Source organism: Helicoverpa zea, chromosome 10, assembly GCF_022581195.2.
Source record: "Helicoverpa zea isolate HzStark_Cry1AcR chromosome 10, ilHelZeax1.1, whole genome shotgun sequence".
In the NCBI taxonomy this organism is placed as follows: Eukaryota; Metazoa; Arthropoda; class Insecta; order Lepidoptera; family Noctuidae; genus Helicoverpa; species Helicoverpa zea.
Genome location: NC_061461.1, coordinates 10,658,895 through 10,730,983, shown reverse-complemented (window position 1 = coordinate 10,730,983; position 72,089 = coordinate 10,658,895). Strand labels below are relative to the sequence as shown.

Here is a 72,089-nt window from a genome sequence, read left to right as displayed (position 1 = left end):
TGTACTTATTAAACAAAATATAATTTATGTTTGTACTTACACAATGTAAATGCATTGAATGTTTACAATTAAATCAAACTTGGCTGTTATATTATATAATTATTTTTATTACATTTAAACAAAACTATTTGTGATTTTTTTTGCAATCCTTGTTGATGAAAATTAAATAGGTAATCGTCAAAATCTTTCTTTTGAACGATATGTCACTATAGTTCGGCCATTCAGAGAATGCGTTCCTGACACGTCGCGATTGAACTGACGACGTAACTTTGCAATGGCGTTGCAGTTACGATAAAAATATTTTTGCTGGTTGTTTACCGTTTTAACAATTGAGGAGCATTAAAACAACATTATTATATCAATAATCAATGAATGTTATAATTTTGTGCCAAACTGAGTGTCAAATAACTTGGTAAACAATATTTTTCTAAATCTATACTGCGCTATTACAAGGTTATGTCAGCGGTTTATATTTTGTAGTGCTGTGCTAAAAATAACAGGCAAGTATCGTAATCTGTTCTTATACAGTTATAATATAAAATAATACGTTTTGATTTTCTTTTTAAGAATTGGAAAATAATGGACTATAAGACTTAATTATAACTTTTATGAAATATAAAAATAAAACTATGACCAAACCGCATTTTTATACTTAGATTAAAAATGGTAACCCCAAATGGCGTTATGGGCCGCCATTTTGTGACGCTAAAACAGTCGTCCGTTGTCGTTTCGTGCGCATAGACCACGTTTTTCAAGTGTTTTCGATCTGTTTTTATTTGATTACCCGGCTTTTGTTAGACCGAGATATCGGGATTGATTCTGTTATTGATAATAATATAATTATACATGTAGGTGAAGATGATGATGAAGACACCACCTCCTCAAGCAAATCGGAGTCTGATTAATATTCTGTTCGCACATTCAATTCAATGTACTTGTAACAAAGAATAAATAAAACAATTTTATTATATGAATATTACCTTTTTTTGGTTTCCACTTAAATAACTAAAATATAAAACAAATGATTCCGCCAATTTAAAACGAAAATAATCTTAAAATAATGCGGCGGTTCATTTTGAAGGAACGGTAACGAACTCAGTGTTATGTTGTGCCCATCACTAGTCGTGACTAACTGATAGGTGTCAGGAACGCATTCTCTGAACGGCCGAAGTATAACATTATCAGCCTTTTTCAAACTGTGCAAAACAGTATCTGTGTTTTCTATGAAGCTACTGTCTATCTGACCTCCTCAACCCAGTTTCCCGAGCGCCTTTATGCCCCATGGAAAAACTGACCGTAAGACTTTCTGACTTTCGACTGAAAATTAATGTAATGTCACAAAAAGGCTAAAAAGTGTTTAAAATGTTAGGATAAAACAAGCTTAGAGCTAAGCTTTCCAAGTACTTTGACAGTCCCCAAATTATAAAACATTATCTACGAAATAAACCTCAAACAAAATTCATTTTTATTTTTTATTTTAATGTGTAAGACGTGTTCATAACGCTTCGGTTTTACAGCTAACTTAATAGCGCTGTCATTTAAATGATTATTAAAGAGATATTGTTTTATATAAGACTGATTAAAATTACAAACCAAAAATAAATGCTTATTGTAATTTATTTTGAATAAAGTCTTCATTTAATTCGTATAGAAATAAATTAAATTACTTGGGCGTTATTAATTGAAAGCTCAAAGCTTTTTACATAGACTAAAAAAACTAATAGAATTCTAACCCAATTAAGGGTTCGATTAAAAAAACAATACGCAAATAAACCACAAATTCCTTTCAAATTATTAAATTGAAGTTTCCAACACACTGAGCTCACCAAAACCAATTTATGAACAAAAGGTTACCTTTCGTCCGAACATTTATTTGCAACAAAGCACCCATATTTTGTATCGACAATATGGAATTAAAATCAACACAATTGTATCCTATTTTCTAGTTGAAAAGTCTCCATTCTGTCTTCAAATTGTGTCCAGTGAGCCACAAAAAGGGCGAATTGATTACGCTATCCAAAAAGCATTTTTATTTATTGGTCTTCCTTTTTTTTTCAATCTAAATTCTAGCGGCCGAATGTTACCAATGCTTCCGGAATTTGTATTGGTTCCGAATAAAAAGTGGGAAATACCAAAATACCGCAAGCTTACCGTTTTTTAGGATTCCTTCTATGTATTTGGTGCGGTGCAAAATTCCTGGCCGTGTGAAGGTTTTTTGACAATGTAGGAAAAGGTCAGTGGTGGCGAAAATAGAACTATCGGACTGACACAACAGGTAGTGGTTTCTTTGTTGTAAGTATGACTGACTGGTCTACCAACATATTGTTTTCAGAAGAATAGTTTTCTTTTTCATTAATACCTACATATGGTTCGGTTCATAGAATTATTTATGACAAGAGGCCTATTTGATAAACTATGTATGTGCAATTGCAGCACAAAATAAAATAATGCTAGAGGGACATAGGTTAATTTTTTTTTTTTATTGCTTATTACAAGGCACATTATATGTTCTAAAAGGTACAAAATGTCCAACAAAACTGTATACAACAGTTTGTCTGTTGGACTAGATTAAGAGTACACTTTTATGCTTCAACGAGTTAATATTTAACCTGGAGCATTAGATTTTTGAAAATTTTCCTCAAATTAAAATAAGGATAGACGTTTATCACATTATTTTCCTCTTAAATTGGCCAAGTGCTGATTCTTCAACGAAACTTGATTAATTAAACTTTGACGTAATAAACCTAATGAGTGAACATTGACTGAGCAACAGAATTAATGAGGTTTACTTTAAGTGAAAGTATTTACTTTGATGATTAAATTACGCAAAAATTGGTTTACTGTTATTTCATTTCGTTGTAGTTTTTGGAACTTAATTTTATTTTTTTAAGCGGTTATATTGAATGAAATGCAATTTTATGTCAGCAACGACAAATGCAAAAGAAAGTCTTTTGACTTTACAAATTCCCCAGGATCGCATACTTTATTATAATGTTTAAAAATACAATTTTGAAAAGTGATGTGTTATTATGTTCTTATGTTCATGATGAGATTTTTAAGAAAAACTCTTTTCTGCATGTCATGTTAACGAATTATATAATAATGGTCGATGAAACTTTGTCAATAAATTACATGCAGAACCCATAAAACGCACAATAAAACACTTTTATTCTGCACGTAAGTGTAAACCCGTCGGTGGTCGGTTTTATTGCCGCGCGGTGTCATTCAAGTTTTTTGCATACATTTTTGGGAGTTTCCAACGCTTTTCGACGAACTACCTACGTTCCTGTGTTTACACATTCAAATACGAAATGTTGGGGATTCGGCACAATTCGGTAAAATTCGGTGCTATTCGTGTAATCTGGTTTTTTGAAGTGTGAATTGACTCTCCTTTGTTTTGGGGAACAGTGGGTCCTGGCGCGATTTAATTTGTATTTTCTGGTCTTCTTTTTATGGGGAGTGCGAAATTAGTGCTATGTGTGTTGGTATTTAATTTGGGAAAGTAGGAGCGTGGTATTGCATCTGTTCAGAAACTATGGTTAGAAATAACTAAAGCAAAACTTGTATCTTAGTTCCTTTGCTCTCTGTTCATGAGACTAAACCTAATAAAAAATATAACACGTTACACACATAATAGCGGTGGCAATTCAGCTTAACAATACACACCTACCCACTTTCTAATATAACCAAGTCAACATCTGTAAGCAAATCTATCAAAGACATGTATTTATGACAATGATACATCAAATCTCACCGATAACCCTCAATAACGATAACGATTAATCAGCCCCTACCAAAGTACTTAACTAAACAAAAAAAAATGTACTAAGTACTTTTCTCATATATTTCCCACAAAAATAGCCCGATACAACTTAACACCTCTACTTAACAAGTTCTAATTGCCAACACGTCCGGCCACGTGATCAACATAGTTAATTGCAACACTATCGTTCTACAGGGACGTATTTAGGCGTGGGCGACAGGGCCCTGGAAAACTTCGTTAGTATGTTCAAAAAGGATGTTGAGAAAGTTAGTCTTGTTAATCAGATACCACTAGACTCAATAATTAGTTACAGTCTGCGCCAGGACCGCCGTCACAAATCACCGATCCTCTCGAAATACATAATAGAGAGTAGCTACCTAATTGCTACCAGCTACCAATAGTTGCTACCAATTGCTACCCTCGTGGTTTTGAAGATATTCAGCATCCTAAGGTGATAGCCATTCTGATATCAGAGTGGCTGTCACTTTTCCCAGAGTGAAGAAATGGCGCAAAAGTATTGAGTTTTTTTTTTCACCCAGAGTTGCTACCTAATTGCTACCCTCCAGAATTAAATTTTAGACCACATCGATTCCGTGGATAAAAAGATATAAAAAAATGAGTTTTTGCGCCTAACAAAAATAGATTAGCAAGTTAGCATATAAAGTTAATACGACAGGTAGACTATAGATAGCGCCTAACTCAAAAGTACTGGTTTGTATTGAACTGTCAACTTGCTAATCTATTTTTGTTAGGTGCAAAAGCTCATTTTTTAAATTTATCTACGTAGTTATTTTTTTCATCCTTGTAGTTGCATCCTTGTCTATATCTTATGGAATATCTATATCTTTTATAGGTATATCTTTTGGGACATGTGCCTTTTTTGTTTTGCTCCCTACATTTTGTAAAGGGGCCTCGTAGATTCGACCACTGCAGGACCACGTACGTGCCTCTCTGTACCCACAGTACCCACAGAACACGGTTGCCCTGAAGTTTTGATGAACGCAATCATCCGATGGAACCCAATTAACGTTTGTTTTACATTTCAAACCCTTGCGGAGAACATGGAAGGTCTGTAGAAATTTGGTTTTTGTTCTTTTGAAAAAGTTAGTGGAGTCTGAAAAATACCTGGTGCCTGGATTTTTCAGTTTTGGGCGAAAAAATCTGGCCTTTTCAGTTTTAAAGAACTTTTTTTTCTAACACATCTGTTACAATTATTGCAAAAGGATGATCTTAAAAATACTTGTGCAGTATTGCGGGAATCGGTAAAGAATTAAGATCAATAATAAACAGTCAAATAATTTAACAAAAACCCTGATTATCATATGCCTTATAAAGTGTGCTAATTTTCTACTAAGCCATTATATTTTATTATTCCACCCCTCATTTTTATATCGCTTAATAAACCCATTCACCCAATCCATTTACATGAACAACAAGCCGATAGCGCGTAAAAAATACGTTTGGGACAAGGTGAGTATTCCAAACACGTAGTACCAATGTAAACAAAATACCCCAATGGGGACATAGGTAGATTTATTACGGCTGATCAGGGCACAAACGGGATTGCCATCGGTTTTACGGTAAATTAAGCAGCATGTACCAAAATGACCTTGACCTTTTGCATGAAAAATTCAAGGTCATTTTTGGCGATCTCAATTTTTTTACGGGTATTGTGATGTCAGCCGGTTTTTGGCAGATTTTTTTGATTGGACTGGCAGAAGCGTAGGAATGGAAGGTAGAAGGTAAATAATTGCTTTGTTTTTTATGTGATTTTCACAGATATTGAAAGTTCCCTGTTTGATTTCCTGTCAAGATTTATTTTGATCTTAAAGTATATATTATAGGAACAAAGAACTCTGTTATAAAATGTTATTACAGAGCAAAATTTTAACAAAATCTTGCATAGTATGCACAGAAAACTCTTTATGAAAGTATTTTATCGTCTAGAGTCTCGACCTATATGGTTAATGTGAGAAGCAGCAGTTGCATAGTTTCCATCGCTAAGTTTTACCTAGCACATTCCTTTGGTCCACTATGTAGTAGGTATATTAGGTATGCAATAAGGTTGTGAGCAAACTTAATGCTTTGATGCATCTTTTAAACTATCGTATGCAGTAAAATATTATCGCTAGTAAATACAATGTAAATGGTGATATTTGTTTTTTTATTCGTTACACTTCTACGCTTTTGCTTGAGTAATTAGAATGAAAGACACGGACATAAATATTAAAATTTTGTAGTGTAAAAGGTTTTGAACGTACTAAGATGGTCCAGTGCCCCGAGGAGGATCCTGGTCTCCAAAATTAGGCTTCACCAAAGGACTAACGAAAGGCTGTGTGGCTTCATCATCATCATCATCATCATCTCAGCCATAGGACGTCCACTGCTGAACATAGGCCTCCCCCTTTGATCTCCACAGATATCTGTTGGAAGCGACCTGCATCCAGCGTCTGTGTGGCTTGCAAGACCTGAATGCTACAACGAGAAAGGAGCTCTTAATTAAATAGCATAAAGTTCAAATACGTTAACATTCTGGACAAAAATATTATCTATTATTCAAGAAGATTGTTAATCATTATTAGTTAAGTATTTTTATTTATCTTAAAGTTATGTACACATGAACGGAATCACATAAATATTACCTTATAATCAGTCCTGCATACATTGTACAGAAAAAAATGTTAAACACTATTGAAATACACAAGCCACGTCAGACTTTTATATCAGAAATTCCCTCTTGTACTGCAAAGTTATACCTCTGAGATACCCCGCCTTAGTCCCCGTACGTAATACTCATTATCGTAAAACTCAGGTGCTACTCCGAATAGCCACTCGATATAAAAGTGCTTTGACAAGTTCTATATTACCCGACCAAATGGCGAGTGCACTTTGCCCCACAAAGTGAATTGAAATAATACGACTTTGCAATTTGGTTGTGTTGTTTTGTAGTTCTTTTTAGTTTTACTTTTGTAATTTTTAGAGTTTTTTTGTGGTGTGCAGAAATGTTTTATTATGATTAATTCGGTTTGAAGATGGTATGTAAAGTTTTTATATTCTTCAGAATAAAATAGTGGAGATGCATGCAAATTTATTATTTACTGAAGTAATAAAAAATGCATAATATTTTTGTTATCTACGGCGGTGTTCGTGTGAAAGGTTCAAGTAGATTTTATAGAAATTAGAACCAAATGAGTCCTGTATATTCCTTATGTATATTGGTCTAAATTGGACCAACGTTATGTTCATGGTAGATTTTTTTCGTAAAACATCGGCTAACTTCGAGAACCCTCGGCATAATCCGAGCTAGTATATGTTCAGCATAACGGTGCAATATTCATTACCATAAACCCAGGTGTTCTGGGGTAAGAGCCCTACGTGTCTTATTTGTGTAAAATATAAGGCATGCACTTATGTTAAAGTTGATGGGGTAGGTTAAACGTATGGTGGTCTTTTGTGTATAATTTGTGGGTCTTTTTGTGGTGATTTAAGAGGGTCTATGGGGGTCTATATAGGGGGGCTTTGAGACTTTGTGTAGGCGACTTTTTTGGGGTCAAGATTGATTTTCGTAGATTTGCTACCTACGAGTATTTTAAGGAGTTACAAGGTAGGAAATTGAAAATTAATTAGAAAAAACTGCAGCCAGCGCCTTAAAATTCTTTAATGATGCACACCTGTGAGACTGTCTGTCTGTGTGTTTAAAGTGAAATTCGGAATTTCTGGATTGGTGTTTATTTGTTACCGTCAGAGTCGCTGTCACTCCTCACCGATCCCCTCAAAATAAATAACGAGCGTTGCTACCTAATTGCTACCAGCTACTATTAGTTGCTACCAATTGCTTCCCTCGTGGTTTCGAAGATATTCAGCGTCTAAAGGTGACAGCCATTCTGATATCAGAGATTCTAAGGTAACATTTATTTAATTGCCTTTTTAAGATTGCTGATGTTACAAGGAATAACTGCTTCTACGCAAGTTTTAAAAACTGAATTAAGCTTATAAGTTTTAATAGACGGCATCGTGAAAACAGCTAGATTAGCAGACAGATCTGGCAATAATTAGAATACCAAAGTAATTAAATAATAAAACTTTATTCATTTAACGCGAATGAATATAACACTACACAAATAACTTCTTTAATTAAGCGCAAGTAGTTTGTTTACACTTAAAATAATATTATTAAGTAGTTCGCTCATTATATACTTGTTCAAGTTCGTGTTTATGAGCGTTAGAATTAGTTTAATTAATGCTGACTTTTGTTTGATAGCATAAGTGCCTCCTACGTGATGCCTTCGTCTGGGGTGATATTTAAGATTTTATTTGAATTATATAATTTAGGAGTATTGGTATTATCATAGGCCACGCTAAAACAAGCTCCGCATACTTAAGACTAAACTCTCAGCGAATAGTTGGACCAATGATGATGGTTGGTTGACAGTTCATTTTGAAAGTCCTCGTGAATCCAACTGAATGTTTTAGTCGGTCTGATTCTTAGTAGTCGTAGAGGTATACCTTATGATTGTAATGTGCGTAATATCATTCATCTCTACACTGACAAATATATGAGACCCAACAACTCCATTCACCGATTAAAAGTTTGCAGTGTGCCAAAGCATTTTTGCAGCTTTTTTTCTACACAAACAACGTCAAACAGTGTCATCATAAATTGTCTTTTATAGCCCTCGTAAAAAATCTAATTATACTTACTATGTACTATGAAGCTAGTCCTAACTGCGCCCTAACATTGGTCGGTTCTATTTCAAGGTCATTAACCTGTAACGTGCCTATTAGTTTAGCAATAAAATGATTACAGCATCCAGTAAGGTTAACCAAGGGTCGAAGGGACCCAATCTAAATAAATTCAGATGGAGTCCCTAGTTATTCGTTTTGTACTTTGTAAGTGATTTATAGTGTTATTTAATTGTGTTAAGGAGTTGTGTGAATCCTTAGTTAGTACTGAATTTTGTGGAAGCCATTTTGTATGTCTGTTTATATATTGGTGGCAAAATAGCTGGAATCCTATGTAAGTATCTACCTATACATTCCTTTTCACCATGTCTAGGTAATATAATAAACCTGAAAACAATGTTTCTGTATTTCATTCCGGTGTTCTAAATTCTTTCAGCATTCGATTACCTCATTTATATTATGTAGTATATAATATGTTTTTTATAAGGATCTTTTTATCCCCGGCATATCATCGGTAAAACCGCCGGCAGAATCCTGTATTCATAAGCCTGTTGTCTGTCCCAATACGCCTCTTCCCACCCAAAGAAAGCAAGCATTCCCAGAATTATTAATTCCTTACTCACACCATGTATCTACAAACATTTTAACCGCATTATATCACGCACGTGTCGCATCCTTCAGCTGTATTATTTTATTGACCTCAGGCATTTGCAACACGTGTCTACAGTTCTACACAAGGCTAGAGAGAAAGTAAACAGTTCTCTCCACGTGGCTTTGTGTGGCGTGTGTTCTGTTATAAACTCTGATATGGCCCTTGGATGTGTGAAGTTAATATTTTGTGGGATAAATAAATTGGGTCCTTTTGTGGAAAAGGGTTATTTTTGATTGGAATAATATTTTTTCTTTTTACTTTTCTTGAATTTTGAAAAAAAAAATGATGATTTTTCGTTTATGTGTTTCTTGATAGGGTCCTGGGGATGGACCTTCATGGTAACATCGAAGTCTGGTTTCAGATTGATTCAAATTCACATGGCTACCCCTTTCATGTAATAACAAATATCCGCGTGTGATGACGACAGCTCCTAGACCCAAAGCCAAATATGTATAATATTTGGAAAAAGAAGACAGTATTATTATTTTTTTCATTTAAGGAGCCAAAATAGTATGGAAAATTATACCTTAGAGAATCGGGGCGGGATCCTGTCATTATAAACTATACTACTATGTATGGTTATATAAGCAAAGGATATTACGTTTTGCGGTTCAAAGATGAGCTTAAAGGTAGAATTCCGTGGGTCGCGGCTTACGCAGCCGCGCGCGGCTTACGACAGTCGTCGGCCGCGCGCGACAATAGTCAACCTATGAAAATGTATGGCGCCGCTGCCGAGGCTCGCGACAGTCGCGCGCGGCCGACGAAATTCGTAAGCCGCGCGCGGCATTGTGTTGAAATTAGTAGATTTTGTTCGTCCGTTCCCTCTAGTCGAAGTGCTTATTGATATCCTTGAAGAAGAAGAGGATGACGTATTGCTGTGGCTGTATTATGAAAATAGATTACCAATCGACCCTATTTTTAAAAAGTAGAAATGATGAAGGATACTACCCAATACTGATTCAAAAGCATTTGTATTGTAATGAAAACAAAAGGAAGTTTTGCCGACTAAATAAAAAACGATTCAATTCTGGTTTTACTAAAATTATATAGATGTTACTAAGCGCTAGACCATGTTGAGATGCATACGGCCGCGCGCGGCGTACGAAATTCGTCGGCCGCGCGCGACTGTCGCGGACCTCGGCAGCGGCGCCATACATTTTCATAGGTTGACTATTGTCGCGCGCGGCCGACGACTGTCGTAAGCCGCGCGCGGCTGTCGTAGCCGCTATCCACGGAATTCTACCTTAAGACTTTAAAGTGCACTGCATCATAATTTGATTTATCTTCATAAGATGCAGTGTAACGTATATTTTCGTTGTTGTGCAATGTGCATTCTAGTGTAATAATTAAGTTATTTCTTTGAAGTAGGTATATATGAACTATGTACCTAAGTAATAATGCTTTGTATGGAAATAAGCAGTGCTTGAGAAAAGGGTTTTAGTTTAATCAGGACCAGTCCTGTGTAAAAATATGTAAGTGGTGGTAAAAGCACATGGTACGAAGAGTGAGTTAAGGGTATTAACTATTATTGTAATCTGTGGTTAAGGGTGCTAAATATAGAGTTATTCTGGATAGATAGAGGATATGACTATAATTTGTGTGAGAAAGGAGTGAATATGAGTATCAGTATGACAGCTGGTCGACAGAAGGAAAGATGGGAAAGGAAGGAAAATATATTGCGCCCAAATTAGGATTACAGCAAAAATAAGATCTACTTTCCTGGAAGGTTGGACCCAGATTTATAGGCAATATTTTTTCTGGGTACTTAATGTTAAAAAACTGTACCTACGTAAATAATATGGTGACCTTGAAATTCATTATAAAGGGCAAGAATAAGGGGCGACGGAAAATTTACGCATTCTTTACGGCCGAACTAACACGTCTTGCTTTTTTACGAGTTTTCCAAGTTTTTCCGCGTTTTAGAATACAGTAGTATAAAACTTTGAAATGTGTCGACATTGTTTTGAGGAGTTTTATTCGTGTAAATTCTACTTGTTGCAATAAATAATGTCGAGTAACGCTCATTTTTATTGTTTTTCATTAATAACGAATTATAGATCTAGATTTAAAAATATCTTCTAAACCAAATACATAAAATTAAATAGCAAGGATTCTACTTACAACAAAAATATAACAATATTTACAATAAAATTTAAAACTATTTAAACTATATTTACAAACTTAAAATTAATATCTAAAACTAAAGATACTATAGAGTAAAAATCCTTATCCTTACTAATATTATAAATCGGAAAGTGAGTTTGTTTGTTTGTTTGTTTGTTTGTTCCGCTTTCACGCCGTAACTACTGAACCGATTGCTTTGAAATTTTGCAGACGTAAAGTCAGAAGTCCGGATTAAATAATAGGGTACTTTTTATCCCGAAAAAATAGATATTCCCGAGGGAAAACAAAAACTATTGTTTGCTTGATGGATGGATTGTAGATGGCGCTGTGTGTCGTTTAAAACAAGGTAATATATTGCAAACGAATATAAACATGTAAAAGAAGCTAAATGATACGATAATGAATCCCCGAAAATGAGGAATTCCCGAGAGATGATGTACAATTTGTTTAATCGTCTAAACTGTTTTTTTTTTACATCTACTTATATATTGCAAACGAATATGAACATATAAATTTAGAAGCTAAATGATACGATAATGAATCCTCCAAAATGAGGAATTCCCGAGGGATGACGTACAATTTGTTTTATCGTCTTAACTGTTTTTTTACATCTACTTATCCTGAAATAACTATAATTCAACGAATTACTAATTGGTAAAAGTATTAGTTAAGTTATTTAGTTCTTGAGGTATGCGATAGATGGCGCTGGGTGTTTTTCAAACGTGGTAACGATGTGTTTTTAAAATACGTAAGAAGTGGAATGATAGCTTTTTAAAACGTGGTGACGTTGTTTTTTTTAAGATACGTAAGAAGTGCAATGATATCTCGCGCTTTAACCTGTAGCTCATTGTTCAATCGCGAGCTTCCCGATAGCTCGATAGATGGCGTACTATTTATCTTTACTACTCTACTACTACTACTTTTTATCAACACACCACGCGGGCGAAGCCGCTGGCGGAAGCTAGTTATATATAAAAAAAAAAAACAAAAAACGGAAACGTGCTCAGAAGACTGGCTGCATTGCCACGTTGAATGGCAATGCTAATATTTTGTCCAAAGGATTTAGGCACGAAGTACACAAAAATACAAGATTATGAACACATTTTAAAATTACCTAAATATATCACACTCCTTATTTTAGGTACGACATTAAAATAAAGGTAATAAAATCTCTAAGGTAAACCAGAAATCCTTTACCTATTATCCTAGCCGGTAAATCTCACCGGACGAGCATAAAACCACTGAAATAAACCCCGGTTTCCCATCTCATCCATCTCAAAAACAAACAAACCTTAGGATTCTTCATAGTTATAAAACTAAAAAAACTGTAAATAGCCAGTGAATGACTCCAGGATTTCTAACACTAGGGATGGCAAGAATAACTGTGCTTTTCTGAGGTTTTACAATTGCCAATTTTAAATCTTATAATTAAAAATATTTGTTAATATTTTATTACAATTAAAATTTTATTAGGTTTAATATTTGTTACAATTAATATCATTATTTAAATATCTCTATGTAAGTTTTTAATTCAATGTTTGTTTCCTTGAACTTTTTAGTCTCTGGGACTACTGGTTGAATTTGAAATATACTTTAAGTTAATATAGATTAAAGTAAATAATAAATATAAATATAAAATAAGTTAGATCACCCATTTACTAAGGAGGGCTACAACAGACAGGCTTTTGTCCGAGTGCACGAAGTAATTAAACGACAAGCTCGTCGACCAACGTCCAAAAATACCACTTAGAGGAAGGTCAGAAACTACATCAAAAAGCATGTAGATGCGTACAAGAACGCTAACATTCCCAAATACGCAAAATTTCTGAACTTCTACTGCATAGTTTATTCTAAATGCCTGACAGCCCTAAACGGGTGTAAAATATTTACTACCTGCAATATTTCTGGATTCTCTATACCTAATTAAATTAATGTGCTTTATAGTTCATTATAAATTCAAGGAAGAATTTAATTCAGTAGACGTGGCTTTTTAAACGTAAAACGAATTCCTTTTAGTGTTTCGCAAAATGGTATATTAAAATTCTTTAGCCATTAACTGTGCTTTTGATTATATTGGAATAAAACAACTTTTGGCGAAAGTACCCATCTAGGTAAGAAAATACTACAAGTAGTTTAAGATAGTGTTAAAAAAATGTGATATATGCAGAGGATTTTTTTTTTTTGGTAAAGCACCAACATCAAATATTCAAAAAATAAAAATAATTGAATTATACCTTTTTTTTTTTTTTTTATCGACGTAAAATCATCAAATGACCCCTCCCGCTGTGGGTTAGCAGCGGTGAGGGAGTGTCAGACTCTTACTGACTAAAATCGTCGTGTTCCGTCATAGGCCTTTTATGTACCAGGGCCGCGGTATCTCTTTCGAACAACCCGCAGCCCCGGCAGGCCTTGGCCCTGCTGGGCCCCGCTGGGGTTGCTGACATCTCTTTGAGGAGCGCGTGGAACAACGCGCGCCGTCGACACGGGTCTGTCGTCTAGAAAGACAGAGGGACGATGAGCCACCCGAACTCACCGCCCACAGACCCACGCCTACGGTGGCCGGGAGTCATCTCGCGACACCCGGCGCCCATGGTGTCTACATGGTCCAGCGCGGCGGCCGGGATGAGAGGTGCGAACTCTCTGGCGTTCCGCCTCCTCCTTCTCGAGCATGACCGCTTCGCAGAAGGAGGCGACGGCATCCCATTCCCTCTCGCCCCGGACCATGGCCTGAACCAGGGCCGGACGCGAGAGGTCGCCGCCGCCCAAAGCCTCAACGAGGACCCGGCGGTGCCCCTCCCATGCGGGGCACACCTGGACTGTGTGGTCCACCGTGTCCTCGGGGCTGTCCGCACAATGGTGACACCCGGGCTCCTCCTCACGACCGATGCGGTGCAGGTACCTCCCGAAACAACCGTGTCCGGTGAGGACCTGCGTCATGCGGTACGTGAGGGCGCCGTGACTCCTCCCGAGCCACTCCTCAAAGAGGGGACTTACCGCCACGATGGTGGCGTGCCCTATTGAATTATACCTACTAGGTACATAGCTTTCATATTTTTTAAAAATCGTACAATTAATAAAAAATATTGTTAACGATTGTACATATTTAAAAATTCAATTTGGAAAGGTGTAATATTTGTTTAAATAAAGGCTATGTTGAATACAATTAATAATATATTTTTATATGAATATATGAATCTTTGTTTATTTTTAATAGCATTCAAGTAAATTAATTAACTAGGTATAAAACTGGATGGTTTATTATTATAGGATGGATTGCGTGAAAGATGAAATGAATAGGAAGGGAGTGAGTGTCAGTATGACGAGTGACAGGGGAAAATGGAAGAGGATGACATATTGCGCCAACCCCAAATAAAATTGGGAACAGGGCAGGAGGAAGAAGAAGAAACTAGAGTATTCGTGTTACTTGTGTGGTGCTGTCAGAATAAAAAGAATGGAAGAAGAAAACATACTGAGCCGACTTCAAAAACTCCAGACGATGATGGATTCGAACTTGACAAAAGACGAAGAATAGATACAAAAATAACTCTGTCTATCTGTTCAGCATTCACGCTGAAACTACTAGGACGATTTTAATGAACTCTGGTACATAGACAGTTTTGACTTGACTAGAGATTGAGAAAGGCCATAGGTACCTACGTTTTGTCTGATTGTGCTAAGTAGTTCTTCCAAGGCGTTGGCTAAGTATTTTCACATACAGAACCGAAAGTAACGCGAAATATATCAAAGCAAATGAGCAATTAAGCAATATCAATTACTTAATGAAGCTGCATCTTAACAGAATTCCCTGCCGTCGGCAATATTTAAATACGTATTTAATTAATTGCAACACTTTGGACGGCACTTTGCTCTAATTACACAATGTTAGGTAATCGATAAGCATTGTTTTCTTTGAATTTGTGAAAGAATTTGGGTGATGTTTAAAGGGAACGTTTTTTGTTAATCGATTAACTATTATTACCACACAGAATCAGAAGTTAGTTATTAAAAAAATAAAGAACTTTATTTTGTAATTGTTTAGTTTTTGTTTTCATGGATTCTACATCTGAATGTCTGTTTTCATGGATCTAGCATAGAACTTCACTGTTATTACCTTTATTGATACGGAAAAATTGAGAGTCATTGGGTGGCTTGAAATGCGCTTTATTCACTGCCTAGCTTTAGGCAAGCGTGCACCTTCTTTGGCCACATCATCGCTTACCATCAAGTGAGATAGTGGTGAAAAGCGAGCCTATCGACAATTAAAAGAAATTTTAAATTTAGAAACAACTCTCCATTAAGTGGTGTGAAGTACAACTTCCAAAAACACTTAGAAATTACACAATATCTACTTTAAATATCCAAAAAATACCATCGCCATAATGTCAGTAACAACGAGCTTTATCAATATTCTGACTCAGTAACTGCTAAGCAGAACGTTAGGGATCGATCGCGTCTCGATCATTCCCACAAGATTACTATTCGGTTCCGTACATAACTACGAAATAGTACGTATTTACCTTATGTTTGAGATAGTGAATAAGTATGTAGAATAATATTGACTTGTTTTTCTTTTGTATTGAGAATATAGCCTGTCTTATCGATAAGAAAATAGTGCGATGATATTTTTACGACCAACATTCGTGTTCATTCGTGTTCGTACAGGATTTTGTATCTAAAAATATCGAAATCATTTTACTGTTTGCCTGTTTGCAAAATCTAAAATAACTTTATCTGAGTAATGTCAAGATTTTTATTTGCAAAGCTGTTATTGTCCAACGAAAAAATGTAACAGCCAACTGGTTAAAAATAGTCAGTCAATCAAACAGCTAGCCCATTGAATGAACTAGATATTAATGGCTAGCTGTTTATTGAAAGGCTATTTCAACAAGTTTGCTGCAACATTACCTCAAAATATTCGATTCATAAGGTGCTGCACAAAATTCATTAATTACTTTAAGTTATCAAACTTAAGTTACAAACAATGAGTTGAGTTCAAAACTACATTACCAGTCCTTAATTACTAACAATTCGCTGCACTTTTAAAACTCATTAGTATCAATGTCTAATTAGATTCAGACACGTCTAAAATCTGATCTGAATAAACCTTTGATAAACTTCATCAAAGAGCGCGCGCAGACTACCAACTTTTAGTCGGCCGATAGTTGTTTTGTGCTCATAAATCAGCCTGAAAATGAAACAATGAACAAAGTACATAACTACGCAACAACGCTCAGGTATTTGTCCGGTATCAGACTGACTAAAAACTGTGGTAGTGTTCACGATTTTGAAATATTTTTAAATATTATATTATACTGATCTCTTTCCGGTCGTGTCGGATTGCCGTCCCATCGGGTTATGATCGGCAAATGCTCGTGCACTATAATATTATATCCTGCGCAGCTGTCTGATCTCCTTAAATGAGAACAGCCGCCGTAGTCGAAATCGGCCGTGGACGCCATTATATTATACATGTGTACTTCCATTCATCTTCATACTGATTTATGAGCCCAAATCAACTATCGGCCAACTAAAAATTTGCAGTGTGCGCGCTCTAAGTATTAAGACAACTCTAGTTGGAGATCTTGTCCATGCACTTTGAAATGTTAAATCTGGTATGCAAAATGTGGTTTCGTACAACTCGAATGAATAATCAAAGTTTACTTAATTGCTATTAATTTACAGTTGAATTTCGCGAGCGTGGGACGAGTTAGGTGATTGTTTAATTTGTTGAAGACAATTAAGGTCTTACTTATTTTGATGTGAAAGGATTTTTAATGCTGTGGGTAAGTTATCCATTACAAAAGAGGAGTAGGTAAAGCAAGGAAAATAAAATATTAATATCCTAAATGTCCTAATTGAACAGTTCTGAGATCGGATAAGAAAATACTTAATACTGATTGACTGATGTGAAAACGAAGTACATAGTGATACCAAATTTTGCTTCTTCTTGTATTACATTAAATAGCTTTTCATTGATATAGATTATTGACTTAATTCTCAGCCACACTTCTTACCATCTAGAAATCAGGTCTTCATGACCTATCCAAACAGCTTGAATCAGTAATCAGGTGCTAAAAGACAAACACTCGACACGAATCGTATTAGACCGCCATTGTTGGGCCTTACAAAGGGATGCATTAAACTACGGTTACAATAGAATCTCGATAGAACCTCTATCTTGTAACTCACACTGAATTGTTGAAGTCCACGGAGTAAGAAAATATGAGTGGAGATACCATAATGCAGGTAGGTCAGGCACTTATTTTAGGTCAAATACGTGCGGTGGGGTGGGCATGACCAAAAATACCCATCGGTTACGAGTAAACTAGCGAGGTGTTTGGGTTCTTTGAGACAGTTCTGTAAACCATTTTTGGTATTACAAAAAAATATCAGGTCCAAAGAAGGCGTATAAGAGCGAAAACAGTAATGTTCCACGTCCCCTACTCACCAGCAGTTTTTTGAGGTACTTTCTTAGGAGAGTTTCCGTCATGGCACCTCCGCTAGTCATTTTGTTCTCCGTGTTGAAGACTGAGTAGAATGGAACGTGGGTCTTCTTTTGTTTCTAGTGTGAGCTGAGTTTGGGCTAGTAAGAAAGTGGTTGACTAACTTAGGTATATGACTCCATTTAAGAAGATACATATAGTATAGTGTATTTTAACAGCAACATTAACTCAGACTTTCAAACTAGAAACATATTAGGTACCTTCTACTGTTTCCAATTGCTACTTCTAACGTTTTTGTTTTTTTAATGTATAAAATTTTTCAAAAGCAGAAAATATGCTTTAGGTATAAAAGTAAATTTCTTCTTGTCTGTATTCTGTGTGTGTAACTGTGTACATAAACTGTTAAATAAATAAATAAATGTCAATGATACCTATGTATTATAAAATTTCCATACTCAAACAGCAATATCAATATTTTCCCCTAAGTAGAAAGGGAAAAGTTCTATATTAATTTAGCAAGCACTTCATTACAAAGTATTCAGCAATTTACGAATAAAATATCACCGTTCACCTCGTTAAAACTTCTGCCAATGTACCAATTAGGAAATTCTTCATTGACACTCAAAGAAAAGTGCTTAAGTGCCGACTGAAAGGGGAAAAGTATCTACCAATTCCTTAGTGAGTATCACTTTTTCATTTGCTGCATCATCTTTTTTTGAAGTCCAATATTTTAGTTCAGTTATGTATTTTTTAATGTACCTAATTAATGATAAATATTATTGTTATTAAATATTAAAAAGTCGTGGTGGCCTAGTGGGTAAAGGACTAACCTCTCAAGTATGGGCGCGGGTTCGATCCCAGGTCAGGCAAGTACCAATGCTACTTTTCTAAGTTGTATGTACTTTCTAAGTATATCTTAGACACCATTGACTGTGTTTCGGATGGCACGTTAAACTGTAGGTCCCGGCTGTCATTGAACATCCTTGGCAGTCGTTACGGGTAGTCAGAAGCCAGTAAGTCTGACACCAGTCTAGCCAAGGGGTATCGGGTTGCCCGGGTAACTGGGTTGAGGACGTCAGATGCAGTCGCTTCTTGTAAAGCACTGGTACTTAGCTGAATCCAGTTAGACTGGAAGCCCACCCCAACATGATTGGGAAAAAGGCTCGGAGGATGAATTGGTGTTATTAATTATTGATCTTTGAAAGTTTTCTATATTATTTGATTGTAGAAAGTAATTATTATGTAAATACCTAATTATTGTACTCGATGATTTTAATTGATTGCTTTAAATAGAAAAATTGTTATATGTATAATTTCTTTAAAAAATTGGCGACCGGACGAGTCACAACTGTATCGGCAGCTTATTTTTATACACATAAACTTAAATATAATTATTTGTACCCAATTTATAATCTATTCTATTTCTGACCAAACTCAGGCTACCCAAAACCAAGTATTGTATAAAATAATACCCCAATTTGTATTCATTAACTAAATCCATTCGAAAGACTATCTACAGGTTTAACTCAGACTTCACTCCTTAATTCTTCAAAGGAACTTTCGTCCTGAAATTATCATAAAAGAGTCTTAAAACTCTAAGTTGGTTCCACTTCAAAATAATGAGAAGGCTGTACAAAACAAATCCGTTGTCAATCTGTTGATGGATTGCGATCGGGGAAAATTCTCTTCTAATGAAAAAACGTTTTAAATAAAGTACGTAGGAGTTAGGAAAAAAATAAGGATTTGAAAAAGTTTGTTGTCAAGCAGATTTGTTGTTTTTAAAGATTTTTAAAATCGTCATGATGACGTGCCTACAGCTTTCCTAGATATGAGATATCTAACATTAAAATATATCCTCAAATAGGTACAATAGGAGAGAGATGATTTTCAAACCAACAAACTCAATGTTTCTATTGGGCTATAAATAGGTTTAGCTTACATAAGCACAAATTATTCGTAAATAGATTTAATTCCTAGACTGAGACCATCGGTCAATTAAGTAAGCGTTCTCACCTAAGGCTATTCTCTAGCCTAAACAAACACTTGACAGTTTTCAAGTACTGAAAAATTATAATCATCATATGCAACAAGCAAGCAACATCAAAACTCATACTATTTCCTAAATTCAGCCACCCACATCGAATCCACAATTTATAAATAATAATCAACCTAAATTCGTTCTGTTAGCCACGAAATGATACAGCCGCGAACTAATTAGTTCGGCCTAACTAAATGATGATTCCCCCGTGGTTATATCATGATGTGGGAGTCGCTAGTAATTGACTGTAAATTAATAAGCAACTGCAAATTATGTACAGTATACAGGGGACATGAATAAAGCCTACAGGTGTTCAATGCCTGTTTAAGGGAAGAGAAAATTGTATGAACAAATACAAGGTGTTGATTTGCATTTGTGCCATAGTTCAGGAGGAGGACATACAATACGTAAATAATCAATTGGAATTACAGTAGATGGGAAATAACTAATATGCACTGCTTTTTTGTCATTGTAATGTCGTGGTATTTCCGAAGTAATCCAATTTTATGAATGAAATTTATGAGTAATCGTTGCGTATGCTTTGTGTTTGCGTGTGTGAGGGTGCAGCACGGTTTTAACGCCAGTAACATACGCGCCAAGTTTAAATAAGGCTAGATGACATTTACGGAATTCCGAAAAAAAATTAAAGAAAAAAAAATACGTACCATTTTTTTTATTGATTTGGGTCGAGAATCATTAGCATAATTACCTCCTTGAATATGGCACGGATGCAAATCAACAGCTTGTATATAGACAGGTAAAACTTATCCTGAAAGAACTAAGGAATAGCTTCACGGGTCTATCAATCTCAGGTTAAGCAACGATTGGCGTTATGGCCGTCTATGTCATGACGCTCCTCACGTCATGTTTCAAAAGACACTCTAAGTTCGGTGGCTGTTAGGAAAGTTAGTCATGACGGATACTGAGAAATCAGTAGGTAAGTCTAACAATCAGTCTTCCCAAGTGGTATTGTGTTGCCCTAGTAACCTTCGTGTGTTCCTGTGGAAGCGGACCCCAACGTAATTGGGAAAAGACGACACAAAAGACAAATAAAACTAACGTACCCGCTTACTGCTTGTAATGACCAACCACGTCGAACTAGTTGTGGCCTACAAAAGGGTCCATGGAAATTTTAGCCAGTAGCCTGCAATGTCTTGGAATAATAAGATTAGAAAACGTCTAGACTTTACAAAACCTTGAACTTTGTTTCAGTGTATTTCCACAAAGATAGTCAAACAGAAAGCACTCGACCGAAATGGATCCATTTGGCTTCCAAAATTATTATTCTTGCCGCAATTAGCTAATAGATAATATTATTAATTCTGATGTTATAATGCAATTAGAAATTAAATATTTTTTATACAAGTTACTTCATATACCTAACCAAAACAATATTATGACAGATATAAACAAAACTGTCATGGCGTCTTGCTGCAAAAAACAGGTAAACAAACAAGAAAAGATAAGAAATCCCAAACGTTACATATTGTACAAGGAATACAAAGATAATATGAAACTTAAAAATAAAGTTTGTCGGTATGTCTGAACCCCCAAATATAATAGGTACGGGACAACAATCTTTATTTTTTGGGTTCCGTGTAAAAGAGGGCTTGGGAATGCTCGCTTGGGTACCGCAAAAATCAAGGTAGATTGAGTTGTGGTTCCATTTACAGCGAAAAGTGCTTACGTTTCTAAACTTTGTGCAGATATTTTTGTTTTGTTTTTGATGTTTCGTGTAAATGTGCAATTGAAAATAAAAAAGAATGGATAACAGAAGCAGATAATAGGATTGATGAAAGGTTAAGTTATACAATGAAAGGCAAAATATGAGATTTTCATTTCATAAAAACTGTTCGCAATCAGACTGAGGCTTTTGACCAATAAAATCTCCTATTTACCGGTATTTTTTTAGTTTTTCGGTAATACGAAAATTTAATAGATAATGAGTACCTAGTTTAGTCAAGGCTGTGTATTTATTAGAGTAAGTATCATATTTTTATATAAAAAAAAAATACAAATATGAAGCTGGTTGCTAAAACTGGCACCTTACTTATAGGTAGTGTCTCAAGAGAGTGCTCTCATCTTCTTATTGCAGAGAGTTTTTCCATCAAATTGGTGCCCTTTTTGTCAGGGCCTGTTTTTGAATTGTACCCTAAGAACAATAGCGACCTCTCGCGGGACTGGTTGTTGTTTTATAGAGGTGTAACAGTCAGAGGACGTAAGATTATTCGTTATTTTAATTTTATTTAAAATGCTTGAAAACCTTTGTGATCTGTTTTGTTAGTAATGAAATCCATGTGGAAGAATTCAAAAAAATCACCTGTGGTGTTAATCATTTGGCTATTCTTACACAATGGTATATTGACAGGTCATAGTCAAATTAAGTCAAGAACAATTAAAACGTCAGCATGTATGGCAAAAAAATTACACTAGGTTTAAAAATAATAACGCATTTTTAAAACTAATGTTAAAGAACTAAATGCTGCTGAAACGAAATCATCGCAATAATGCAATGTTGCACTCCGGTGTAACACTCATCCATTTTTATCCTACCTGAATATTTTAAAAACAAAATTGTGATAAACCTTTATTGGTACCCTTAAGAGGAACACAGCTTTGTTCCCTCCGTTGAAGACAACACCTTTTGCTTGAACATACCTTAAAATTGTTCAGGATTCGTGAAATGATTGGTATTCTTACAGTAAGGAAATCTCCGGTTTTGTACCTGATCAGATTTCGACTGGAATTTTGTTTATTGGCAAAACTTCTATAACTGGAGTCCTTTTTGTACAAAAAGATCAAGTGGGAAGGGATCGAGGGGCCATCATATTATATCTACTGTATGCAAAAAAAAATATTTCTTTCTTTCTTTCTGTGGAGGACACTGTTTGCATGCCTACAACCATAGTTTACTTGTAGTGTTACACTAATTTCTACTTATGTACTCTCTCTATAAGCATAACCTCTTTAAGGTACTCCACCATTATGTGACACCCCATATACCCCAAGAATTTAATGCCCCCACGAACGCTCTAATGTACTCCCCTCATCAACACTTTTATGTATTCCCTTATGTACACCTATATACTCTTCTGTGCACCTCCTTATATACATACTTCCTCTTAGTTACTACCTTAATAAAATCTACAAAACTCCCATACAAAACATAACCTACCACGTAAATCAACCATCCAAATAGAACAAAGGTTCAAACTCCATGCTAGGCTTTACAATGACGTCACAGGTTTCCCAACCGCTCCATTACACAACAACCGTTGACACAAACAACAAACAGATACAATTAAAGCACCCCCAATTACGAAGTGCTTCGAGTGAATCCAGATGGAATTGCAAATTGATTTGCGGTATGGATAATAATCTACGGAATTCCAGTGGCAGACTGACCTGATAATCAAATGTAAATCGGAGATAGTGAATTAGTTGGGACTAATGTGATGTGAAGATGAACAGTGTGATTGTTGTCTGTCTTGGGTATATTATTGTTGGATAAGAAACTGAGTATCCTTGTGATATTTTATTCTGCCGCCCCTGTGTGCATAGTGTGCGGCGCACACCTGTGTCTAAAATGTACTACATGCATATCGCCTTTGTATGGCTCGTTGAGTTGACTACTCCTGAGTTTACGCATGCAAGTATAGCTCAACCGCTTTTGTTATATATTCTGGGAATTATATGCATGATAATATAATCTTCCATTTAAGTAAATAATCCCAAAATAGTATGAATACTAAACTACATCTTATCCCAAACACAATTTAATACAACGTAGTTCAAAAAACAAAATGCGATGAAAGCACAACGCATGCAGTGCAGAAATAGCTTCTAACTCTATTACAAAATAGTTTCCATTCCAGCAATTTCATTTCTGTAAAATATATAAGAAACCAATTGTCTTGGAACACTCGGTCTAACCAATTGCTTATCTGAAGTTGCCAGACTGGCCTCACTCCAAATAGATTCTTCGTGGACGTAAAGTAGACTTTTCTATAACCTTTTTTTTTTTTTTTTGTTGTCGCTGGGTAAAAAATGCTATTACGCATGCCCTTCCCGTCGGGGGACGGGAGAGGGGTATGTGGGACTCCCCGGTAACGACGTTCCCGGTATACCCACTAAAAAGGCCCAGCGGCACTCCGACCTCGCCTGAGTGGAGGGGGTCTGGGAATCTATGGCATCCAGGTCCCCACCGGCGATTGCCCGCCTCACGGCAGGCCCCTCATGCCTCCCCCCAGTGGGGAGAGGTCCCTATTATGGCCGGAGCACAAGGGGCGATCCTTGTAATGCAGGCGGTGGCACCCCCGCGCCTGTCGCCCGCTGATCACCCCCCGGGGCGGATGGGGACGGACGTTGTGTTCGCCGTCTTCCACCCCTTCTTCGTCTGCGGAGCGGCGCTGCGAGAGGGTCGTTCTCCCGCAAGCGCTCCGCCGCCTCCTTCTGTGACATGACGTCCTCACAGAAGGAGGCCACCGCGTCCCATGCCTCTTCACCTCCCAGCATGGCACCAATCACACTGGGGAGCGAGAGGTCATCCCCGACCACTGCCACCAGGGCGCGGCGGGGTTCAGCCCACGATGGGCACACCCCCAGTGTGTGCTCTGCCGTATCCACCTCGGCTGCACAATGGTGGCACTTTGGGGTCTCCTCCCTCCCAATCCGGTGCAGGTACGCTCCAAAGCAGCCATGCCCGGACAGCACCTGCACCAGGTGCATCGAGAGGCAGCCATGTCGCCGATCGAGCCATTCATCCAGGACAGGCCCGATGGCATCCAGCGTCCGGCGACCGAACGTTGACGAGGCAAGGTCCTCGGCCCAGTGCCGAGTGATTGCCTCCCTCGCCTCCTCACGCACTTCTTCCCGTTCGATCGGGTCCGGGTGCCGGTCTAGCGCCCTTTGCGCCGCCGTCCAGTCGTACACTCTGGCGAGCACCCAAGCTTCGAGTTCCCAAGGAGGGGCTCCCGCCAGAACGCACGCCGCCGCGAAGCTCACTGTGCGGTATGCCCTCGCCACCCGCTGTGCAATGGCCCTTTGTGGCCTTCGGATGGCAGCGGCGTTCCTCCGACCGCACAGTGAGTCTGCCCAGATTGGGGCCCCGTACAGGGCCATACTCTTGAGTATGCCGGCGTACAGACGCCGGCAATGGTCGCCGGGCCTCCCGATGTTCGGGAGGAGCCATGAGAGGGCGCCCGCGGTCCTCATCAAGCGCGTCGACAAGCCACTGAAGTGTGCGTTGAAGCGCCACTTGCTATCGAGGACTATGCCCAGATATTTCATCTGGGGCTGTACCCCAATGCGGACACCCTCCACATGTATATGAGCGTCAGGCGGTTGGTGCTGCCGGGGCCCATGGAAGAACACGGCTTCGGTCTTTTGCAGCGCCACCGTCAGCCCTAGGCGGGAGATTCTGTCCACCACTAGTGAACCGCCCGCCGAGGCCAAGCTGGCCGCCTCTCCAAAATTTCTCCCCCGGGCAATCAGAAGTGTGTCGTCTGCATAGCAAATGATAGACGTGCCACGGGGGAGGTTGCCCCGCAAAAGCCAGTCGAATCCAATGTTCCACAGGAGCGGCCCTAGAACAGAACCCTGTGGGACACCGGACTCGACGCCGTAACGTCGGAGCTGGCCCGTCTTGTCCACAAGGAGGACTGTGCGGTCCCTCAGGTAGTCCGCCAAAAGTCCCCGCAAATACGGAGGCACCCCGTGGAAGCGGAGGGCCTCCAGTATGGTGGAGTGGGGAATGGAGTTGAAGGCGTTGGCTATGTCGAATGACACAGCCAACAGTCCGTCTCCCGCATCCATCGCCTCCCTCACCTGGTCTTTTAGTCGGGACAGGGCGTCAACTGTCGAACGCTCAGCTCGAAAACCGAACTGAGCGTCCGCTAGATCCGGGCCGATTGTGCTCAGATGTCTGTTGATTCGGGCGGCGAGGATCCTCTCGAACATTTTGCCGACCTCATCCAGTAAAACGATGGGTCGGTATGCCGATGGGGAGTCCGCCGGCCGCCCTTCCTTCCGAAGAAGGCACAATTGGCCCTCCTTCCATGGCTTCGGGAACCCCTCGCACGTCAGGCACGCACTGAAGAGGTCCCGAAACCTTTCTCCCATCTGGGATGTGGCGATGGCCACCACCTTTGCGGGGACGCCATCCGGACCTGGGGCCGTCTTTTTACCCCTGAGGCAGGAAACTGCCCTTTCCACCTCGTCCTGCGTAATCAGCGGGATCTCCTCGGCTGACGGAGCTGCACCTCGCGGGGCGCTCATCTCTGGTGGAGTGAAGTTGTCCCTGCGTGGAAACAGGGACTGGACCACCCCATCCAGCAACGACGGCTCGAGAGTCTCGGCAACTGGAGGACCGTACGGGCGCAGTTTGTTGCATGCCGCCTTGTACGGCCTCCCAAAGGGATCAATGTCCAGACCCTCAAACATTTCCGCCCTCGCGCGATCCTGGGCTGTGCCCATTCGCGCTGTCAGCGTCGACTTGGCCTCTATGTAGGCTGCATAGAGGCGGTCCTCGTTGTTGAGGTCGCGAATGCGCCGCCGCCGGCTTCTTGTGTAGGCCCGCCTGGCTGCCACACAGGCGGCCCGTAGATCCCCCAACTCCTCCGACCACCAATAAACGGCACGCCTAGGAGATGGACGATGAGACCGAGGCATGCTAGAGTTGCACACCTCGGTCAGGGAGACCCTTAACTGGACCGCTGTGGCGTCCACATCCCGGACTACAACAGGAGGCGACAGCCAGTCCTGGACGAATGCCGCCTCCACGGCGGCTTCCCGGTCAAGGCGGGAGAGCGCCCACCGCGGGAAGTGCGACCGACCCTCCTGGGTCCCCTGGGAGCCCGGGGTGGAAACATCAAACCGCACGTATCGGTGGTCTGACAGCGTCTCCACCAGCTCCACCCGCCAGTCCACTACACAGGCCGCCAAAGAAGGGGAGGCAAAGGCGAGGTCCACGATGGAGCCCCCCTGCCGCCGCACGCAGGTATGAACTGTCCCCCTATTCAGCAGGGACAGACCGGACGACATGAACCAGGTTTCCACCTCTCGTCCTCGGGCATTTGTGGCTGGGTTACCCCATAACACAGATTTTGCGTTGAAATCGCCCATGACCAACACCCGGTGCTGCACCACTCCGCTTGCCACCCTGGCGAGGACCTCGAGAAAGTTCTCGAAGTCCGTGAGAGGGCGGTTTGGAGAGAAATACACCCCTACAAGGGCTATGTCCCCCCACGCGGCGGCGACGTATCCCGGTCCTCTCTCTAAGAGCGAGAGGGGAGGGGAGTCCGTGGAAGACCGCGCCACCAATGCAACCGAGCCGTTGTCGTCTCCCAGCCAGCTGCCAGGGACAGAGTACGGCTCGGCGACAACCGCCACGTCCACCAACCACTCCGCAAAGGTTTGGACCAGCAGGCTCTGGGCTGCTCTGCAGTGGTTGATGTTCGCTTGAAGAACACGTCTACGATGCCCAGCCATCAGTCGGTGTTCATCGCGCTTCCCTCGGTGGCCGGCACTGGAACTGGAGTTTCAGTGGCGGCAGCAGTGGCAGGCCGCACCGGCGCCTGCGGTTTGCCCTTCTTTGGTGGCGGTCGGCATTCCCTGCCCGCCATCACGTGGTTGGCTGGACGACCACTGGCAGCGCATACTGCGCAATGCGTGGTGGCCGCCTCGCAGGAGGCCAACCTGTGCCCCCCTTCCCCGCAGCGGAAGCATAGTTCCCCACGCTCGGCATTGGACGGGCAGAGAGGCCGGGTGTGCCCGATGCCGAGGCACTTGAAACAGCGCATCGGCGTATCTTCAAGCACTCGGACCCCACCCGAGCTCAGCCCGACCGGGAGGCGACCCTTAGCCAAAACCGCCTTGGCAGCTACGACCGGGCACTCTAGTCTCACAGTGCCCATACCCCTGCGGCCAGGTCTAATGGCTCGGCCCTTGACAGATGCGACGGGGCAGCCCCCCGCCGCTGCAACCGCTGCCACCACCTCCTCTTGCGTGACCGAGTCGTCAAGGTCGGTCACCTCTAGAGCCACACACTTGACGGGCCTCGCAACCATGGCCGTGTCCGCGACAGCCTCTCGGAGCTTCGTCGCGAAGAGGTCCGCCTTGGTGCCGCGTTGCGCCCCCGAGAACTCGAAGATACGAGCCCCCGTTTGGGTCTTCCGGCACGTGACTCGGCCAGCTCCAAGTTCCGCAGGGTCGACGTTTGTACGAGCCCGCCGCAGTACGGACTCGTACGTCTCCCCTCGTTGCGCTGCCTCTGGAGTCAACGTGACTACCACGGCTTCGGTTCTTGGAGGAGGAGCGAGCTTCCTCCTCTTGTCCTCTGAGGCTGCAGGCTTGGCTGCAGGGGGCTCAGGAGCCGACTTTTTCCCCTTCCGCTTCCTCGCTACCACCTTAATCCAAGGCTGGTTGGAAGGGGTGGTGGAGGGCAGCAGAGGGTCTTCCCTCACCGGTTCGAGAGGGACCGTCTGGGTAGTCGGGGCTGGTGAGGTCTTCTTGCCCTTTCCTTTGCCCTTGGTGGTCTTTAGCACCTGGGGCTCCGACTGGGCTGGAGCCGTTGAGGGCCCCGGTGCAATTGGCATTCGTCCGGGCGCCTTATCCGCCGCGAGTGGAGGGCGTAGCCGCGTCTCCGGCAGGAGCCGGTCTTCGATGCCGGCAAAACAGGCCCTGGTGAAGGCCCTCTCCTCCATGACCACCTTGCGGATGATATCCTCAAGGTTAGAGGAGTCCGTCCCCTCAGGCCGAGTCGTGGGCTCGGCAGCGCGCGCGTGCAGCGCGGTCACCTCTTTCTGCAGGCGATCCACCTTTGCCTGCAGTTGCCGCGTCTCATCGGAGGAGGTGCGCTGCGCCAACTCCTTTACAATGCCGAGCAAGTTCGCTGCCCGGCATTTCAGGGCCTTCTGGAAGGTCCCCTTCAGATTAGAGGACTTGGAAGCCACCTCTAGGATCTCCATCTGATCCTCCAGAGCCATGCGCTCCATTTCCTCCACGGAGTGCTCCGCATAAAGGACACTGGAGACTCCGTGGCTGGCGCTGGTTCTGCTTGGCCGGTCGTCGGCTTCTAATACCGCCCGCTTGGCGGGCTTTTCGGCTGCGTCCGAAGAGCCTCCGGAGCCCCGCTTGAGGAAGGCCCTCTTCCTCGTCTGGCGGGTTGCGACACCGTTCGTTCCACTCATTTCTGACTCCGTGTCGGACAGGTCGGTCGACACGAGATCATTACCTCTCATGAGACTAGCCGCAGATGGTGCGCGGCTGGTCTCTGATGCCGAAGCATCTCGAGATTGGCCCTGAGAAGGGCCTTTGGGTTGGCCCTGAGAAGGGCCTTTGGGTTGGCCCTGAGAAGGGCCTTTAGGGAGACAGCGCCCGGAGGCGGCCCTCGGAAGACGTGGCATTGCTACCGACAGTATCGAAACCTTTACCGACTTTACCGTTTCGACGCACAGCGTTCGTTAGCCGCCGGCCTGCCACTCCGTTACGGTGGTCAGGCGCGGCGTTGCCCAGGGGTCACTACGTGGAAGTCAACGCTGTGGGGGGACCCCCAGACTTTTCTATAACCTAAGTTGTGTGCCACATACAGTGATTTAGTTCGGCTAGCTTACTTGGTGTCTACATAACTTTGAATAATATAGTCAATTTCAAATAGTTTATAGAAACTAGGATTGCCAAATCAGCAACTTTTCACGTCCAAAATTTCAAAAGGACAGAAACAGGTCTGTTACAATTTGTTTTTTGGATAAAATAACCATGTAGGCGTCAAATACATGTTTTGTAGTGAAGTCACAATAAGTGTAATGTTTGATCCCTATTATCTGCAAAGCGTATTTTTGAAATAAGTGTTCTCTCTCTTCATTGTTGCCAAAAACCGCCACTTTTATCACAATCAATTACCATAAAAAAATCAGTTTACTACGAGCCAACAATTTTCGAAGATGACCACACAATTTTATTCCCCATTCTATCAGGCCATGAATCACTTTATGAAAATTGCATCGTAACATTTTAGTGACGTTAAAAAACATTCATTTCGTACATCCTGATCCTTTCATGTAATATGCCGTCATATTTCATGTTTTACGAGCTTTGCTTCCGAATTTGGTAGTTTTACCGTTCAGTACCTAGTTCCCGACAGCCGTCAACTTTCTAACTACTGAAGTGTTGTACATCTTTGTGATTTGGTGATAGAAGTTTTGGTGTAGAGTATTTTTAGGATTACGTGTCCAAAGGGTAAATTAGGAACCAATTGTTAAGTCTTCGTTATTGGTATGTCCACCTGTACCCAGCTTATATGTCATGACCCGTGATAAACAGTGGCATAAGTGACGTTTGTTATTGCACTTAATTATATATTGTTCAAAGGTTGTGTGGTCTGTCTTAGTTCTAATATTTTAACTACTCGTGACTACGAGACACAGCCTATTTCCATCCATATAAAGTTAGACAAGGCCATATTTGTTTGGCCATGTGATTGCTAAATTCTGCAATTATTTGAAAGCTACCTCTACATTAAACGTCCCATAACAACCAACCCGCTACAGAATTAGGTAGTACGCAAATCAATAGACTAACCCTACGTTAGGAGCAGATAAAAATATTCGTTCTCGCTCCGTTTATCGAGATCCTAATAAAACTTTTGCCTCTAAATCCGTTGCTCTATTGGGCGCAACGTAGAAGGTCCAAACGATGGGATGTATGTAGGTTTTTGTAACATATAAGTATTATTGTTCCCTGTGCTGTGAGACCAGCTGAAGGCTGGAAGAACAAGTCCTGATAGATTTATCATGATTCCCTGACTAGGAAGACAATTGGGTTCATTCAATTTATGCATCCGATGCAGGTGAACTATTTGTGCTTGACCGGTATTCACCACGTGCTAGGTTTCATCAGGTAGATACCTAATTGGTTACTGTAATGTTATGTAGATCTACATACTTAAAATGTATGTACTAATTTTTTTTTACGATCTCAGGTTAGGTCAACCTCACGCACGGAAGCGAACGTTGTAGTACCGTGCCATCTACCATTTATAGCGCATTTTTTTTTTCACAAATACTTTTAAAAATGTGACAACGTTCAGACCACGACCTAAAAATTAAAATAAAGTCCCATAAAAGCCCAGTCCCATCAAACATAACGAACGCCAATCCTTTTCCCCATAAGTTACCCCTACAAAATTAAATTTAGGAAGAATAGCCCAATCCCAAACTGGAATGGTTCCGCGTAAAAGTTATACGTCATTTTTATGTGCGGTTACGTTGAATGTAACCAAATATTTGTATTGTGGCAGTATCGCATATTTTGAGGATTTATACCGCACCTTTTTCTATTAGGGACGAGTGTGGTTGTAAATAATGTTGCGGAATTACACCGGCTTAAATGTGGAAGTTTTTTAGTTTTAGTTGTAAAAGGATTAAGCTTTGTACGGCTTTTTTTTGAGGTTGAGTAATGAAAATTTTATTTACATGATGAAATTGTATCTCTCTTAATTTCGAACAAGCTCATAAAAATTGTAAAGCCTTACCTTTTAAACATAGACTGTATAGACAGTTCATTGACCCATACACTCCGCGATATGACAGTCAACAACTATTCTAAACAAAACCACAGCCTTACCACCGTATACATAATTGTACATATCGTGAGGAGTTTAAGTAATACATCTATTTCAATTACATTTTATGAACTTTTAAACATATTTTTATTTTGCATGGTTGAAATCAACTTTTTTATAGGTACATCTGAGATTGGTGTTTCATTTCTAAATATCTTGATAAGAAACACTCAAGGTTCACAGTTATTAAGCAAAGTAAATTCAAATCAGTTGGTAAGCATGGTTCATTTTAATTAAAACTAGCTGTTTCACCCGCGTCTCGTAAAAAGTTCTCGTACCCGGATGAAACATAGCCTACTTCACCCAGGGATAGTGTAGCTTCCTAACAGTGGAAGAATTTTACAGGTCGGTTCAACAACTTTGGAGCCATCAGAGTTAAAAAACAATCCCCTTTAGGTATATTTAGAAATTTTAATTGTGTCATATCCTCTCGCACATTATTTGCTATTCCAGAAATCACCAAATTACAATTCCACCTAAAAGCCGTCGCCCACAAATCTAGACAAAAGTAGGTAACCACACCACGTAATATCGTGACAGGTACAAATAAGGCAGACTAGTGAGAAATGTTTTCATCTATTTGCGGGAACGAGACGAGGGTACGGATGTCGAAGCGTTTGTTAAATGTATTTACTCAAAATTAACAAAGGAGTGTTCTATTTAGTTTAAGGAATGTTCTAGTTTGTTTCCGCTTTTTTTGAAACTATTTTGCGGAAATTTTTGAAATCATTAGAGAATAAGAGCGGTGTACACTTTCTTGTGTTAAAATTAAATGAAACATCAATGAAAAAGAATAGTCTACATAATGACTGTTAGAATTTCTTTCTCATAGTTCAGCTAAATATTCACGAAAGCTACTTCCAATCCACTTTTAAATTGTTTTAAGAACAACTCAAGAATGCCAACCTAGCAATGGAAGAACCGATCCTACGAAAGTAAAACCCCAGTCTATTTTCGAATCAATGTTTGCAAAAATCGGTCAAGTGACGTATTGGGAGCAAATCAATAAAGTAACATTCGGTCCCTCGATTTATTCATCAGCAACTTATTCTGGTATAATTTATTTTCTACCCAACCTCGACCTTTAGATAGGTTTATTTCCGTACATATAGATTTGTATGCATTCCTCCAATATATCCAATAATGAGTCCCTTTTATGCCGCTTTATTTTAGGTAGGGTAAAGTTAGGGATGAATTTTGAATGTAACATGTCCTGACACTGTTCAATAAAACCGGCCAAGTGCGAGTCGGACTCGTGCACGAAGGGTTCCGTAAATTACAGTTAAATCAACCTATCTCAAAAACTATAAGAGATACTTTGATCAAACCAAAAATCGTTGAAAGAGTTAATTAGCATGCATCACCTCTATTTTTTTTAGAATTTTATACCCCGTAGTTATAAAAATAGAGGGGGGGGGACATACTTTTTACGACTTTGAGAGCTGATATCTCAAAAACCGTTCACTTTAAGAAAAATGTTTTTTAGAAAACTTTATATCATTTTAAAAGACCTTTCCATTGATACCCCACACGGGTATGTACATCGAAAAAAAAAATTTCATCCCTCAGTTACATGTATGGGGGGCCCCACCCCCAATTCTTTTTTTTACTATTTAGTGTCATATTTTTGTAGCGGTTCATACAACACATATTCCCATCAAATTTCATCACTGTAGTACTTATAGTTTCCGAGTAAATCGGCTGTGACAGACGGACAGACGGACAGACGGACAGACGGACATGACGAAACTATAAGGGTTCCGTTTTTGCCATTTTGGCTACGGAACCCTAAAAATGGGATTTGCGAGGCTTAGCTTCAAGTAACAATCGTATATATTGGTCTAAGCTACTATTTATTAGAATCAATTTATGAACTGACTAGCTGGTCCCCGTGGTTCCATCCGTGTTTGAAATAACTACATAATATTCGGGACCAAGATAAAAATAGCCTATATCCTTTCTCAGGCTTTCTCGATAAACCCATTTAGATATATTTTGTAGTTTTAGAGTGAAAGCGTAACAGAGAGACAGGGTTACTTTCACACTTATCTGTTTTATTAGTGAACTGATAAATACCTTGAAATTAATATTATACTAATATCAATTTATGATGATAAGGGTTAAGGATTCTTTCATTATTTTAAATAAAAATGACAAATTTTTTTATAAATAAACAGCCTTTAATAATTTCACATTGATACATCAGGATTGCACATAATTGGAACAATTCAAACATTTCAATCAATTATATTTACTTTGACTTGTTCCAGAAGTTTTGATTTACTTCTATTTATTTTCTTGTATTTAGGATTAGCTTTAACGGACCTTCTGATGCTGCTTCTGGTCATCACTCTATCGAAGATTTCTTCACTGGTGTCTTCGCTCCCATCATCAGAGAAATGATTATTCATACTATCGTTCACTTTGTTTGACCGCAAGACCACAGGCTCCACACCACTGTCTGAGAATATTGATTCATCGGTGATTGGTCTCTCATCATCACTAGGAGATTTATCATTACTATTCTGACGATTGAAAATCCTATTATCTGGAGTCGGCACCTGCAGTTTGTTCTTCTTATCATCTTTCTTTTTGGCACCTTCGCGATTAGATGGTTTATATTTTATTGGAGAAAAGTCGACCCTTCGGAGAAAACTTATTGTGTCTCCAAATCTTCGACTACATTTTCTAGTCGTTTTCGGTTCAGGTTTAATCTCCTCGGCTTTGCAGTCTTCGTTCTCTAACGCAACACCTGAGTCAGAATTGGAATCGACCATTATATTAATTTCTGGAATGCTGGCATTGAATTCATTCACCTTCAACTGTTTACTTAATTCTTCAATTTTTTCCGCCTGTCTCTGTATTATAAGATCCTTCTGTGCGAGTTGTTTTGTAACGGATTCTGTTCTAAGAGCTAAATTTACTTCGTATTTTTGCAATTCACCCGATAGGAATTCCAATTCCTTTTTCCTATTCGATTCCAATTTCTTTATAACATCAGCTTGTTTTGTATATGCTTCCTTCAGCCTCAGAACTTCTTGTTTATGTGTCGTGTTCAGGAATTTAATAATGTTTATTGCCTCTTGAAGTGTCGTTGGCTGCATTATATTTTCTTTTGTAGCGTTCCCTGACATTATTGCTTCCATACTGGATCTGTAACGATAAAATGATGACATTAATTGCGCTCGTTTTGTTACAGGAATTGCGCAGTATAGCTTTTGTTTTTGGGATACTGGCAAACAATTATTTATCGATTAAGTTCTAATCACGCCATTTGAATTGACATTGTTGCGTGCAACAAAAAGTTTCGTAATTAAAGTGATATGCCGCATCATCGTTAAGTATATTCGGTAATGACTGTAATTGGAATTGCAGTTTTTGTGGTAACGACCGACTTTCGGTAATTACATATTGAATGACCGACTAGACAAGTTTTTGTCAGTGTTTAAGTAAAAGTCCATGAACATATTGCTTTTAAGAAAAACGAATGACAGATTACCTAAGTGAATGTAAGTGAATGTAATACTAAAAGTACGAAATCCAGTAAGATTGCTAGATAAGTATTCAAATGTTTTAATTTTATTACACTCCGATGACATTCCGCGACACAATTGTGGCTTTTTCCAATAATTGTTTTATCTATAGCTCATAGAAAAATCAACATTTAGTAGACAATGATCTCGGAGGTACCATGTCGGCCATAGTTTACATATCTAGTAATAACAGCACATTGGTTTAATAACAAGTAATTGTTCAGTGAGTGTCCTTTTGTAACAAAAACATGAGTTTGACATACTTGGCAGATTGTTATGGAAAGAAAATGTTCAGGAGCTTTAGACGGCCATTATTGTAGGTCGTGGAGAATGATAGAATCATGTCTACATTCCTTAATATTTCTTGTAATTATGTATTAAAATTAATTTACACTACAACGCTGTTCTCATGTAAAGACTACTTATACCATATTTATTAGTCTATGCTTATACATACTAGAGGCTATTAGAATTATTTTAATTGAATTAGAGGCTATTAGATTTGTACTTTCCTCTGTTAGAATTTTTGGCATTTACATATTTTGTTAACTAGTTGCTGATTTTAGAACATTCCCAGCGTTTTTGAAAATTGAAAAAATATCGTAGGTAATGCTAATAAATAATAAAATATATTTTTGACAATGTTGAGAAATAAAATTATTTTAAAACTGATTTTTTTAACAAAAAATAATGCAAATGTTGTTGTTTAAGTACGAATGTTTTCAGTATGTGTACCTATTCAAAATTACATATGTCGATCGTGTTTTCAAACCGCGATAGGAGTTTCAAAATATTAGTGTGTGACAAACGCTAAAAATAACGGTCTATTATCAGTTTATAAACATTTTTACACTGTACATAAATCAATAAGCAGGTGGTTGAAACACTAACCTGTTAACTGTAAACTAATAAATGATCCAATGAATTCAAAACCGGCTTTACCGTAATTTTAACCTGTTTAACCCGTTTTTTAATAATGGTATATGCACATCTGACGCTAAAGCAAAGTACTTTGCCACTACTTAGCATGATACGAAACCTTCGAATTTATGACGTTTTCGATAGAGATTTTTCAATCATGAATTCCTCAAAAACAAATTTTACTATCGAGTCGATAGTATCGACACGATCATGTGCATTAAGGTACTTTTTATTACCTGTTTATAAGTCATTTTTAGACACAACCACTTCAGGTAGCGTTGCTTTCGTCCACGTACCCAATAGATAGCTTCCCCACCCTTTATCGGTAACCAATTTGTTATACCAGGTAGCAGACAAGCCAACTGAATTTATGACTGCGAAAATACGCTCAAAATCCTTTCAATTGTCTTTAAGATAAGACAAATACGGATATTTTTACTCTCTTTAAGACATGCCGATACTTGGTCTAAAGTTTAGTTAAGATTTCCGTAAATCCCTTCAGACTAATGGGTACGCATAAGCATACATCCCTATTGTCATTTAGAGCCCAGTCTAACTATTGGCCGACTAAAAGGTTGCGGTCTGCTAACTTTCTAAGGTACTGCGTATTTAAATAGCCCTGTAGCACAGTATACTTTCTAAGAGTATCTTGACACTAATAAAAGAGTAACGGTGAAGGAAAAGATATTGAGGAAACCTGGACTTTAAAGTCTGAATTCGCTAACTCGTCTTAAGTGAGCGTGGTGATTTAACACCAACTCCTTCTCTGTATGAGAAGAGGCCTGTGCCCAGCAGTGGGACAATTAAAAGGCTAAGGATGATAAGGGTTTATTACTAAGTTTATTAGTCCAAATAATACGCATCATTGTCAAAGGGATAAGCCGTAATCCGTAGTGAGGAATACAATAGTGTGAATGGGATTAACCTAATCCAATGAGAGGAATTGGAGGATATATCGATCCCTACAAATAAGCTGATAATCTGATGTGATTAGACCTCAGTATTAGGTCGGGTGGTCATAAACACAGTCGTTCCAGGAATTAGTAGCTGTGTCTCTCATTTACACCTTTTTGCTAAAGTTTTAGGTAAAGTTTGATGCAACAATAGATTTGGCTGGCAATGGGACAGCTTTTTTAGTATAGAACTATTTAATTTTTATAGTTTCATAATATAATCAAAACCTCTAAACTAATGTTTAATTGCATATGGGACGTCTATGGAATTTCTAAAGATTTGTTTTATGAAAAAAGTCAACTTCCTAAAACTCTCAACAGTTATGAAGTAATTTTATAACTAAGCCTATTTGAGCAACTTAGTTTTATTCATTGTTTTGAAAAATTGTATCTACCTATGTCCTATCTTCTCCGTGTAAGCTTCCATTATATTCTGACAACACATGTGTTATATTTTATCGTATTTTAATAGCATTATATTTAAAAACCACACTGTATTCATTTGAAAACCATTGCACTGAAGACAAAGTAGCGTAAACCATCTATCATACCTCTAAATATACTACAGGTTATATGAAATACCTAAATCAAGTTTCAACCTTGGTACACGTATTAAGTTACTCGTGGTAATTTTATATGAGCGTGTCAAGCGCATTATGTACTCTACAGCTGATTCGACGCGGCGGCCGGCGCCGGCGCACCTCTAGGGAAATCTCGGTTAATGTTTTGTAAAAGTTCATTCCGAAAGAATTTTCATGATCAATCTTGAATGCAATATTTTAAAATGCAAAATATGTATGATATGAAAAATATGGAGGTAATGATTGAATTGTGAAATATTGCTTTTTATATTTTTAACCGATTTCAGACTGATTTATGAAGGGAACACTTGAATAGAAGTTAATGAACTATCTAACTATCCTATATCAGGCAAAGTTTTGACCTGTGGACATTTTATGCATTTAATGTACTTTTTGATTCGTTTTTCTTTGACTGCGTTAAAAATAGACAGCAAGTAACGTGTTTATAAGTAAACAGTGGCGTGGGAAAAATACAGGAAATAAACCTTAAAATAAAAGAAATGAAAACTCTTTCAACAATTTAAATACCAACCTGATACAAAAGATCCCAGGGTATTCACAATGGATTTAAATCCAATAACACTAGCACTTTAGTACTCAACTGTACTTCTTACTTGTTTTGGACACAACTTATTCGCTCGGCGTTCCAACACTGACTGAATGGCATACTGCATTTCTCTCAGGTGTGTATAATAATAATATAGCAATAAACTAATCACCTGCGCCTTTTTCTGCAAATTTCAACCTTAAGCTTAAGACATAAAGGTTCAATTCAACAAAGGAATAGAGAACAAAGGGCCCAGGATTGTAATGTTTGACAGGTGGTAATTTATGACAGTTTTCTAGAAAAAAGTTCAGAGTTTTTTTTTTTTGTAAGAAGTGTTAAAGGTTGTAAAGTACTTAGACAGGTAAGAAAGTAAGACAGCTGGTTTACAGCGAAATGGTTAGTAATTAATCGGTAAGCTTTCGAGTAGTTGCTAGATTTTTAAGGAAAGCGAAATTGAATAATATAGTAATTACATTTTTTTCCCCTTTATTTAACGTTAAAAAACAAATGTACAATATTAAGTTAAGTAAGCATTGAAAAAACCACTCGGGTTTAACATAATACCTACTTTGTGTGAATGATTGGTAATTATTTAATACTTTTCTTTGGTTTAAAATATGACTTAGGTATCACCGAACACCTAGATGTTTTCAAACTTTAGATAGATATAAATCGGTTCAGCCGTTTTAGCGTGATCAAGTTACAAACCAACAGAGTTACTTTCCTATATGTTATATTTCTAGCGATTACTTTATTACATGTTTCTAAGAATGCGCTTTTAACTACCTGACCCAATGATAAGGGATTCTCCACAAGTCAAAGCCAGCTTTTGTCAGCTGTTGTGGGTTTTTATTTATTTATTGGTAGATACCAGATGGTAAAACCAATGGCAAGTGGTCACATTGTCTATTAACATCTGCTATATTTTAATATTATTATTGTTTATCATGCTATAACAAAGTTAATGCAGGTGATTTATAATATGCAGTTAGAAATATTACTAAATAATTTAGTGTGCTATATATTCGGCGGGATTTGTGGTCTTACCACATTTGGCTTAAGCTCAAATCTGCTTTACGAAGAGGGAAAAAGAATATTATAACACAAAAAGACAATAAGCACACGTAAGCATTTTCTGTGTTATCATTACCCCCACACACCCCTACAGACGAGTATAACCGGCTTTACGGACAGAGGCAAACGATCGGCAATGGCGTCTCGATGTCTTTAAAGCCGCTTTTCCACTAGGCAACAGTTGACGCACAACAAGTCGCCCAACATGTTGGAAGTCAGCGCGGAACTTTTGTTTCGTTTCTGTTTATCATGGTGCGCGCCAGCTACCAACGTCGCGCGCTGTTGTGCAACGTTGCCGTACGTCGCGCGTGACAAAGGGAGCTTAGTGGACACGCGGCTTTGTGCTTGCAAAATTGTATTTTTGACTGACGGTAATCATTATCTAGGAAACTGTTCATGATTTTCTTCCAATTTAATGTAGAATTTTGTTAAAATAAATAAAAAAGAAAGTTTTTCAAATGTAACAATTTATCCTACTAAAAATTTACCACTTAAAGTAAGATTCTTGTGCGGTATAAAACATAATTCACGAAGTTTCTTCCACATAACATTTCTTAGAATGAATCAAGCTTTTATTGTTACTTGATACCTCAGCGCACATTCAAGTTGTTAAAGTTAGCCAATTATAAGTTTGCATGACTTATCCCATGTAACGAATGGAATATTTGAAAATTTATTCGTTCAAGTACCTATTATGTGAATGTTATTTAAATTCATAAGATATGTTGGATTGTTAGTACTTATATGCCTTTGCGTCTGGTAGTAATGGTAATTTTGTAAAGTAATTTGCCATTTATTTAGAAAAAACAACGTAGCTTAGAAATATTACGACCTCTAAGTAAGTATGGAAATACTTTGTTTTGTTGTTACGTTGGTAAAGTGAACGAATTAAAGTTCTTATATCACATACTAACAATACGATAATACCTGAGCCATTGGTGGAAAACTTCACGTTTTTTTTTTTCATTTTATGACAGGTCAGCATAGACAAATGAAATAGATTATTCTAGAAGTCCCATCCTGCCAGCCTTCATTTGTTTTAAGTCATTTTCCCCCTTAAGCTTCTTATTTACGTAAAAGTTAAAGGAATTTTGGACTTGCAGTAAGTTCGTGGACCCCTTAATTGTAATAAACGAAGAATGGCAGCTGAGTGACATGGCTGCAAGGGTTAAGAAATTCCACGTAGCTTGTAGACAACAAAGCAAATTAAAGGGTCTGAAGTGCCTTTCTAACCTTTGATTGTTTATAGGTAAAACATTTTTTTAAGTACAATTAAATAATAGAATAGAATTTTAAAATATAAAATAAATAAAAGAAAACTTTTGAAATGTTAGTTTATATCTCTGTATTTGCCTAGTTTTGTTTTTTTTTTTAGAATCTATTATTTCTTCTTCTACGTAAGAAGTGACTTGCTCTTGTGTTCTCAAAATTTTGAACTAGTTTCATTCCAACAACTAATGTCTCTAGAGATTGTAGCTTCTAGTGTACCTACGACACAAAATAGAGAAAATAATCTAACACTAATTATATTTTAGATCGTATTATTTTTCCATATGTATGCAAATTACAAACAATGGAAGTGCCACACTCTCGGGATTGATAACTACGACGGTAAGACTGACATTGGCGTAAATTAATGTCTTTTTACGGCGAGTTTTTTCATCAAAAGTTAAAGTTAAAGTAATGTCTAAAGTTAAAGTAACGGTCAAATTTGTTTTTTCAAGGCTAAAGTGACAGCAAAATTCATAGAAAAATTGAATTTAACCGTTACTTTAACTTTAGACATTACTTTGACTTTTACTTTGGCTTTAACTTTTGATGAAGAAACTGGCTGTTAATATCTCAAAAGACAATTTAGAGCACTTCACCTACCGGAGCCGCTATGAGCACAAATCTATTTGCAAAAAAGTCTGCCAAGAGCAGTACAGGACAATGTCGTCTACGGTAGGTTAAATAGTTTAAAGTAGACAAAGAAAAAATAAAGAAATAGTTCGGCCACTAAAAGCTATTACAAATGTTAACTTAAGAAAAACAATTGGATAGAAAGATAAATATTATTTGTGGTTAGAACTGTTATAATTGAATTTCAAAATAGTTTTTGGATTTTGACTCAAATCGTAATGTTGATAAAATATAGTTTGAAGGGGTTTTTAAGACCAAAAACGCTTAGAGCGAAGAACAAGACTTTTCGCAGTATTTTTTTCTTTAGTGTCGAATAATTTCGTCATAGCTGACGATTATTACAAAAAATGTGGTGTCTTAAACTATGTTTTACATAAGTACACATATTTAAATGATCATTGTGTTTCTTGTCATTTAACTTTGTTACGGAAATCTTGTTTTTACTGTAATTTGTGTTGTAACTGTAATCTGTGTACTGTATGTAGTTGGACCCCACATAAAAGAGCCACATAAAAGAGAAACAAGACAGTAATAGATTAAGAAAATAAGAAGGTTATTTTAAGCACTTTCAGAAAAAAAACTGCAAATTAAAATGCATGTAGGTACTAAACTATGAACAAGTTTATACATACACGTCAGATTAAAATAATCTTTAAACTTCAAATTTTATTAAAAACTTTAATAACAACCTTGCAGCTTATTATAAGTTGTAATATTGTCAAGTACAGCAATTTCTTGCAACTTCAGCCAACATCTTCACTTCTGTAACGACAACATATCATGCAAGATAGTTTGTGTACGAAGGAAATAACTAATAACAACGTCATGATAGTACGAAAACTCTAATATATTCTTTCTTATTTATAAACAAAATAGAACACTTCCTTCCGTTAACTTTTGCGATGCGATGATATTTGTTGATTTACTGTTAAAGTTATCGTAAAGGTATATCTGTGTCGATAGGTACAATCCTTGCTGAATGATCCAAAACTACTGATCCGATTATAATTTAATTTGGCACATAGATATATAGAAACGATAAAGGCTAGTTTTTATCCTGATTCAGGAATTGGTTTCTTCGGGACGCGGGTGGCAAACCATATAATAGCTAGTACTTAGTATGTCGACAATGAAGTAAATAAAGCGAAAACTGTGTATTTTTTTCTTTTCATAGCTTTAAAATGTTCCCCCGACAAAGAATAAATCGTTTAATGGTCCATCGGAATAATAAATTTCGTCTAAACGCCTAAACTTTTACCTCAATTTAATTGGCTCTTAAAATTACATCAGGCGCTACCTCAAAAGAATAGCATCACTCACCAAGAATCAAGTAAAATACTGACATTTTCAGTTATCTCAAACAATAACAATCAACATGAAACTACAGCCTAACAGTTAAACCAGTTAAACCGACAAAGTTAAATTGTCAGTAAACACTGCAACAGTTATATTCCTGTAACTATTTTGTAAGTGGCCATTTTATGTTTATGAGAGCGTTTAGATGAGACTTTGCAGTATTTTATTAGGCGCTTAGATCTTTATGTCATGTTCGATAGTGTAGGAATTTTAGCTACATATCGTAATGTTTATTATATTATCAGCAATTTAATAAGTACGGTGGCAAACTACAACATTTTAGTCGGCCGATAGTTTGTTCGGGCTCATAAATCAGTACAAAAAACCCGGTATCAGACTGACAGAAACCGTTGATTGGAATTTCTTTAAAAAATAATTGCCAACCATCGGGTTGACTGTTGGTCGACTGTTTAGTCTGCAGTGTGTAATTTAATGTATAGGTCATCTTTTACGCGTGACTTGATGCTTGGTAGATACCTAATTTAAAATCTTTAATACGTGTTAAAACTCCTTGTTAAGGCTTGTAGCTAAACAAACTGTACAGTAAAATATTATTACCTACGTGTTGAACTAACATTATTTAAGATCAGCTAGTTTATAAAAAATAAAAGCTGCTAAAAAGTTCCACACTATATTTATGCTTGTCCTTCAAGTATTTACCAAAAAAAAGAACTCTTAGGCCCAACTTTACAAACTCATTTTTACACGATATAAGTTTGCGAAAAAAAGGCATTTACGTTAACAAGATTCACTTGACAATTCCAAGTCCCTTTAAGTTAAAAGCTACTAAGTAAAGCAGGGCTTTATTTATACCTCTGCCCTTAGGTGCCCTTAAGCCTACGACGTTATTCGTACAAATATCTTGTTTAAGAAATGCGTCTCCTGTGAACTTTATGTCGTTTGAATGGATATTGAACGATAAATATGTTGATAGTAGAATAAGTATATAATATTAGCCGAAGAACCGATAACCGTTGGGGTAAACGAGTTCTAGAGTGGAGACCACGCCTCGGCAAACGTAGTGTAGGACGTCCTCAGGCACGGTGGAGTGATGACTTGCGCAAGACGGCTGGCAGGAGCTGGATGCGAGAAGCCGAAAATCGATCTCAGTGGCGTGCACTTGGAGAGGCCTTTGTCCAGCAGTGGACTGCGATAGGCTGATGATGATGATGATGATGATGATGATGATGAGAATAAGTATGTAATTGGAGTTTTTAGGCTGTAATAGTCAGTGTGAGATGATGTCAGAAGTATGGAAGAAGAAGTCATACTGGCCCGTATTACTTGAGACTTCTAGGTTTGAGATACTAGGGAAAAAAATTGAAGTAACTTTTGCAATTACAGAGTTTTACAGTAGTATGTACTCTCCATTTGTTAATGATGTATGTGGTACTTAAATTCACCAATACCTACTTATGTTCAAAAGGTGAAGAGTTGGTTTCTTTGCTTTAACGCCGAATCACAAGAATAATTACAAGACTGGACGAATCTAAAAAATTATCACAAATTAGCTCATTTATCAGTGAAGGCTTTTTATTCAGGTACGCGAAGTATTTCCCTCGGAATCTGGCAATAATGCTGAAACCGCTATCGAATGCTAGTGTACATAATATTTTAATTAATTTTCGAATTACAACTGATTAACCCCAGCGCCCATCATGATTTAGATGTATATTATAAATCTTTATTCAATTTGAGTACCCTCAATCTCACCATTTGCTGAAAGCATATCTTCTCTACAGCAACCCATACTTCCTTACAAAATGAAACTATGACACAAGTATAATATCTAAGAAGTAGTGAGCTGCAGTGCAATAGTCCGTGTAACGTAGAGGCGACAACACGCCGAACTTGGACTCAACCTCGCGATGTCTAACTTTTCACTCCATGTATGCTGATTCTGCTGTGAAGTATGGATAGCATGCTCAACTATATTATAATTAAAAATATTTTTAGTTTGAAATTGACTCATTCTAGAGACCTTAAAGACCATATATGTACTGAATCGCTACTCAATTTTACAGACAGCTCAAACAATATATTCTATTTCTTTCAAACTGATGTGACGTATGTAACGTTTGAGTATTTCGGGGTAAATGCTTCTTGGATAGGTGAGAAGGTAACCTTCTTAAATCTTGTTAGCTATGAATTATTAGAGTTAAATACCCTCAAGCTCATCATAACATGAAACTATTACACAAGTATAATATCTGCAAAGTAGTGAGCTGCAGTGCAATAGTCCGTGTAACGTAGAGGCGACAACACGCCGAACTTGGACTCAACCTCGCGATGTCTAACTTTTCACTCCATGTATGCTGATTCTGCTATGAAGTATCGATAGCATGTTCAACTACAATATAATAGAAAATATTTTGAGTTTGAAATTGACTCATTCTAGAGACCTTAACGACCATAATACGTACTGAAACGCTAGTCAAAGTTTATGACAGCTCACACATTTTATTCTTTCAAACTGATGTTGCTGTGATAAAAAGACTTTAAGTAACGTAGGTAACGTTTGAGTATTTCGAGGCCTTCATTGATAAGTTGACTAATTTGACAGATTTTCACTTATAATGCATAACCCAAAGTAATTTACACGTTTTTATTTCTAAATTAATTTTAACCACACTGGTGACACGTGCTTAAACACGTCATTTTCATGATCATACTGACAAAGTGAATTAGGAGGTTTGCAAATGACAGGAGTATTTCCTGAAAATGGAAAATACAAAACAAACTATGCTTTTGTTAAAAATAGTATTTAAAAATATATTTTATTTTCAACAAATTGTATTGCTAACAGTACTTAGCTAATACTTGGACCTGCAGTAGAGAGTTGCATCATGGATATTCCGATACTCGGTATATCGCCTGAATTGTTAGTTAGGATCTATTTGATACGAGTTTACCTACACCCGCCTTACAGCATACTAGCTTCTGCACACGGTTTCACCCGCGTTGTTGTTGTATTTATTATATTTACTTAATATTTCTTAGGAATATAAATTGCCAATGCCCGTCTGCCAAACTGTTCAAGATTAAGATTCAGGATTAATCTTTGATATATTGGTAAATTAAAGTAGGTACCCATTATGCTTTTATTCACGAATTTTACTTTTTTTATTTTATTTTTTAGAATTTACCGGGCGACTTTTAAACAAAGACTGCAGGAAGTAGTTATAAGAAATCATGGTGTATTTTTGCTATTACCTATTGTGAGGTTTATTTCTCTCTCACAATTAATTAATTATTTCCCTCTTTCTTTTCGGTGTACCTACAAGTTTATTCTATCCTAACACAAGAAGTCACCTCGGTATGTTCTGTTCCGATGATGATCACGTCTCGAGCTCGGCGTGTACACTGCAACGTACTGGAGACAAAGGCTCACGACCAATTGCCCTCCAACCAACTCAGTTGGTACAAGGGATAACTTGCAGCGATAACCGTAGTAGAACAACCTTGTAGAACTATTGTATCTATGGTTTCAAACTTGAAGAAAGGCCTCATAATACATTTTAATATATTTCATTTACATTGAACCACTAATACACACAAATCTAGGATGATAACAATTTATTATTTCTTACAATAAGCATGCATTTGCCAATAATTCCGTCCGTATTGAATCCTTTACTTCCAGGGAATACTCATTATGTCCTTATCTTGCTCGTGAATCATTTTATCTATTGGTGAAAACCACTAGGAAATCCATAAAGTAGTTGAGTTTTTGCAGACAAATAGACGCAGTAAAAGAAGCACTTATAATATTAGCGATAGAAAATATACTTATTACAATTTGATTTGATTTATAAATCGCTGCTTCTCATGTTTTGAGCCACAATTCAATTGTACGTGAATCCGCCCACGCCCCTGACGGTCAAAGGAGACTGCTACTAGAAACGCTTCTTAATATTTTCTCAGGAAATAAACGTTATTCGTACTATCTGTGGTTGCTCCGTATTTTCATTGTATGCTTAAAGAGCTTTGTTTAAGAAATATTTAGTAACCATTATCGTTTTCCGATGTTGAGTCGTTTATGTAGTAAATTGACCTTTATACGATACTTGCTGCTGTCCAGCGGTTTCAGTCGCGTCCCGTGGGAACTACTGCCTGAAGAGCTAGCTTTCCAACAGATACATTTTCAAATCAGTTAATTAGTTTCGGGGCCTTCAGGGTCCAAACAAACAAACTAAAAAAAATATCCTATTTATTATATTAGTATAGGTTAGTTGAACTGCCAATATTTCCGAGCCTGGGTGGGCAGTGTGGGCACGTAAAACCGTCGTTCCCGAATGCTACTCAGTAGCAGTAGTTGTCAGTCAGTATTCCACGTCGGAGTCTGGCGGATTTGGGAAAACTCTGACACTAGGGCTTGTTAGGCTTGTTACCTGCAACTTAACGTAAAATATAAAAAAAAAAACTAACCACTGGACAAGTAGCAATAAGTACCTACAACTCAAAATTATAGGACTGTTCTGATTGATTAAACTGAGTTACCTCATGGTCTAAGTATCACAGCAAAGTAAGTTTTACTCTAATACTAGCTTCTGCCCGCGACTTCGTACGCGGATCCTGTCCCTTATGCCAGCGACTACGGGGTCAGCAAAATCAAAGATCTGAATTGTCTGATGTTGAATTTTATATAACTTTTATTTAACTTTTGTACGTCAACGGCAAAAGCACAGCAGACTAAACAAAACGCTAAGAACTAAAGCGCAATAGGCGTGACCATAGGGATAAAAGTAGTGATTCTAATTAGTCCGCATTTAAGTGGTGTTTCTGAACGGACCCTTAGATAACAAAGTAGTGGTGACCTAGTGTTTAGAGAACCAATCTCTCAAGTATGGGTGTGTGACTTCGATTCCAGGTCTGGCAAGTACCTGCCAATGCAACTTTTCTTAGTTCGTATGTACTTTCTAAGTATATTTTGGACACCAATGACACCGGTTTTTGGAGGAGCTGTCATTCCCAGTGTGTCCCAGCTGTCAATGAACATCCTTGGCAGTCGTTATGGGTAGTCAGAAGCCAGTAAGTGTGACCAGTTTTACCAAGAGGTATTGGGTTGAGCGGGTAACCGGGTTGTGGAGGTCAGATAGGCAGTCGCTTCTTGTAAAACACTGGAACTCAGTTGCATCGAAGCCGATCTTAACATAGTTGGGGAAAAGGCTCTTGAGGTAATAACAATAATAACAATGAGATTTAACGCAACAAAGTCGGAGAGTGGGGGCTCGTGATATCACGTCGTACTAAGAAGTGACTTAACACAAAATTCAAGCGTGTTGTATCTTCGTTGTTCTTTGTTTGTGAAAGAAAAGAAAAAATATTCGTCCATTATTTTAGGGTTATCTAAAAGACGGACTATTACATTCTTTGATTCACCATGCTTATTTTGTATCAGTGAACGTCTCCGACTTGCGAGACAATGAGTAGCATATTCTTTACTTGAGAAGTTCTCTAGAGATATGGATGTAGATGCGTAAATATGCCAATGACGGAAGCGCGCTTCGCGATCCAATGAGATTTCCTCGGAGCAAGTTGCAGACTGATGTTCTCGAACAGCATCAAGTCCTTCCAAACGCTCTTCGGTATATCTTTGGGATCTTATGATTCTCTCCCTAGGAACATTGGAAAAGATTCGACCTCTTTCTAGCCATGATAATAGTTTTATTGTGAAGAAGATACCTGATCAATTAAAATCTAGCTGACTGCCCCCTCGCCCCCGCGTTACTGAGTAGGCTACCGTGTCACGAAGATAAATGGAAAATAATACAACACTCAAATTTTGGGTCACTTTCACACTCAAATTCTATAAAGTTTTGGGTCAATAGAGTAAAATTGACGATAATATACCATCGTCATTGAAAGTCTGTCCTAAACTATTACCGCCTTCACCGCTTGGAGGTACTTCCAGCTTATTATATGATTATACAGTAAAATTAGAGATAGCTTTAATTTCCACATCAGTTGTTTCTGATCTTCGATTCTCATAAGTCAACAGGAAATGTCCATCAGATCGAACAACTTTTGCTAAAACGTCATTACTATACATTTCAAGTGTAGTTAGGGCACTTGGAGTTCCACATCAGGTGTTTTAGATCTTCGATTTTTATAAGTCAACAGAGAGTGCTCATCAGATTGAACAACTATTGCTAAAACGGTATTCCTATGTATGCTATCGTGTAGCTGAGCTCTTGAAGTTCCACATCAGGTGTTCCAGATCTTCGATTTTTATAAGTCAATAAAGAGTGCTTATTAGATTGAACAACTTTTGCTAAAACGTCACACCCGTATATGCTACAGAGTAGCTGGGCTCTTGGGGTTCCACATCAGGTGTTCCAGATCTTCAAATTTATTCTCTCAGCCGAAAATGCTCATCACGTGGAACAATTTTTGCCATGGCACCATTTTTGTATCTCTTATAGTTTTGTTGGTCTGTTGCAGTTCTACATCAGGTCTTCAAGTTTCGAAGATAAATTATAGCCTATATGTTGCCCAGACTTTATACCAATACAACAAAGAAAAAATCATTGAAATCCGTCCAGTAGTTCCGAAGATTAGCGTGTACAAACAAACAGACAAACAGACAGAATTTTTTTTTTGGATTTGTGCTCTATTACTGTTTCTGAACCCCACTCAATTATTTTTTTTTATTATATTTAATGTACATACAAAGTTTTTTTACAGATTTATTATATGTATATAGAAAAGTGAATCTATTTTCATGCCATCGTTATGATGATACAAAAATAACCTTAAAAGCACCGCTTATTTATTCCAAGTATTCAAGGTGACACGCTGTATTTCAGAAACCTAATATGTACATGTCGATCATCGTCTCTTTACCTATCACTTGCCAAAAATTGATGAGCCCTATTCTTAGATCACTCCATGGAGAACAAAATGACTAGCGGAGGTGCCCTAACGAAAGATCTCCTAAGAAAGTAGCGTTCCAAAATGCGGGTGTACGGGGGACGAGGAAAGTTATTGTCTTTGCCTTTATACGCTTTCTTTGGACCCGAGCAGTTTTGGTAATTCAAACTCAAACTCAAATCGTTGACAGATGTCTCAAAGAACTGGACCGCCTCATTAGGTCACTCGTAAATGATCTTTTGGGTCATGCCCACCGTACGTATTTGACCTAAAAGAAGGCGCCTGACCTAGCAGTATTATGGCATATCTGCTCATCTTTTCTTACTCTGTGGATCCCATCAAAATTTCGTAAGATATTCGTCAGCATGTTGTCTGCATTTTTATTATGTCCCTATTTTCTTACAGGGATGGGACAAGTCCATAACATGGGACTGTGTTCCCTCCCCTGGGAGTTACCCTTGTCACTTTGATTTTTTATTTGTTCCTGCTCTTTGGCTTGCTCCGTTGGCGTAATGTCATATTAAATGTGTCTCAAATATCTTCCGTGTTTTGGTTATTTTTGATGACGTTGAAGGTTGATGGCAACTGTAGGTTGTATCAGTCTGTTTTGTTTACAACTCGTCCAACCGAAGGTTAAGCAACGGCTGGTTCGGATGCGCTTTGGGTGGTTGGTTTATACATGACGTGTTTTGAAATGCACGACAAGTTGAGGGTTATAAGCTGTACCTATTTATCTTTGACAGTTCTCAATAATTGCTCTTAGAATATATGTTTGTAGAATACGTTATGTATTTATGTAAATAGAATTTCAAATAATTACTTTAAAATCTAGTACACCAAAAAGCTGCAGTGCCAGCACAAAAAATCAACGACAAGTCGCACAGAAATTGCATCAGTGATTTGTTCCAATATATTGGAGTGCTCGCAGCTGGTTGGCCGTCCATCACGAACATGACGTCTGATGGACAGCCAATACGGGTGATGAACTGACGCGCCACGCCTGGTCACTGAACTTCCTTTTTTTGGTAGTTGGGAAATCAACAAATGAAACTCGCTGTGGGTGTAGCAGGAGTTTCAGACCTTTATTGACTAATTTCATCTATGTTCCTTCTGGAGCCCTTTATGAACCAGGCTTTTTTACTTTTTCGAATGGTCATGGATCTGTGTTGTATTTTTAGATGAACAAAAGAATTACCCAGTACTTTACTAACAAGATATGCAACAAATACCTTACCCAAAATAAATGTATGAGAAGGTAGCAACTGATTATGCAATCCACTGGGGAATGAACTGTCATTCTATCAACCACGTCCTTATATTTTTGAACAAGCTGCACAATTCTTGGAAGTAAAGCATAATCAAATTTAAATAACTATAAAATGTTGCCAAGTAGAAACACCAACATTCTCAACAAATCGTCTGAATTTTAAATCCTTCACAAAAAACCTAGGATATTGTTACAACAAGGTACAGGTGACGTACTCCGTACAATGGACGGTCGTTAGTAGTCGCCGGTTCGCCAGCAATTTGCGCCAAAGCGGATTCTTTTAACAAACGCCCTATTGAAATACGACGGCGATTTAAAATTGAATTCTGAAAGAGTTTGTCTAGAGAATCGTTATTTTGCCAGACTGAGATATTAAAATATTGACTGCGAACTTTTGAATTGGTGATCTTGTTCTTTCAGTTTTTCTCCACCAGTGCTTAATTTTGGATCTTTGTCGAAAATATTGTTACAGCCTTTTTATCGTCCCACTGCTGGGCTCAGGCCTCCTCTCACAAGTAGAAGGATTGAGCATTAATCACCACGCTTGCTCAATGTGGGTTGGTGATTTCATACTATAGCCCATGTTTCAAGATTATAGTCCAAGATATACTTAGAAAGTACATCCAAACTTTGAAAAGTTGCATTGGTACTTGCCTGACCTGGAATCGAACCCACGCCCACATACTCGAGAGGTTGGTTCTGTACCCACCAGCCACCACGACTTATTCGAAAATATAGCCCATCTTATGCTGTTTTTGAAATAAGACAACAAACATGCAGTCGAATTGAGAACCTTTCTTTTTAGACAGTCCGTTGAAAATAGTCTGCCAGTACCAGCTTAAGTTACGATTATAAGCTCATTTAAAAATCTGTTCATTCTATTATAGGTATTTTCTTAGTCTGATTGTGGAACAAAAATCTTCAACGAAAGTAACAAAATATGAAGGTCAAACAATTCTACTTATGAGAACAATTTTACGGTATAAATAATTCTTGCACAGAAAATCCGGTTGGTCAGTGACGAATGTGGGAGGGTACTCCCTAGGGATATACGGGACACGATTCGATTCCTTAATGAAAGTACATAGGTACTTACGTATACGGTTCTTTAGACCAATGATTTGGTTTCTGGATTTTTGTCTCATTCATTATTTTGTTCAATAATGAATGAGCGCATACCTAACATATGACATAAATCAATTTCTCAACGACGAATTATAACTAGTATTATACTTTTATTTTATTAAATTTTTCTAACTTACCTTACCATTTTAAAATTACTTTATGATGTAAAAAACTACCAAAATTTCTACGCCAGAAAGGCTAAACACGATTGCTGCTTGCGTACATTATTGTAAGATCTTGATGAAGAATCAAGACCTTGCATACCTATGTATATTACATAGTCATGTTTACAATTTAAAAACTATTCCATTCTAAAAAATATAGCAATCAATTCCTAAATATCGTATCCTAGCCTAAGCTACATTAAAAAAAAAATAACCAGATTTCTTACTCAATAATTACATACCATAAACAATAAAATAATCCCTTTTATTACATTGCAAGATTGCAACACTTCAAACTATTTTCAAGAATACCCTCACATTTTTATTGTCATAAACATTGAGCGGGTATCAAATCTACTTTAATTTTTGTATAAATGTAAATGTCAATACATTATACTGCTTGTTAAAACATGTAGCACTATTTACAATCTAATAGTAACCTGCAGTGATAAACAAATAAATAGAAAACAAAAGGATATCTAAAACCATAAGAAACGTCATGTAAGTACTTGAACAACCAAATTCAATTGTTAAAACAATATGTGATCATTATATTAAAACCAAATTAGCTTCAACGATTATCTCAATAAACTAAATGTTCTATTAATATAGGATTTTCAATTAGCTAACAATAAACATTTTAGTGTTATTGATATCAAATCCTTTGGGGTTCCGAACTAATTAATATTGTGATTCCAGGTTTGTTGCCCAATGGATATAAAAACATCGGCCGATAAAACGATAATAACAAATAATGAAACTATAAATCCTACTATGATGCCTGGAAAGCTACACTATATGGAAATATTAAGAAGTATTTCAAAGAAGTTGGTTCATATTCAGTTTGAGAATGAAACTGAAGAAGAAAATTATGAATCCACTTGATATGATACCATGTCAGGGGTTTTGCAGCAAGAAGTTATTGACTCCATCGATTCCAATACCAGCAGCACCTATAATTACTAGCTATAACTTCCATCAAAACCTTGGTTGTCCCATAGCTGGCCAATGGAATCCAATGAACACACCTATATTTACAATGCAACCTTTACCAATAATTATACCAGCTCCCAGTACAATATTTGCAACACTCCCTTGTCCATTTGCTGGACCTTTAGTACAACCAGTTATACCTCCTATAGTACCTCCGGTAGTTTCACCACTATTTGTACCAGGTAATCTTACAGACGTTTCTAATTACTTAAGTGAATGTAACGGTTCTACAGAACTGTTTGATGCTACAACTGTTAATGATTTGTCATTTTATACGCCAGAACAAACTTCTATTGAAACAGAACAAAATTCAGTTTTAAGCAATGAATTAGTGAAAGAAATTATTGGTAGTATTGAAACTACATCAGATCCTATTGAAGTATATTTAAAATTGCCAAAAGAGTTGTTTCCCACACCTAGAATGCTATCACTAGATCCAAATGCTATCATAGATGAATTTTGTAAGCTGCCGAATTTACAGCGTCACGCACCTTGGATTTTAGACCTGGAGTTTGGCATTCCGAAAACTATGATAACACGTCCTTTGCCTATTTATAATGTTAAGTTTAATAGCATACACTGCAAGAATACTCCTGATGCCATACATCCAGGATTTGAGAGCTGCACTCCTGATTTTAAAAGGGCTATGCTGTTTTACTACGATTGTGTGGTATCTGCATGGTACAGAGGATTCATAATGATTACTTCTGATAGGTCGGTAGAACGATTTCAGTCGTGGTTGAAAGTCCCAATGCAATTTTTAGGGATGTGCTGGCCTTAATGCACGTTGCATGTATTTTTAGATTATTTTATTGTTATGTAGATACCTGTATAGTTTTAGATTTAAATCATCGTTGAATGCCTCACATGCCTGTAAATTATTTTGATCTGTTTGATCAAATTTGTGTTTTATAAATAAATGTATTATAGTCGTCTACACATGTTTGTTTTATTTTTTGTGGTTATTCCAATAACTGCAGATCGGCAATTGGCCTATATGATGATGATGCTGATTCCAATTACTTACATTATACATACTTGTAGGTTCTTACTTTTACTGGTAACCAACTTTCTTTAACTCCTGAACATCAACCCCGTAAATCCCTAAAATTATAAAAAGTCGCGAGTCGAGATTTTTAATTTAAAGCCAGAGCAATCCCATTTTACCTTCTGCCTCCCAAAGTTGATTGTAGGGTGTTTCAACCGTATTCTCTCATCAAAACCTGACCCAAATTTGAGGTTCCTAATGACCCTGTGGAAATTTGTGAGCTAACCGTTCTGCGATTCAATTTAGGGCTCTTTATTTATTGTCATAGACTTGTTGGTGAATTCTTTGTGGTAATCTGATTTTAGAAAGTTCTTTAAGTCTTTAGCCATTTGTTTAGGTGACGAGAATTTTGGAATCTGACCTGTTTCTTTTATGAGAGTTTGGTTTTCAGATGAGTGATGGGCAGACTTTGGAAATTAGAAAATTAGGTTACAGGATGAGGATGAAAGTAATGCATAAATTAAATTTAGAGAATTAAGTCGTGAATGACAAATGAAAGCAGAGAGACCATTTTAAAAAGCAATGAAACAAAGGTTTACAAAAAATATATTTTAATAATTATTAACAATAATATTATTATGAAACAATCAACGACATCATAAACTATCATTTAATAAAATCGCAATAGTTAACCAAACAAACAAACAAACATCATTGAAGTGACGATATTTTACTAAATGCAGTATAACAATGCGCGATTTGGTAATATTCACATTCATCCCCTTTGTATATAACAAGTTAATTAATATCAATTTACAAAAATATATTAATACAAACTATGATAAGTATAAAAGTGTTAAATTCAATAGTATATTACAATCAGACGCTAACAAAATAACCAATTTATTTACAAATATGATTCTAAAACTGTTTTGCATCATCTTGAATCATGTCTAAATTCTAAGCACCAATTTGTTCATCATTGTTACTTTAAAAGTAATCAATTTTATTTTGACTTATTACAATCTTTCGATGGCTCGTCATCCTTCCTCTTATAAAACACTACATTTCTTTCAAGGAGCCAAAACAATCTGTTAATATTTACAAAACAGGCGATCCTAACAGCAAGCAAGTCAATAATACTGTATTAATAATACAAACTTAATTAAAACGGCAAGATACATACGCAAATATATTTACAATACGTTTGAGCATACAGGTTTACCTTAGAATGTATTAAGTTAAACTAATTTAGATAAAAACGATTTTAAAATAGATTGTATTTACAAAGAATTGTTTCAAGTGCATATTATAAGGCCAAGTAGTTGTATATTGATACTGATTTTACTACAACTTAAAATTCATTTAAATAAGTTCTTTAATTTGTCAATAAAGCTAAACGGTACCCGCTTTTTAGCTTTTAAAGTACCTAAAACTGTCAAGCACGTTAGCCATTTCGGCTGCAGGTCAAATACGTTTACCAATCCAATGTGCCTATACCTCTGCACGCTACGACGAATTTCCTGCGTTTTTGACTGTGTGCTTTTTATTCCTAGTAGTATTTTCATCGTTGCAGCAAGTACTACAAATACTAGCATGTTACCACTTATTATTTGTTTGTATAATAAGATCAGCATCAAATACACGTTGCTCAAGTTCTACAGCCTCAAAGCAGTCATCAGGGCGTTTATTGTGAAGCTTAAAAATATCACCATTATGAAGCTCCGTTCCCGGTTGATGCAGAATCTCGCCATCACGAGTTCTGCAAGCTCCTGGCGAGATATTCCTAATTAAACGCCTCAGAAAACGTTGAATCCAATCAACATTTTTGAAGGTAACTTATGCTGCACTTGTAACGAATTCGTTTCGAGTCACTGTTCATCACTTTGTCACTGAACGTTCCACTATCTCTTCAAGGTTAGACCTAAGAGTTGACTGTTTGCAAAATCCAAGGAACGAATTTTGATATCCTAGTGCAAACACCTGGGAGGTTCGCTTCCCCGCATCCGATGCCCCAGCTGATGATTCCAGCTAAGAAATACCGCTGATCTTTTCCTTTGACCTGGCAAAATAGAAAATAATTAGAATTAATAACAATGAAACAATACTTCAAGAATGAGAGTATATAATTATTTACAACTATACTGTATCCTGGCAGCCATATAATGCAGGAAAAACTTTAATTTATAACAAACACAAGAAAATGAAGCCAGTTTTTAACTACGACAACACTATACAGCTAAAATGGTCTCATTGATAAAAATAATTTTATACAAAACTATCCTAAACTTAAGATAAAGAAAGCAAAACTTTCTTTTGTAGAGGCCGAGGTTGAGAAGAAGTTGAAAAGGTTCGAAGGTAAGGACTTAAAACTTTTAGAAGTCGTTCTAGAAGTTGTCAATTATATTCTTGTTTCTAACCCTATACAATGTACACGTTTAGAAAAGATTTGAACAGACTAAAACTTTCGTGAAGATTGTGTATAATGAGTTTCCGAAACTCCAATAAAACTATTTCTTGGAACCTGTAATGTTATTCGTGAAAGTTTCAAGTGCGCAAGATTTGTTATAATTATGAAGCTTTTAACTCAAATTGTTCGCACTTTGCCTTTGATAGTTTAAACAAAAGTATCTTTAGTAAAATGAAGGGACATTGCAACAGTTGGGTTTGAAAAATATTTTAAAGTAATTTTGTGGGTGGAATTTGTCCATTCTTGTTGTTTTATGGAGGTTCTATGTGTAAAATGCCATTCTAACTTTTGATGACACTGTATTAACTGCAAGCAATGTTTAAAATTTTTCTATTAGCTTTTGTTGCCCAAATGACCCTGTATCACGCAATTTTACCCGAGTCTTGCAGAATAATTATTTGTTTCTCAGCGCATACATAGGTTCGATTCCATTTTGGGCTTATTTTTAAATAAGATTCCATTTTGGGTAGTTTTTAAGACTATCTTTAAATAATGAAAAAAAAAATGATGTTGGGCAAACCCTTGGCGATTTTTTTTTTGATAAAGCTTTTTGAGAAACACCCATTCTTTCTATGCATGAGAAGAGCCCTGAGACCATAAAAAAGCAATAATGATGATTACCTGCAAAGGTCCACCTGAATCTCCTTGACAGGAGTCGTGTCCTCCTCTCTCATGTCCAGCGCAGAGGAAGATGTCTGGAATGAACTCCTGTCTGCCAGCCCTCAGGAACATCGACTTACATCGCTCGTTCGATACTATTGGTACTTGCACCTGAACAGAAGGAGATTTGTTTTAGAAGACTGATATTAATCCTGTGTATTATTTCAATCGGTCGAGTCCAGTTTCATTTAATTCCTAAGTAAAGCACCGTGATTCTTAGCAGACTCCGGACTAATATCGAAAATTGTTCTAATAACTGAACCCAACAACTCATTTATATGTATCATTAATTCCTGTATGTATGTATTAGCTCAACAACAAAAGTAATGTTCTGCGTTATTCTTACCTCTTGAAGAACCGATGGTAACACACCGCCTTCTGATAGCCTTCCCCAACCAGTGACCGTAGCATTCTCCCCCACTAACAGGTCATCAGTTGCCGGGAGACATATAGGAGATATATGAGGAGCGAACTGCACTGGAGCCTCTAACTTCACCAGAGCCAAGTCATATTCATAAGTGTAGTAGTTGTATTTAGGATGAACAGCCTTCCTGGCTACTCCACTCTCTACGAATGGGTATTCTTCTGATACGGATGAGAAATCGTATTCGCCCACTCGGATCCTTATTTGCGATGTTAGGAGGCTGGAAAGAATTTGACTTTGACTTTGATTGATTTGGTTAATGAAAATTATTTAAATTAGGGTTATGAAATCTGGAAAAGAAACACTGCATTGACGCTTTATTGTGAAAATAATCTTAAGTACTTAATTCTTAGAGGTCGTGATTGCTTTCTTTTGACAAGTCGAACGAACAAGTCGTAAGAATTAAATTAAGAAAGTAGTTCTTTCGCCAGGAATTCCTAAACCAGAATATCACCTTATCCAATTTAAAAGGTAAGAAAAACTCAGACAGTTTCTTAAGCGCACTAGACAACATCAAATCTATGTAACAGTCTAGCTCAATAGTCTATTGTATGTAGGAGCCATTAAAACTCGCTCAACACCGCAGATGGTTCCCTTAATTCCCACAAAACCGTTCACATCCATCGCCATTTTCCTTTTGAAAGCAAAACCTGGATGGATTGGTCGTTCCAAATTTTGGCTAACACTGAAAATCTATGCTGTGGATTCGTAACTTCATAGCTGGTCCCAGAAGTACCTATTCAATTTAAGGTAATGCAAATTGTGTATGGTCCATGTACTAGGTTTAGGTTATCAGTAAGTGCTAGTTTCTATGTATTTTTTCGTTCATCACATAGTCAATTTCAGTGTTTTTTTATACCAGCTTTGCAACACGTTAAAGCTTCAATAACGTCGTCCATGTAAAAAATGGAAATATAGATACCTAATGAAACCTAACAAAGTTATACGATAGTTGTCCGCGGGCAACGAACAAATTGGCCCAAAAAATATTAATAAAATTCGTCTGATAAATTGATGTAGAATGGATAAAAACTATAGTAATGACGTGTTTTCTACATTTCTTTGGAATTTCAGGTTTTCATGATATGATTTTAAGAAAATTCTAATTTTGTACTCATTGAAATGTTTAATTCATTATTTTTACCAATACCGGTTCAAATTCATTTAAGTATTTAGAAGCTATAGGTAGATGTTCAATACTCGTACATGCGTATGATCTTTATATACATAAGCTCGGGAGCCTTCAGTATCTAGTCATCGAGTCGCCGAATCACACAAAGTCAATATGCATGTGCGTCTACACACACGGGTATGGTTCACCCGTTTTAGTGAGATAAAACATCTTTACCTTACCTTATTACCATAAACAATAAGGGCCTTACTACAAAAACTTTAAACCCTGTTTTACACTTGTCTAATAAAATTTTGGCTGCAAAATGAACCATATGTCAACGTCATAATTTGACATTTTTTTAGACAAGGCATAAACTGACGTTTAAAAGTTTTTGTGGTAAGACGGTAATAGTATAAGAAGTAATACTCCGTAGTAGTACTACGTCGTAAAAAAAATGTATTTACTACATTAGGAAACATAAACCTACAGGGCCTTACTACAAAAACTTTAAACCCTGTTTTACACTTGTCGAATAAAATTTGGGCTGCAAAATGAACCATATGTCAACGTCATAATTTGACATTTTTTTAGACAAGGCATAAACTGACGTTTAAAAGTTTTTTGTGGTAAGACGGTATGCCTTTAAATTTTGCACAACCAAGTCATCCTGTCTAAGACAGCTTCCATTAAAGATACTTCGTTTTAATTCCCTTTTTACGGTGTTTAGACTGTTCCCTTTACTTTGTTTTTACTGTAATCTACTTACAAAGGACTAAAGATGGGAAATATAAAAAATAAAATGAAAGAAGAGCCGTCTGTCTGTCTGTATGAATGCGCTAATCTCGGGATTACTAGATGGATTTTGATAAAACATTTCTCAGGAAGACTTAAGATGTTTAAGAGTTTTTTTCGTGATAAAAGGGAGGGTGGAATGCGAGTTGCGAAATTGTGGCCAGTTTGTTTCAAGCTTGTTATCCTTTGTAAGTCGCCAGTTTCTTAGAGAATTAAAGCTGAGGTACTTTAAAGAAAAGGTCGACGTTTAGCAGTGGACTTACTTTGGTTCAAATAATTAAAGTAAATACCTAATGATTTTATATAGGCCACGTTAAGCAGTTTGAAATACTGTGATTATAAACTGAGAAATAAATATGCTGAAGGATTGTGGAGATCTGAAGTCATTTAATTGTATAGATCTATTTAGAAATGTGCTGTGGGTGAAGGTTTTTTTCTCTTGTTTTGTAATACAGAACTTAATTCATATCATGTTTGCATCATTTTTAGCTCAATCTTCTCAAGTATACCGTATATTTCACGCTATTTTTGAACACAAAATCGCGATACACTATCTTAATAATGAAAGTTTCTGTTTACAGAGTAGGTATGGATGCAAATATTCTTCGATGCAAGAGGAACATGCAAAATACTTAATAGAATCAAGTCCGCCGAAGATGTGTTTGAAAATGAACTGAATTGTATTTTTCATGTGCTGGTAAGTTTCTCTAGAAATGCAGGTGGAATAAATGTGTGAATTACATTTTCTATTCGTGTAAAATGTTTTGTGAATAAACAAGACTACCAGGTATACCATTGTAAGTTGTTCCACGCATTAAAGTTTTATTTTCTGTTTTGGCCAAAAACTTTTATTTCCTGTTGTTTCCTAAATAACACTGAAGCTACCATCGGCTAATTTAGTATCTATACGTACAGGTAATACCACTGACAAAATACAAATAAATTTCATAATAAGCACCTACTTCCGATCCGGAACTTCTAAGCTTAGTTACCTGAGTAAGACAAGTATACATTTGGCAAGACCTATTCGTGATCCAGCCACATCTGATCAATCATTGCTTGACCCGTGATAGGTCGACCCATTGCTGTTACTAACATATTATTATCACTGTCCAGTTTGACCCGTGTTGGTGATTGGTCGATCTTTGCGGCTGTTACTTACATATCATGATCCGAATCAAACAAATTTTATTCTAAAACAACTTACTCATCAACACAATGTCCAGCTGTAGCGATCCAGCCTTCGTTGATAATGGCGCCCCCACACCTATGCGTGGAAGAGAACCCGAAGTAAGAAGTTCTCCTGACAGACACCTGCCATGGCCAGCGACCGAAGCTGGAGTCCTTGCCGCCCATGATACGGGATTCTGGACGGGGCCACATTGCTGTTAGACCACATTCTGGAAAAGGGTTATTGAGCAATTAAAAACAGTCTACCTACTACTAAGGAACTGGAAATTAATGTGTTTCAAATACAACATAATTGAATGGATGGTTAGACTGGATGAAGAAACAAAAAGTAAACATTCTTAGAAACCGTTGACGTGTTAGATGAAACTAACAAAGCTCATTTGAATTTGTAAGACCTTAACTATAAAAAGTGAAATTTCAACTATAAGGCCACGAAGTGGCTTTGATAGGTAGGTCCCACAAACGCAATATCAAACTCATATTGTAGTAAGATACTTATTCTAAATTGCATGAAATATAATAAAACCTCTGCTCATTCGGAAACATTAATTTTACCTGCGCGAGATATAATGCATTATCATTCCCATTTAAACGCAATCCTAGTTACACTATGCACTTAAAGTGCTGCAACCAGGTCGAGTTTACTCCAGATAGAATCATCCAAATGCATTACTAAATCACATTAAAATGTAATTTTCAGGGAAACCATAAAAAGTTTCAACTCAGTTTAATGGCTCTTCAAATATAACCATAGAGAATAGAATGACTAGCCGAGATGTCATAATGCAAAACCTCCTTCCTAAGCGTGCCAAAATGTGGGTGTTTGAGGGACGAAGAACGTTACTAGCTTTGCCCTTACACGCCTTCTATGGAACCGATACATTGTTTTCAAAATATCAATACCAATTAGTCAAGACCAATCTTTGACATAGGTATTTGTCAGATTGCTTCGTCAGTTCTAGTAATTGATCTCGCCTACCGTACCGTACTTTACCCTGACCTACAAGAAGGCACCTGACCTACCTTCCCTATAGCATCTCTGCTATCTTCCTTCCTCCGTGAATATAACGCATTTAATGTAAGGGCTCCTAACGGCCAAGAAGATTAGTTACCGGGAAGTATATTTTGAGAGTCTATGTAATTTGCATTGGACGAATTTAATTGTGTGGGTTAGCTTAAATTACTTTTTAAGGGTACGAATGGGGTTTTAACCACTATTTTGAGAAGAGGTTTTATTAATGCTTCTATTGCTTTATTTAGTGACACTTTACGAAATTAATTAACAGCTCCCTACGTATCTGTACGTTCCTACGATGCAAATACCTAATATGTAATCTGTGATAAAAGCTCAGCGTATAAAGTACAATCTTTCTGAGCAGTGGCTACGGTTAATGGCTTCTAAATTACTGTAACTAATTTATCTTTGATTAATTTTTTAGGTAGGTAATTAAATGCATTTACATATTGTTTTAGTAACCAATTGTTACTATTATTTATTATTATCAATATGAAGCTATTTTACTGTCATTAATATCATGACTGATTTCCTCCAGATGTTATCATACAATAAAAGTCATCCCGATTTTTCTCTCCATGCAATAAGAAACTCTTTCAAAATCCATGTACTAACCGACTCAATCCTTCTCCGTGTGAGAGGAGGCCTGTGCCCAGCAGTGGGACGATAAAAAAGGCTGTAACAGTAACATACTAACCGACAGTATTAGTAGCAGCCGTCGTCTGAATAGGCGCTGCAGTGGACTCCTCGGTCCTGTTAATCATATTCAGCGCCGGATCCTTCGGCTTGATATAATTCTTATGTGGCTTGCTGGTCGTCGTGGTGAACTTCTTAGTTGGCTTCGGCTTCCCCGCTGGTTTCTCCCAAGAAGGTCGAGGCTTTGTGATGAATGAAGGCTCGGTTGTGCCCTGCCAATGTATCGTGTTCAGGTTGCTGGGTCTTGAATTGTATTGACCTGGAATTTTTGGAGTCGAAGGTAAGTTTTTGGGATTTTATGTATAGTGTCATCTGGGTTTGGACTCTGTATTTATGAACTGAAGAACTGGGGATTTTGTTCGGGCTGTTCTCTTGTCTTGTGGTGACTGCAAGGTTTCATGTTTTGCAAATAGGTGGCAGAATTAACTGAAGTAGGTAAAGCCGTTGTTGAAAGGGAAGCAAAGTAATGATTTTACATAACAAATTGTATTATAAAAAAATAAGAACTTAGCTTTAAATACTATCGCATAAAAATAAACTCCGACACTTTTATTAAAGCGCCATCTATGAAAAGTTGATAGTATTGCAACAATTATATTAAGTGGGAGATAAGTTACAGACTTTGGCAGTCAGTTAGTTTATTAAGTAACTAATTTCATGAACTCACCTGGGTTAATGCTGTTATCAGAATGCTGCTCCGAGACGGCCATCGGCCGCGCTCCAGATAATATGCTAAGACTAGACGAAATCTTATTGTGGGGACTAGTTTCCGCTTCACTGTTCGGCCTATTTACATTTTGGTATTTATTTACACTGTTATAAGGTATTTTATTAACTATATCACTATTTTGTTCGCTACTTGAATCTAAATTTCCTAATGAAGGTAAGTTTATTTCTGGCGGCCGGTAGCTGTAGGACGTGGGGGCGCCATCTATCGGTTTGGTCATGAACGACGGCCGCTGCGTTTGCCAGTTCGGTCGCGAGATGGTTTGTGTCGATGTCTCTGGCGGTTGAGTTGTAGTGTGAGCTGTACTAGATGGCGTTGTATATATTTTCTCGGTGACTATGACTGGCGGCGGGGGTTCTGAAACAGTTTAAATGAATAATTAAATATTACTTAAAGTTTATTTACAAAAATAGTTATAGCCGATTTTAATATTTTATTATGTAACTTAATAACTACGAAATAATATCAGTTCTCTTTATTGCCGATAGATGTCGTCACTGGTATTGAATTAACATTGCAGAAAAGACAGTACATGACGAAAAACTTGCAAACTTTTTTGGTAACAACTATAGCTGGTACCTATCTACTCCGATTTATGATTTCACCCTTAGTCTCTAAAACAATTTTTCGAAAATATTGGTCATAGACATAGCCAACAAATTACCTACTCTAAAAGATTTAGTATCCAGCTAAAACTCATCATTGGTTGTTTCGAATCTTCTATCCACCTCTATCTATAAAGGTCCACTAAAAAATCATATAAGTATCCTCGACAGAGATCATCAACGCACAGGTTCCTCATCAAAGCTCAGTCATGCGTCCTCTCCAGAGATCGTCAACCTTAGTCTCTTATCCACCCCAGCTTACCTTCAACATTCACCGGCTTATCCGGCAGCCGGCAGCAAGAGCCGAACATGAAGCCATCGACGCAGACGCCAGCATGCCTGCCGCCCACTCTGTTGCACTCCTGCACCCACATGCATGCCCCCTTCGCCCCTCCCGCCACACAGGATTTGCGGGACATTTGGTAACCTGGGGAAACAAAATATATATTTAAGAACCTTCGGAATTGTGAGGAATGTAGTGAAGGTGGGTGATGAAAATGTAGGTAAAGTTGCTTTAAGAACCCAAAAAGTAATGATTCATAAAAAATGTGAGGGTACTTCCAAAAAGTGACTTATTCCATCTAAAAATATCGACTGAAGTACCTAAGTCCTTATTTTCAAAATTTTATTAATATAATAAATAAAAAAGTCACCATGTCTGTTACGCTTTCAAGCAAATACTTATTCAGCATCGTCCTGCCCTTATCAAAATTTATATAATTTTATTACACACACTGGTACTTGTTCATATACCTACTAGGTAGGCTACTTTTTGTCCAGGTGCGGGGAGTAGTTCCCTCGGGATACGCGGAGTGCCGAAGGGACACATTTCGTCTAAAATAGGCCAAGGACTTTCAGATAACCCAAACAAAAAAGCAGCATGAATTTCAAAAAAATAAACCTATTTCGTCAATTACCTTGGCAACCTAAGATTAATTGGACCAGGAAAAACATGGTTAGACGAGTTAGACCTTTTCAAATAAAAAAGGGGAAACAGTAAAGCTGACTGACCGATTTCCACACCAATAGGACCTTTTTCAATTTACGAAAACAATTCGCTCAGTAGGTAATTGGAAAAAAAATACCTTCAGGAACTAACGCTATTATTATGACTCAACATTTTCATGTTCTCAGAGTCTATGTCCAACGTTTCTATTGTACCTCCTGTGTTTTTCCAAACATAAATTTACAGCACTTTTCAGGTTCAGTAGTCTTGGCATGAAAGCAGGACAGATAGAATTACTTCCGCATTTATAATTTTGGTATATAAAGATATCAAAGATATACCAGAACATACCTATTTCAACAATTTTAGCTCAAAAAAGACATCAAAAATCATTCACAGCTCATCCAAAAATACTAACCAGAACAATGCCTAACAGCAACTAGTTACGTGTTAAATCTAACAGTTAAAACCTCACTACGCTTACTAAATGCATTGTCTATTTCCATTTCGCGAAGATTCTATTTATTGCGCGCTGAAGTACGGACAATCTAATCTGTGAGTCGCTGGCACGTTTCTGTACCACCCATTGGTATAAATCATATACCTACTGCGGGGAGAGGGGTAGTGCCAATAAATTTACAAATGGTGGACTACAAACGGTTTGCCGAAGGCGAAATTTGATCCATCTATGTAGTGGTGTTGTTGAGGTAGATTTGTAGAAGGTCCAGTTGGTAATGCATGTGAAGTTTAACATTTATTTAGATAACTAAAATCGATTAAAATAATTATATGTATGAACAATCGCATAACGGTTTCGATGATGCGACAGCTCACCCTGAAACGGCACCAGAGCTAACTCGTAAGTACTCACTATTATTCTTAATATTATGTAAAATCATTTCATTCCAATTCAAATTGCAACAATGATTTTACAAACAGAAAATCTAATACTTATTTTCCAAAAAAGAAACAAAAGAACATCAACTTATAAATTACAGAATTACAAATGTCACTACAACTTAGCTGTCACCCATACGTATCTCAATAATCCCCCTGACTTATAGCCTACAAGCCTAAGAAAACTCGAGCGGAATAACAAACAACCAGGATGATAGTTGATGTTCCCTTTCTTTCCTAAATCAACAAGGTTCTTTATCTTTGCTATAAAGGAAAGGAAACGTATGGAAAGGGTATCTTTCTGTCACGTATTTTGGGTCAGCTCTTAACTAAATTGGAGACATCGTGAATTTGTTTGGTGTCATCGGTTTGTTTGCGATGGTTCCTTTGGAAATGTGTTTGTAAATTGATGGTTCATACTGTTTTTTTGCAAAGTACCCATGTAGTTGTAAGTTTGGTCTGCCCGCGGCTATATTGAAATTTGCAAATCAGTGGAAAATGAGTGATATTGAAGCACAATTGGATATGAATCAAGCCATCCCCTTGAAGATACCAAATAACTACTGCTTTGTTGGCAAAAATTAACTTTTTGTCATATTTTAAAACAGCTGTTGTACTACTGCAGTACATTTAACATTGGAGATTTAAGGCGCGTTAGACTTAAGAAGAAATAACAAGGCTTGCGTACGTGAAACTCGTGATTTCCTTCTAATGTTACAGTGTTAAGTACCTATTAGAAAAATTAAACTAATTCATATGCATAAAATGGTAAACTTTTTTATTTAGTCCCATTAGTTTTATATATTATTCTACGACGGAGATCGAAAATGTTGAGTAAGATAATGAGTCCAATCATTGATAAAATTTATTTTTACTTTTGTAATGAAAAATAACAGACTCAGTATGACGTGACCCCAAGCACTGCAATTTCATACCATCCAACGCATGGAATAAATTTAAGAAGTACCTATATGTAAACACATGGAAAATCCGCACATCACATGTATAAAGACAAAACAAAACACTCGCACATCTCGATTCAAATCGATAATCAGCTAAATCAAATCGATTATCACCTGATTATCCGAGCTGTAATATCATTACATTCATTTGTACAACCAACTGCCTGTCGCTACTTGTACTATAACTGGATAATTTATAGCTGCAACTAAGTGCAGCTCTTGTTGCGTTGTGTCGTGTAATTCAGTTTATTGCAGTCCTATTGAATGGATATTGTTTTGTGTACAAGCCTTTTTGCTCTGGAAATGGGTGTAGTATTTTGTTGGTAATGTTAGTTGATAGCTTGGAAAGAAAACGGGAAGAAATAGTGTAGAAATTTTGAGTTTGAGAGAAAATAGAAGGCGAAAAGAAAGAACAAACCGTCGAATCGAAAACTCCTTTTTGGGAAGTCGGTGAAATGGAGCAAAATGGCGAAAAGTTACAACTAGAGAAAATATTTATGTTGCAGAAAAATCATACTTTCTTTAAGCAAAAAGTAAGAAGTACCAGGAACAACCCTTCAAGATACACCAACAAAGTCATATACATTTACTACAGAACACGAACAGCCTTCATATCACAACTCATATTCACCCACCCCTTACTCCATGTAGGTTACACTACAGCTTTAAATAACAGCAATTCTATTCTTAGGTTTCCCATTTAAAAACCGCCATTGAAATCCAAGGCGCCGCTTGAGGCTAAATGAAGAGCTCATGAGAAATGCACGCCTATTGCAAAATGCTATTCATACCACCCTTCGTAGTCTAGTGACCTAGCTTGCAGAGCTTTGGGTCTTTAGAAGTTTGAATTTTGTGTAAGATATTTTTGAGATCTTGTAGTTTATGACGTTCGATAGAGGTCCTCCCTAATATATGTCATAAGAAAGAAGATGCATTTATCTGAGAGGAAATGATGCATGGGTAACACAGTGTGGTGTGGTCTATGATCACGTAGTGATTAGTTAGTATTGATAATGTTAAGATAAGTAGACGATAAGAATGCCTCGTACAGAATAAGATATTTAATAAGATAGTAATTAGTTAAGATAAGACAACAGAAGTAGGGTGCAGACAAAGGATTTAAGATAAGAACAAGTAACAGGAAGACAGTAATTTGATATACCTAAGGGAAGAAATTATGGAAGATATGCCTCATGCCCAATCAAAACTCATGTGTGACTCTGTACGAAACGGATTCTTAGCGTGATTTTCAGCTAGAACTGAATTATATAATCACATACGTTATTATCCTCATCTCCACCATCATTCACTAAGAATAATATCAACGTACTACCGCCTACATCTAGTTTAGTATCCCAAGTTTCTAAAACAAACAAAAGAAAATCACCAGCTCACCAAACACCTGCAAACCCAAGATATCTTGGAAAACAAACAAAAGACGTCACAAGAACATGACAGAAACACTAGCTCACGCTGTACCAACTGAAATTCAACACAATCTACGCATTATTATCAATAAATCCAGTACAATAAACTTCAGTGTCTCTAATATCAGATGTTTCGTAGCATTAGGTACCAATAACGATAAATATGTCGGTGTTTAAACTGATGTAGTGAACGCACACCTTCTGTCCTAGGTTGGTACCGAGACTTCAAGTCGTATTTTGTTAGACCATGGATTTTCATCGAGAAATAATTTTCTAGCGGCGATAAATTGCAAGTAATATATTGTGAGTTAGCACACTGAGTCGGCTACCGGTTTGCTGTGGCGTGGTCCAAGGGATGACGATAAAACGGTTTGGAGAATAAAACATTTGAAGACCGAAGACCCGTTCGTCTAACAAAAAATTTAAGTAGTGGACAAAATAAAAAAAAAAAACCCATGCCGTCTTACCACAAAAACTTTTAAACGTCAGTTTATGCCTTGTCTAAAAAAATGTCAAATTATGACGTTGACATACGGTTCATTTTGGAGCCACATTTTTTTTAGACAAGTGTAAAACAGTGGTTAAAGTTTTTGTAGTAAGGCCATTGATGTTTAAAGGACACTGTATGATCAAAAATCAATAACCATAAGCGGTAACATTTACGTAATTTCTGGATACTGGTTCTAATTTTTGATCCTTTTAGAAATTTATCACCGGTGTTTTAAAATTAGAACACTATTTGTCTGCTTTATCAACACCAAAGTCTTTGTCTTCTTCAAAATGATGGACTTCTTTACCAATTAATAAATTTTCTTTAATATCACCGTCACATATCACAGACAGTCCTTATTTAGGCCAGTTACACACCGCCGATCCCTTACACCTTGGTCCCTATCAACAAGCTTGTTCAGTAGAACTTCATCGATGCCATCGGCGCACGCGACGCGGGGAAAGTGTGTGCTCAGCTTACAATCATATTTAGTTATCCTCACGGTGATTTTCACTCGCAGAGTGGACAGGAGTCTAAGCTTTATGTGTCAATATTTGAATATGGATGTAACAGAAACGATTGGGAATAACGGCAAATCTGTCTTTGTGGACTTATTGAATTTGTGGGGAACGTTTTCGTAGTATAAAATGGATGAAGTTGTGAGAATTTTGCGAATAGTTTATTTGTCGCATAAAGATAATGGCAAATAGTTATATAACGAAAAACATCGAATTCGATAGACTAGTTGGAATACCTATCTCAATGTCCATCTCTAGTTTTTTACTGTGTCACTAATTTATGATTTTTTTTCTTAATCCAAAATATGATCTTGGTTCGTGTTTTAAATTAATGAAGTTAACCATATACCAAACTATATGTTGACAAATTAATGAAACTACATAAAAACACAGACAGACAAAGAAACACAACTAAAAACAAACAGCAACAACACAGGTGTTGCTTATCTCATCAGTAATTAAAGCAAGGGAAACTGTACCGACAAGCAGAACCAATTTATTTATGTTAAGACCTCCTTATTTACGAATCATTTATACTAATCAAGAAAGGTTCGATCTTATAGATTTGATATAACTAGTTACATTAATTGCAATCAGAGAGTTGAGTTTAAGTACCTTATATATAGTTTTATTGAGGTTTCACTAAATTTCTTAAAAATAGTCTTGACTGATTCTTCTTCTTCTTCTTTCGTTTCGATGACATGGCTTACAGTAAGACTACACTTTGTCAGCCCAATATGCCGCCACAGCGAGAGCACGGCTGGACGACTGATTAAAGGTGAAGAAAAACATATCAAGGAAACCTGGGCAAGTGTGGTGATTAACGCTCAATCCTTCTCCGTGTGAGAGGAAGCCTGTGCCCAGCAGTTGGACAATAAAAAGGCTGATGATGATGATGTTTCAAATTAACGGCTCCTTCAAAATTGTCTATCTTGTATTCTATTATTGTACATAGTAAAATATTTGGTTTTACCTAGAAATAATTCTACTCATTTGCATATCAAAACAAGAATTCCTACACTTCCCATAAAAATAACGTCTACAGTCATTGCCGTTTCCCCATTAAAACTGCGATGTCGCGATTTCCATGTTATTCCGTCCTACAATAGCTTTCATTCCGTTCTCATAATACTTTTCCTGTAGGAAGTCCCTATAGGATAGTATCCCGTAGATACACCCTGCGGAAACCCATTTGAAGTGAAGATTGCTATAGAGTCAGCGATGCTTAAAGTTATGGTGATTTGTAGATACGTGCCGTTTTATCCACTCTTTATAAATACTGAATCTGAGCGACCGATTCAACTGCACTATCTACTGGGTTATAAATAACGAGAGTCAACAAATTTGATTCTGTTATAGAACAAAATAAATATTTCATGCAAAGTTTGAGAAGCGTTGACAAGTAAATACGTTTGTTTCTTCTGATTGTTCAATTTGATTTTCCTATCTGATACAAATACTGTAGGTAATGTACGATATTAGTGACGACCTAACAAATCACATGATAAAAAAGAAGAATATTATAAAGTTCATAAGAAGCTAGGATATGAAGTGTTTACTGAATTCATCTTACAGGAAATAGAAGAGGATAAATAAATAGAAACAAAGAACCAATATTACTATTTCACTATGTCAACACATTTGGTATAATAGAGATAAATCGAAGGGTCGCAAAAAAAATGTTGGGTCAGACCCCTTATCATAAACTTCATCGCAATGAAAACACAAGGAAAATGGCCTTGTCATGTCCAAATTACTTTTACAAAGGCTTTATATGGACCCAAGATTGTTTTTAGCTAATGTGAGAAAAAATACTGTAAAATAACAAACACATTTAGTTTACATCCATACTGAAATAATAAAAAAGATTATTTTTAAGCTATTGCATAGCTTCTATCGCAGGCCGAAGCTGCGCGGGGACCAAATCCAGAAATTCCGTAACGAAAAAACCTCACGCTCCCCACTCCGACGGGCACGGAGGTGTGGCTTGAAGGCCGTGCATCGTCTAACGTCGTGTCAGTTCGGCAGTCTTCGACACGGCGCTGTGTGTCGTGCGATTAGACGTATTGTACGACTTTACGGAACTCGCCCGAATCGAGACGAGCTGCTCCGAAATCGGACGAATCGACGACGAACGACGACGGACGGACGAATCAGCTGTTTGTGAGAAAGTATATAAGTATTTATCTACAACAGTGATTACGTGTGGCAAGTGAACAATGAAGTAATTGCAGAAATACCGTATGAATAAAATAAAAAATAAATAATTATAATTGCATAAGTTGATACAGAATGCTATGCAATAGCTTTACCGCGGCAGTCCCCGAGTGCCACACGTAATTTTTTTATTTGTTTGAACCCTGAAGGCTCCGAAACTACAGTACCGATTTAAAAATTATTTCTCTGTTGGAAAACCATACTCTTCCCGAGTAACATATGCTATATTTTATCCCAGCACAGGCATTAATTCCCACGGGATATGCCAGGTGACACCACGGCAAAACTGCTAGTCTTCAATAAACGATCACGTTTCCGAAACCGCTTGACATTTTAACAAACTTTTCAATACCAACAAGATTCAATTACCAAAACCGACTTTACTGCTCCACTTTAAAGTTCAAACTGAATTGTAGGCTGTCAATTAAGGCAAGTCTCGTCCCCTGTCGCGCTTGATTTATGAATGAACACGAGAGGAATAACCGTTGATTCCCTTTGGACTCGACTTTCCCTTTCAAACGGTTACGTGACTTGTATCTGTACAAACTTGCGAGTCCATTGACGCGAATAAATCAATGTCGAATTACATCATATAACGGTTGGCGGCAATGAATTCGGAATCATTCGGAAAAGTCGATTGTCTTGGGAGCTGGTCGTTGAATAGTCATGAGCTAACATGAATGGGGTCTGAATAATGTAGGGTGAAGGTTGAGACTCTCTGGGGATAACGTTTTTTGGTTCTCGTGAATAGTAATGTGGGAAAGCAGGTTTACTTTTCCTTTTAATTTAAGGTGAAAGGTTAATGAACCAATTAGCTTATTGGTATTGGTAAGCCTTTGAAAGAGGTCTACAGGGAGTAAATAGGTTTGGGCGTAATTGGACATGGATTTTTTGGCAACAAGATCTGATCCCGAAGTAAAATGTGTGAAAAACCAATTTGTGAAATTTCAATGTGTATTTTATGCTACCCATTTTCTCAAATACCCAGTAATCTGTCAAAAGAAACATCGCATATCTAAAATTAAATCGAAAACAGTATAATTACTACCTTCAAAGCAATTAGGAGCCGCTTCCAGATACAGCGAGCGATAAAAAAAAGAAACCTAACAATTAAAATCCGAGAGTCTGTGACAAGTTTCTATTACCTACCAATTTTCTAATTATACCTTATTATGGTATACGTCGCACTTACTCAGTTTATAGCGAAGCAGGTAATACATGCAGAATCTTAAGGGCCTGTTTTACCTTGGTGTCATTTCCTACAATTTGCCAACCGGCCGTTGCGAGCGATTAAAGTAATGATAGACTTTTTGTACATTTTTACATAAAAAGTAACTT

General features: G+C 37.6%; 5 protein-coding genes across 5 annotated transcripts in view; 2 read left to right on the top strand and 3 right to left on the bottom strand.

The window, feature by feature from the left end:
• Nucleotides 1-127, top strand: part of LOC124633826 (phosphoglycolate phosphatase 2-like) — an 8,359-nt gene extending 8,232 nt beyond the window's left edge. The window contains exon 6 of the mRNA XM_047169188.1: nt 1-127. This exon is cut by the window's left edge and continues 350 nt beyond it. The gene's annotated coding sequence lies outside the window, so the exon portion shown is untranslated.
• A 27,063-nt stretch (nt 128-27,190) lies between these two features.
• On the bottom strand, nt 27,191-28,942 carry LOC124634162. Its single transcript, XM_047169586.1, has one exon. It carries the CDS (start codon nt 28,940-28,942, stop codon nt 27,191-27,193), a length of 1,752 nt encoding a protein of 583 aa, XP_047025542.1.
• Nucleotides 28,943-33,481: 4,539 nt separating this feature from the next.
• On the bottom strand, nt 33,482-37,973 carry LOC124633838. The gene is made up of 2 exons (XM_047169198.1): nt 37,844-37,973; nt 33,482-34,476 (listed from the first exon to the last, which is right to left on the bottom strand). The coding sequence occupies exon 2, from the start codon at nt 34,467-34,469 to the stop codon at nt 33,561-33,563; it is 909 nt and encodes a 302-aa protein (XP_047025154.1). The 5' UTR covers nt 34,470-34,476; nt 37,844-37,973; the 3' UTR covers nt 33,482-33,560.
• Nucleotides 37,974-52,029: 14,056 nt separating this feature from the next.
• Nucleotides 52,030-53,551, top strand: LOC124633956. Its single transcript, XM_047169339.1, has 2 exons — nt 52,030-52,120; nt 52,319-53,551. The coding sequence occupies exon 2, from the start codon at nt 52,470-52,472 to the stop codon at nt 53,391-53,393; it is 924 nt and encodes a 307-aa protein (XP_047025295.1). The 5' UTR covers nt 52,030-52,120; nt 52,319-52,469; the 3' UTR covers nt 53,394-53,551.
• Nucleotides 53,552-54,194: 643 nt separating this feature from the next.
• LOC124634082 (serine proteinase stubble) lies at nt 54,195-63,713 on the bottom strand. Its single transcript, XM_047169496.1, has 7 exons — nt 63,557-63,713; nt 62,630-63,046; nt 61,964-62,221; nt 60,268-60,460; nt 57,077-57,374; nt 56,692-56,841; nt 54,195-55,662 (listed from the first exon to the last, which is right to left on the bottom strand). The coding sequence occupies exons 1-7, from the start codon at nt 63,711-63,713 to the stop codon at nt 55,525-55,527; spliced, it is 1,611 nt and encodes a 536-aa protein (XP_047025452.1). The 3' UTR covers nt 54,195-55,524.
• Between the last annotated feature and the right edge of the window lie 8,376 nt (nt 63,714-72,089).

Coding starts and splice junctions, on each gene's coding strand:
- LOC124634162 (XM_047169586.1), bottom strand. CDS start 28,942: ATGAGAGGTAATGATCTCGTGTCGACCGACCTGTCCGACACGGAGTCA.
- LOC124633838 (XM_047169198.1), bottom strand. CDS start 34,469: ATGGAAGCAATAATGTCAGGGAACGCTACAAAAGAAAATATAATGCAG.
- LOC124633956 (XM_047169339.1), top strand. CDS start 52,470: ATGAAACTGAAGAAGAAAATTATGAATCCACTTGATATGATACCATGT.
- LOC124634082 (XM_047169496.1), bottom strand. CDS start 63,713: ATGTCCCGCAAATCCTGTGTGGCGGGAGGGGCGAAGGGGGCATGCATG. Junction 60,461..61,963: donor GGCTGCTACTAATACTGTCG/GTTAGTATGTTA, acceptor ACCCTTTTCCAG/AATGTGGTCTAACAGCAATG. Junction 56,842..57,076: donor TACCATCGGTTCTTCAAGAG/GTAAGAATAACG, acceptor CCTTCTGTTCAG/GTGCAAGTACCAATAGTATC.